Source organism: Procambarus clarkii, chromosome 46 (assembly GCF_040958095.1).
Source record: "Procambarus clarkii isolate CNS0578487 chromosome 46, FALCON_Pclarkii_2.0, whole genome shotgun sequence".
Classification (NCBI taxonomy): Eukaryota; Metazoa; Arthropoda; class Malacostraca; order Decapoda; family Cambaridae; genus Procambarus; species Procambarus clarkii.
In genome coordinates this window covers 18,443,182-18,504,129 of record NC_091195.1, presented here as the reverse complement: position 1 = coordinate 18,504,129, position 60,948 = coordinate 18,443,182, and the positions used below count along the sequence as shown (strand labels likewise).

Below are 60,948 nucleotides of genomic sequence, written 5' to 3'. Positions count from 1 at the left end.
GTTGTTATTGTTATAAACAGCCTCCTGGTGCTTCGGAGATCATTAACTGTTTAAGAATTGGAAACAAAGCCGCCAAAAATTGAGAAAAGATGGACAGGTTCGTAAGTGCTTTCGTGAATCTGGCCTCAGAGCCGGGAATCGAACCAGTGTCCAGCGCGTTGTGAAGCGACTGTGATACAACAAAATATTTTAACATTGTTAAAAAAGTGGAAATACCACACACCGTTACTCCGTCCCTCGCGTTAGTTAATTCATTTTTATTTTTGTTACTGACACGTATATATATATATATGACTCGTCACAAAGTTACAGTTAATGCGGTATATGAACGTCCTGTTAGATATATTTTTTACGGGCTGTGGACTAACTGCTTCTTTACAGCGGTGGTGATTTAAGTGTTCAGTAATTATATATATATATATATTTTTAAATAAATTTCCTTTATTCTGTTGTTAATATTCCGCGGAATATAGAGGTTTACATAGAAAAAAATCAAGTTATTCATGCATGCATGTGGGGGGGGGGGGGAACTTCCACAAGCCGCCGGCTTCCTGTCCTCGTCGAGGCCACTATAGGGTTAGTGGCCCTCAGGTAAATCAGGTATTCTGCGCTTCTCGGTGTAAACAGTTTACTTTATCTCTGGATTATAGGCTATTGTATTGGCTTTAATAACCCTCCAGAGGAAGGGTTAATAACCCCTTAATAACCCATGCAGCCTATTAAGGGGTTAATAGCCCCCCTTCCAACGCCAAACCAATATTCATTACAATTTGAAACTAATTTATCAATACTGTAACTTGCTTAGCTCAATGAATTGTGGAGTTCAGTCCCTGAGCCCATTATGTGCCCCTGTAACCCATTCCACTACCGCCCACAAGATGGGTATATGGTATATGTGGCTTTACAGGAATGTAAAATCATCATTACTATGTATATGACAATTTCACTTTGCCTCAGATCTACACGATCTCGCTGAAGTTCTCGGTGTACTGCTGCTCTGAGATTGCTCATTGACAATCCAAGATTACACCCAACGGCTGCTTTAAAGGCAGATTCTTTGGTTAACTTATCAGCTTTATCATGTATTCGGATACGTATATTATACATTATGTATCTCTGTAACCCATTCCACTACCGTCCACAGGATGAGTATGGGGGTGTATAATAAATGAACTTCACTAATCTAGCATAAACAGAATGGGTTTTCCCAGACACAACAGCCCTGATAAGGACAGATATACGGAAACAACTATCTAATTTCACACGAATTCTAGGACTTCATGCTTACTCAATTTTTGTACCTAATTTTTATTTTTATTTTATTTTAGATCGTCAGGGCAAATGGGGGGTAGGCCTTGGACAAGCCGCCGGTTTCCTGTCCTCGTCGAGGCCACTAGTATTAGTAGCCCTCAGGTAAATTCAGGTATAAATTATATATATGTTGCTTTGATCCCGATTAAATTTCACAATACAGTTGATACCCGTTCTCGCAAATTTAATAAGTCAATATTGACTTATTAAATATGTGCATAGGTGACATACTTAACATAATAGTTTCCCTTGAAAAGCTTCATAGAAAACACCGACCTTACCTAACCTACTTAGTATGTTAAGATAAGCATCTTATTGCTTCGTAATTACAATTATTACCTAACCTATACCTATAATAGGTTAAGTAACAATTGTAATTACGAAGCTATAAGATGCTTATTTTAACATACTAAGTAGGTTAGGTAAGGTCGGTGTTTTCTATGAAGCTTTTCAAGGGAAACTATTATGTTTAGTATGTCACCTATGCACGCAACTAATAAGTCAATATTGACTTATTAAATTTGCGAGAACGGGTTGCTATATTCCGTGATTCCATTGATTTCTTGGGGGAGAACTTCCCAAGGAAATAATGACTGGAATCATATGGTGCTTTTGTTAGTCAGATTCACTATCTTAATTAATCAGATTAAACTTAACTATGAGAGATACAGTTTCCCTAGAAATTCACTTGCTTTGGAATTTCTGATAAGTATGTCTCATGTATTTTCATTAACAAGATTAGAATTACACACACACACAGTAATGTGCTGCAATCCTATCTATATATATAACATGGAGTTTACTGTGTTTCTTCATTACACACAGTTGCAATTAATGGCGCAATTAGTTGCATTTAATGATGCAACACCCAGTGGGGTGGGGGGGGGGGGGGGGGCGGGAGGACGCGTTCAGCGGTAGAGTCTTACTTCGGGTCTGGAGATATTTGGACTCTAAATCTACTTTTTTTTCAAATCAAATCACATTAAGTGATTTTAAATGCTGCCCGGCTATAGGTATAGTCCAATAGTTTGAACAGGTTTTCAGAATAAAAGAATATATCTTTTTTTTGCAATTATAGGGCCTTTTGGGATCGTACGGTTCAATCTAAAATCATTGCTCTATGACACATTGTAAATTATTTGTCTTTATAAGTAATTGCTAATGAGGTGTCTCATTATTTATAGGACCATTTGTTAATAAGTATATAATAAAATGACCTACATAACAAAAATATGTAATTAAAAGCACCTAATTTTATCTTCATAGTTTCCTATACCTCGTGTTTCAAACTCACACGTACTGTATCTTGTACTTAAGATACCATATATTAGTACTTAAGACATATATCTTCACCAGTGTAATCACCTCTGTCACTTTATATTATAGTTATATGTTGATAAATACAAATAAATTCTGCCTACAATGTGCCTTTTCCTTTTAGCTGATAATGTTAGATTATAAGGACCTGCCCGAAACGCTATGCGAGTAAGTAACTTTGCAAGAATGTAAAACTACAAATCTTATGTAATTTCACAACCCCATTGTACCTTTTTGTAAATAAATAAATAAATAATTGATTTAGCGCATGGTTTATATACGGGGTTTATATAATAATTCCTATTCACAGGCAGGGGGGGGGACAGGCAGCCTGTATTTCTAAACCTCCCATACTCACCATATTTCAAATATACAATATATAAATACAAATTGTAATTAATTATTAGATGTAATAAAGTAAAAAAAAACAAGAAAAATATTTATAACAGCAATGCCTGAAAAAAGGGGGCGGGGCGAGGCGACGTCTCATGTGAACGCGGCCAAACACGCACAGAAGTACCTGTCAGCCTCCTGTCCAAGACGTCCACCACCTCTCGCTAATATTCCTCCTCGTCGCCTCCAGGAGTAAGTATGAGGTGCCGTGGCCCCGGGGACGGCCTCTACAGGTGTCTGGGACTAGGGGAGGTGAGGTGGGCAGGCGTGTCATGGGGTGGGAAGGTGCTGGAGGCGGGATGTGATTTAGTCTGGACAAGTCGCACCAGTTTCGCTATTGTGATATTATTTTACCTGAATTTACCTGAGGGTCATTGATCTTGTGGCCGCGATGAGGATAGGAAGCCGGCGGCTTGTCAAATGTCCCCACCAATTTGCCCGTATGATACTTTAATTTACTATATTGTACTTGAATGTACCCGAGGGTCATTACTACCTATCTGGGTAGCTTCAATGGGGGACAGGAAGTTGGCGGTTTGTCAAAAGCTACCATTTCTCATTTTCCTGAGGATTTAATCTAGCTAGATTTTGAATAGCAATGTTTCGGCATTTCTAAAAAAGTCTCAAAAACCGTCGGTGTCTAAAATCTGTATATTATATTATGTTCCCCATTCTGCTCTCCTCTCATTACACTACGCACTAATCTATTCCTATTTTACATATGGTGTCTGTGCTTGGGGCTCGACTACTGCAAATTACCTCGAGCCCGTCATCACTCGGCAAAAATCTGCTATCGGAACTATAACGAACTCTTGAGACAATACACAGTCCCTCTGTTTAAGTCCCTTAACATTTATTTATTTATTTATATACATGAGGGTACATTGGGGGGTTAACAGAGAATATAGAAATTAAGTTGAATTGACATTCTTGTAAAGTCACTAGGACGCGTAACGTTTTGGGCAAAAACATGCTAAACACTCACATGCGCTCACACACTCGTGTACTATTTATGCAACAATAATTACAAAAACACTGATGCAAGTATGCGGAAAAACCACGTGTGAAAAATCGAGAATGCTAAACGCGTTTCTGGCTCGATTCGCCTTCATCAGAGCATTTTAGAACTGATAAAGTGCGCCGATGAAGCCGAATTGAGCCGAAAACGCGTTTAGCATTCAATCTATCACTTTCACAGCCTTCAAAAGAGTATCCAACCGGTTAATAATATTCCATACGTAAATGTACATCTTGAGTATAATTTCAGGCACCGCAAGGATGAATTTTATGTTCCCGGGCACCTACCAACCCATGCCCATTGGGGGCTTGTGGGGATATTGTACCGCAGGTAAGTTCAAACTGCCTACTTGACTCTAATGTACATTGATTTAGAATTTTTAGAATTCCTGTTGTTTGGGGGATAGTTAGTTTAGTTATTATGCACCCCATACCCATCATGTGGGCAGTAGTGGAAAGGGTTACAGAGGCACATAATGGGCTCAGGGACTGAACCCCACAATTCATTTAGCTAAGCAAGTTACAATCTTGATGAGCTAGTTACAAAATTCAGTGTAAGTGGTCACATCAACAATGGGTTCGGGGATCTTCTTCTTATCTTGAGATGATTTCGGGGCTTTAGTGTCCCCGCGGCCCGGTCCTCGACCAGGCCTCCACCCCAGGAAGCAGCTTGTGACAGCTGACTAACACCCAGGTACCTATTTTACTGCTAGGTAACAGGGGGGCATAGGGTGAAAGAAACTCTGCCCATTGTTTCTCGCCAGCGCCCGGGATCGAACCCGGGACCACAGGATCACAAGTCCAGCATGCTGTCCGCTCGGCCGACAGGGATAGGTAGCTGTTATGGGCTGCATCGTGAGAAGTCGGCTCACCCTGAGGGTGACCTCAACACACGCCAACATGGAGTCCTGACGGCTGAGTGGACAGCGCTCGGGATTTGTAATCCTAAGGTTCCGGGTTCAATCCCCGGTGGAGGTGGAAACAAATGGGCAGAGTTTCTTTCATCCCGATGCTCCTGTTCACCTAGCAGTAAATGGATACCTAGGAGTTTTAACAGCTGCTACGGGCTGCTTCCTGGAGGTGTGTAACAAAAAGGAGGCCTGATTGAGGACCGGGCCACGGGTACGCTAAGCCCCAAAATCATCTCGTGATAAGATAACCTCAAGATAAGCCAGAATACAGGCTCCCTGTCCCCAGTAATGGGAATTATGTATCTTATATAACTTGGATAGGCTGGCAATACATATACTGTACTTGCATTTTAATTTTGAGTTTAATTTGTTGAGACGAGCAAGGTTTGTTTGGCTAAAAGTTTGATTTCGTTAGGTTTCGGACTTCGGACTGGCTTTTTCAGGCTGAGGTTTGGTAAGTTTGTGTTAGCCCAATTCAATGGGGGGTTAAATGTTTACTATTACCCAGGCCGAATAAAAAAGATCAATGTTTATTCGGATAAATGTACATATATAGAAGATGAGTTACAAACATAATGTTGGATTTATAGATAGAGCTAGTACATACATAAACCTATAGCCAGTAATACGCACAGCGTTTTGGGCAAATTTCGCACAGCGTTTCGGGACAGTGAGAGATTATCCCACTATCCCAGCTCATGTCAGGTCATTGTGCACCTCATTGTACTCCTGGGTTAAAAAAAAAAAAGTTAATGATGAAACTGAATTGGATTAGATTCTGAATTGATAATTATACTTTAATTTTGAATTGTTAACCAAAATAATTATTTTATTCCTAAAATATAAATAAGATCATAGTTACGAGAAGACCACTTTCTCCAGTGGCCTCGATAGGGACGGGAAGCTAGCAGTTTGTCAAAAAAATCCTCCTGTTATGGATTGTAGGTGCAGATTGTATATTAAATAAAGTTGTTACTGTAATATGTAATTTTTTTTTTTTTTTTCATTCTTAACCCCTGCACTGCTCGCCCATTTTCGGCAAAAATGTCTTGGTGCAATTCTCAAGGATATATTTTTTTAATTTTTATAATTGTTCATGGTAAAGTTAATGTCAAAATGTTCCCAAAGTCAACTATTTCCATTTCAAAACACAAAGAGTAATGAAAACATTTAAAAATATTAAAATATAGCCTAAGCCTAATTAAAAACAAAAAGCACAAATCTCAGAGCGCCTAAAGGCGCTTTGCGCAGTGCAGTGATTAATTGATTTCAATTTTCAACAGGCAAGATTGAAATAGTGGAGTTGGAGTCCGTGTCGACTGTGGTGAACATACGGGGATTTGTAGCACAAGTGAACGCTAAGTTGCTGTACCATAACTCGAGCTCCAGTCCTCTGCAGGTAAAGGGCTCGTCATTGTGTTGATATATTAAAGTGAAGGTTTACAATGTGCAGATAATTTTCCGAGCGGCTCGTTCCGCCGCTCCCAAATGCACTACAGCATATTTGTGGTTTTGACCATTTGCTGTTGGTGATATTTCTTGTCAATTTATTTGTGGTGTTATAAAAAATATATATTTTCATTTATTTATACATTACAGTGCTCTGTACACACGCTGTAAAAGACTGGCTTCGGCTGCCATAACGGAACAAAATGATTTGTATATGATCTGCCACAGCGTAGTTAATTATGTATTGTTTAGTATGCCCTCCTGCCCCCCCCCTACTCCATACCACCCCACCCATCCCCTCCTCCTTATGTGCACACATAACCTTAAGAACTTGGTAAGAACAGCACGAGTATATACAGTAGTTTCAATTTAAAGGTAAGGGATCAGTGGGGTCGAAAACATGTGAAAGTTCTCTTTTTACGAACAGTTGTAGATGGCTGTAACAAAATAAGTGAGGTGGTTATCTTGAGGTTATCTCGAGATGATTTCGGGGCTTTAGTGTCCCCGCGGCCCTAGTCCTCGACCAGGCCTGCACCCCCAGGAAGCAGCCCGTGACAGCTGACTAACACCCAGGTACCTATTTTACTGCTACGTAACAGGGGCATCAGGGTGAAAGAAACTCTGCCCATTGTTTCTCGCCGGCGCCCGGGATCAAACCCGGGACCACAGGATCACAAGTCCAGTTTCAAAGCGTCGTATGACATTCATTATAGAGAAAATGGGGACACTACAAGTGTAACTCTCATCCTGTAACTACTGTACACTTAAAAAGACTCTTTAGAGCAGGGTGGTTGAATCAAATCCTTGCCCCCCTAAGTCACCTCGGATGCACACATTATCCTTTGGACCATGTGCTACAAGTAACCCATTCCGAAGTCCACCTGAACTTTGAGGGAGTTTGGAGGCTTCGAGCTGATGCTGAACGCAATATTTACATGTTATCTGCACACATACTGGTGTAGGTAATAAAGTTCTCCACCAAATGCTCGTAGCAGATATAGCCTAAATTGCAGGGAAGGTAGGAAAATAATGGCATGAAGCTATTGATGGTCACAGAAATAATGCGTGACATTTGTCTTGAGATAGTCAAATCTTCAGTTTGTGGAGAAACAAATTACACAACCCACGTTGACATGGATTTAGAGCAGAAAGATCCCGCATTTGACTTTGGGATAAAATTACGAAATCGACAGAAGAAAGCCGGAATGTCGATGCACACATGAACTGTGCAAATTATAAAGGCATCTGTGTTTGTTCATGGAGAGAGTCCATAAGATGTACTTTGGTTCGAAGGCATCCTTTTGGAGACACTGCATAAGGAGACCTGGTTGATACCTGGTTGATACCTGGTTGATGGGGTTCTGGGAGTTCTTCTACTCCCCAAGCCCAGCCCGAGGCCAGGCTTGACTTGTGAGAGTTTGGTCCACCAGGCTGTTGCTTGGAGCGGCCCGCAGGCCCACATACCCACCACAGCCCGGTTGGTCCGGCACTCCTTGTAGGAAACGATCTAAGTTTCCTCTTGAAGATGTCCACGGTTGTTCCTGTAATATTTCTGATGCTCGCTGGTAGGACGTTGAACAACTGTGGACCTTTCAGAATATTTCTGCTCTTTCCATGCAACGGGGGTATCGAGATGTATACTGTACAGCATTTTGGACGCATTTTACATCAATTGTATGGCACTACACAGGTTCGGTACACGCTGCCGGTGGACGAGAGTGCTGCTGTGTATAAATTTGAAGCCCATTTGGATGGACGTAAAATTTTGGCTCACTGCATGGAAAAGAAAAAGGTATGTGAATTACACTGTTCGTATATACCGTATTTACTGCAAGCTTATTTTAAGCTAACTGTTTTCATGCTATTTGTAAACAAAAATGACATTTAGCTGCCTTTTCAAAGATGGTGGTTAATGCTCGGCAAAAAATTGATGGATATTTGTTCTTAAACAAGTAATGATTATACCAATTTTCATGCTTTTAAATTTACTTTCTAAAATGTGCTTTAATTTGATTGGGCGTAAATATGTAGTACAGTATATTTATTTATATACAAATTCATTGTTTACATATTTGTGTAATTGTACTTTAAGTAGACTATAACGTAATGATAACTAGCTAAAAATGGCACACTATTTGGAAATCTGGATTATTTGTAAATTCATATCCGGTCTGGACCAAGAATGTGGAGGGGGGCCACTGGCTTGTATTCATGCCGTTGTATACTTGTATACATGCCATTCAAAGTTAACCAAGTCAGTTTAGTTCCTGAACTGGTCGATACAGCGTGTGCCTCGTTTCTTGTAGGTTGGCGTTTGATTCCAAATAGTTTAAAGTGGTTGGGCACTGTTCCTTCCCTCCATCACATTCCAGCTCCTTGTCCTTGTATCCCTTCAAAGTGCTATATAGCCATAATGTAGTGGTTTCTCCTCATAATTACCTTGCAAACAAATATTGAAGTCGTGCACTGGAATCGAATCCACATTCCTGAATGTCTCTGGGCTCATTTACCTGAATTTACCCGAGGGCCACTAACACTAGTGGCCTCGGCGAGGACAGGAAGCCAGCGGCTTGTCTCGTGGACTAACGGCTTCAATATTAATTCATAGATTAATCACATTCTTGTACTTTCAATGTGTAAGTGAACTGATCATCACCACCTGTATGACACGTTTTATAAAAATAGTTGCTTGAATGCCACCATCTCTATTGTGGTTTCGACAGGGACAGAAAGCTGGCGGCTTGGCAGTTGTCGCCCTCCCCCCGCACCCCCTTCAGTTATTCCTGATGCTTTTGAATATCTGCACTAGTTACTTATTTAACATAAAATGGCTTTAACATTGTTCTATGATTAATTTTCTTTGTTTAATTAACTGTTTTATGAGTAATCTTTGTTTAATTCACTGGTGAACTACTAACAAATTGACTGTGGTACTGGGCAGGCTGAGAAAGTGTATAAAGAGGCCTGTCGATGCTGGAAAGACGGCCATCCTTACTAGACAGGATGAACGCTCATCAGATATGTTGCAATTGGACCTTGGCAACCTCCCAGAAGGTATGTTATCTATAATAGTAATTTATTCACAAAATATGTCCCGCCTCTGTAAAATTTAATTCTTTAGTACAATTTAATCCTTCATGATTATTGTTTTTAGTTGATAATCACAGTCCCCTAGGGATCTGCGGTTATCGAAAGCCAGTATAAACGGTTATTGTCAGGGTTTTACATTTATGATGCAAATACTGTATGGAGATACAGGTATAGTTCTGTGGATGTAAGCAAAGACATCGGAGGATAAAACAGGAAGCGTCAACAAAGTTGAGCACAGTCCCAGGCGTGGACAAGTGCCAGACTCAGTCTTACTGAGCGCCTCCACCCGGTGAAACGATAAATATTCACATAATTGCTTTTCTTAAATTTTGCATACAAATTAATAATTCTATAATGCAAGTTTTCTTTGTAATTATTTTTTTGTGCATAGGCAGGTATGATCATTTCTCCATAGGGGGGGAAGAAATTCTCCATTTCTCCATTTATGTTATGCAGGTCGGCGTTCAAGCCCAGACCGTCCAAGTGGTTGGGGCACCATTCCTTCCCTACCCCTTCCCATCCCAAATCCTTATCCTGACCCTTTTCAAATGCTACATAGTCGTAATAGCTTGGCGATTTCCACTGATAATTCCATTCCATAGGCGCTGTCCAATGGTTAATTCCAGGTAAAGTTAGGCTGTAATGTGCAACCTTGTTAGGACTTAAAATGCAAGTCTTTGAACCATACGTGGTTCTGTTTATACAGGTAATTTTATAGAAAACCTGTTAATTTCCTCTCTATTGCTTTAAGATCGGAGTTTATAAGAAAAAAAGAAATCATAGTTTTGCATACAATGCTGTATTTGAAGAATAAATTGTACACACTGTATTTCAGGCTCAAAAGCCACGCTGAGCATCAGCCTGGTGATGGAGCTGAAAGTACAGACAGACGGTGGCGTGAGCTTTGTCTTGCCAACAGTACTGAACCCCCGATATAGTCCAGCAGGCGGTCCGACTGCTCCTCGTGGTAAGTACTGTATCTAATTTACCCGAGTTTACCTGATTTATCTTTTAGAGTTGTTCACTACACATGTTAACGTGTTCAGCATGACCAAGGTTTGTTGGGGAATTTGAGATGGGCTTGACCACAGTCAAAAGTTCTGACGCCTTCAGAATGTTGGAGCCCCTCGAGGCATATGACGTGCGATGGACGTATGTTCAACGCCCTCTAATCGAGGGCTAGGCCTTGCAATACCTTTTGTCTGCTGATGATGTTTGCTATTTGGAGCTAACCAATATGGCAGACCTAAGCCCTCTAATTAAAGGTTCTAGACTGATGCACTCAATCGCTGTGCATTCTGGAGGTTCCACACTGATATACGTGCCATCATGCACTCGTCTACACTTGTGCTGCTGTACACACAGATATCACATTATCATGATATATCGGTGAGAAAATCCACAGGAACCGTGATGATTCGAACCTAATGCGCTGGGTATTCCCAGATGCACGCTGTAAACGACTATGCCACAACATGGTCAAAAGAATTGCAACCTGGGGGTACTACTGCACCCACTAGGATTCCTGAGGCTTCCACCGAAGCCGAATCGGGGTTTTACGCAATTACGCCTTGTGCACTTTTCTTGTGCAGCGGTGCTTTGAGCTGCAGCTGCACGCGGCAGCCTTGGTTGCTCTGGCAGTACTGAGGCTCTCACAGCCAGGAGGGATGCAGACGATTTCTTTTTAAAGATGGCGTCTGTTTACTGGAGTCCTGAAGTGCAGGATGTGAGCCCCGTGTACCTGCGGGCAGTTTGAATCTTAAGATAAACTAACAAACGTGATATGTAGAGTGGTGCATCCCTTTTTCCGTAAGATATCACAGGTTGTGCAGCACGGGAGGGGCCTTTGTCTGGGTGGACAGCCACACTAAATAAATTGTCAATAAACAATGTTGATTGACAGTTGAGGCAAGTCGAAAGAGCAGAGCTCAACCCCCGCAAGCACAACTAGGTGAATGAATACGACGAGGTGAATGCAGCGGTTAAAATAGTTTGAGAATTGACTAGATAAAGCTGCAGTACTTGCAATAAAGATGGCTTCATTCTCGACTTGCAGTCGGGGAATCCCGGTTTTGATTCTTGGGTAAGACAGAAATGCTTGGTCACATTTCCTTTCACCTAATGCCTTTATTAAACTTTGAAGTAAATATGTACCTGGGAGTTGGGCAACTTCTATGGGGCTTGTATCCTGGGGAGGGTCGGTAGTCTGACCTTGGCGGGGACCTCGATACAAGCCTCAAGTATTCAGGTGAAAGGAATTACTGTTAATAACACAAGGTCCCAACCATATGCATTGCCAGATAAATTTTTTACCATGGCAGATACTGCATATGAATTGCCTAATTTAACTTTTTTATTAATTGAATGTAAATAATTGCAGATGAACAAATCCACAAGGGCCGTGATGAGGGTTCAAACCCTTATCACGGCCCTTGTGGATTTGTTCATTTGATGCATCACGCTATTGTGATTTCTGTGTGTAAATATTTGCAGGTTTTAACACTGAACTTGAGCAGGAAAAAGTGGTTACGGTGACGAAGGCCTACACTATAGACATCAAGGCACGCGTTTCGGGTGGTCACGAAATAGCTCGAATCATATCGCACACCGACTCTCTCAACGTTACCATCGGCGAGGATTTAAAGTCTGCCGAGGTGAGTGTTTTTTTTTTCCTATAGCCCAATAGGTAAGCTGTCGTCCAGTAATGATAGGGCTTAGAGCCACTGTTGATTGCATGTACATAAATGGACTGTTGCACCTGAAAAGGTTAATGTTTGTACTATTTGTTATGTAGTGGTTGCCAGAAAGAAGGCAACAAAGGCTTTCTTAGGCCTAATATTTTACATATATTTACTAAATTAGGAATAAGAGGGCATATTTTGGGTCTTGGATTCCATATTTAGGCCTAGTACAGTTTCAATTAAGTTGTATACAGACTATATAGAACTGTATACTGTTCTACTTTTTTGACTTGCATTTTGGAGTTTTTTAATACAAAGTGTAAATAAGGTTTTTTTTTTGGGTACCAGTTAATTTATCTGTTCAATCAATACAGATATACAGGGGGGGGGGGGGGTAACTGCTGACTCTTGTTAGCAGGTCCTAAAGCTTTCCTAACCCATGACTCCTCTGAACCCTATTAGCTCTCCCTGGAACAAGACCTGAAAGTTGGTTTACAACCTGGTCCCCAATCACTGGTGGAGGGAAACCGGGGAGGACACTTGCGGATTGGTTGTAACTTGTATGATGATTTATGTATCAAGACCAGCATCACTAATTATTTTGTATCCATTAGTGGTTTTTAATACAGCATTGTCAGCATTCTCTATTAAATATCTGGTATATGTATAACATAATTTTAGCCATTTTTCTGCTCTGTATTACTTGCCTACAAACTATCGAAGGCATCCTCAGTGGGGATCCATTTAGCATAGATTTTTATTTTCTAGTATCATTATGATGTGGCGAGGTCTCGGCTGGTCGAGGTCTCGGCTGGTCGAGATCTCGGCTGGTCGAGGTCTCGGCTGGTCGAGGTCTCAGCTGGTCGAGGTCTCGCCTCTTGATCAGGATGAGTGATCAAATCGTGAACCATCTTCTTTACCTGCTTACACCTGTTCTTCCCCCATACAGTCATCTCGAACCATCTTGTTTACCTGCTATAGGAAACTATGTACAGGTACTGTTCCCCACTTTTGTTTTCTTTTTGGAGTGTTTTTAAGGTTTACTATACTCGCCTAAAATGACCGAACAGGTTACACAAGATGGAGGGTTCAAGAGTGACCACGACTGGAGTCTCTTGCTCTACTACGCCAACCCGTACAAGACTCGCGTCATACGGGAGACTGGCGACCGCTCGGCCACCGGACTCATGAAGGACGACCTCGTCATGATTAACCTGTTCCCGGAAGTCCCGGCCAACAGTTACTCCAGCAAAAATGAGGTCATCTTTTTAATTGATCGTTCAGGTAATAATTCATATACAGTAAAAAGTTTTTAAAAACCTCCAGTTTAATTGCAATTCTACTTGGCAATTATTTTTTTTTTTTTGCATGCACCATTGCACTATGGTAAAAGATTAATACTGTACTATATTCTATTTTGAATTTCGAAATTAAGTTCATTTGGTTTCCTATTGTCAGATGACAGGAGGCTTGTTAGGCATTATTAAAAAAAAGAGGGACAAAAAATGGGTTCAATCGTAACATTATAAAATGTGACATCTTTGGTTAGTCTAAACCAGTGCCTCTTTTTTGGTTATGAAGAGGAAATTGAGAGAACAAATTGAGAGAACAAATTGATTTGTCTTATATCCATATATGCATGGAAATATAAAAACCCTTGTGGATCTATCTCGCATGACAATTTGTGCACGAGAGTAAATTGCAAATAAGGATTGGGAAAAGGTGTAAGGGGTAAATAGGAGCCACGTTGTAGGTGCCAAGAGGTCTTGCCTGATCGAGGTCTTGCCTGATCGAGGTCTTGCCTGATCGAGGTCTCGCCTGATCGAGGTCTTTTATTTTTATTCTTACAGGTGAGATATAATGATTTGGTTATTCACTTGAGGTGAAAGGACTGGTTTTCACAGGGGAGATGATAGCACAGTATTGATCATTCACATGGGGGGGTGGAAGTATGTTGACGCAAGTACATTACGAACGTGTACATCTTTCCTCAATCTTTGACGGCTTTGGTTACATTTATTACACAGTTTACAAGCATGGAAACTTGCCAGTTAGCTGTTGTTATTGTTATAAAGAGCCTCCTGGTGCTTCGGAGCTCATTAACTGTTTAATAATTGTAAACATAGCCAACAAGGATTGAGAAAAGATGTACAGGTTCGTAAGTGCTTGCGTAACTGCTTCATGAATCTGGCCCCCCCCCCTGGGGGCTATCTATCTTGATTGGTTACAATTAAAATGCTTAAAGCCTCGTGTATTCTGCTTTGAATCAATCTTAGGTGCTATACCGTTTTTAGTGTATTAACAGAATATGATATTTCAGGAAGCATGCAAGGGGATAAAATTCAGAGCGCTCGGGCAACGTTGCTGCTGTTCCTGAAGAGCTTGCCCATGGGTTGCCTATTCAATGTGATCAGCTTTGGCAGTGACTTCAAAGCACTTTTCCCTAAGTAAGTCTGATGTCCCTTACATTTATGTTCAGTGATGCTACGTTAAGTCGATTTTCTCACGAGAGTTGTAATGTGTTTGTGAGGTTTTGTTTACAGATTCTCTTGTATTTTTGCGCCTTGTAAGATGATAATTGTAAGTCATGGTTTCTTTCTCTAAGGTTTCTGCTCTGCTGTTCTCTTTCTGGTTTCTCTCCAAATGTACAATGAAATCGGAAAAACATGGTGTGCGTGTGTGTGTGTACTCGCCTAGTTGTGCTCGTCTAGTTGTGCTTGCGGGGGTTGAGCTCTGGCTCTTTGGTCTCGCTTCTAGACTGTCGATAAACTAGTGTGTGCGTGAGTGTGTGTGTGTACTCGCATAGTTGTGCTTGCGGGAGTTGCACTTTGGCTCTCTGGTCCCCGCCTCTTGACCATCAGTCAACAGGTGTACAGGTTCCTGAGCCTATTGGGTTTTATCATATCTACACTTAAATCTGTGTATAGAGTCAGCCTCCACCTCATCACTTCCTAATGCATTCCATTTATTAACTACTCTTGATACAAAAATTCTTTCTAATGTCTTTATGGCTCATTTGGGTAATAAATTTCCACCGGTGTCCCCTAGTGTATGTGCCCCTTGTGTTAAATAAACTTTTTTTGTCTACCCTATCAATTCCCTTGAGAATCTTGTGTGTGGTGATCATGTCCCCCTCCCCTAACACTCCTATCTTCTAGCGACGTGTGGTTTAATTCCTGTAGTGTCTCATAGCTCATACCCCTCAGTTCGGTCACTAGTCTGGTGGCAAACCTCTGAGTCCTTCTCCAAATTTGTTTTATGCATGACGGGATATGGACTCCATGCTGGAGCTGCATACTCCGGGATTGGTCTAACATACGTGGTATATAAGGTTCTGAATGATTCCTTGCACAAGTTTCTAAAGGCCGTTCTTATGTTGGCTAACCTGTCATATGCCGCTGAGGTTTTTCTCTTGATGCGGGCTTTGGGTGACAGATCTGGCATGATATCGACCCCCAGGTCTTCTCTCTTTCCTTGTATCTGGCCTCCTGCTCCCTACACCTATCTTCATTACATTTGCTTGGGTTAAACTCTCAACCATTTGTTGGACCATTCCTTGAGTATGTCCAGGTCTTCTCGAAGCCTCAAGAAGTCCTCCTCTGTCTTAATTCCTCTCATAATTTTGGCATCATCAGTAAATATTGAGAGGAATGAGTCTATACCCCTCTGGAAGATCAGAGCCTCTGATGTGCGTGCATGCATGCATGCATGCATGCATGCGTGTGCGTGTGTCCATGTGTATTTACCTAGTTGTGCTTGTTGTGGTTGAGCTCTGCTCTTTCAGTCCACCTCTCAAATGTTAATCAACTGTTACTATCCTCCCCTCCCCCACTGCACATACACACACCCCAGGAAGCAGCCACCTAGCAGCCACCTGGGAGTTAGACAGCTGTCTAACTCCCAGGTACCTATTTACTGCTAGGTAACAGGGGCATCAGGATGAAAGAAAATTTGGCCACTTTGTTTCCTCGCCGGCGCCGGAATCGAACCCGGGCCACAGGATTACGTGTCCAGCGTGCTGTCCCACACAGCCGCTGGCACTCCGGTGTGGTCGCATGTGAGATTCCATGTGTGTGTGAGCATGCTGTTCATCCATTTGGCCTTTGCAACCTCCTCGTCAATCCTACACACTTAGTGCGAGCTCATCCGCGCAATTTCTTCAGATTGGGATTTACATTCGTAAATTTATAATTTGTTTCAAATGACTGCCTTTTGTATTTCCAGGAGTTGTGAGTACAACGAAAACACGTTAAAAAAAGCTTGTAAACTCCAGGAGAAGATGGATGCCGACATGGGCGGTACTGAAATTTTCGGCCCATTTCAGCATGTTTACTCGACAGCCCCAACTCCTGGATATGCAAGACAAGTAAGTTCTGCAAGTAATATTTTTACAATTGGGTATTCTCAGCCCAAGGAGAGATTTCCGTCCCCGTCAATGGAATTTGAAAATTATTCGGACTTCAAGGGAAGCAGACTTAGGGAGCCGAGCGGACAGCACGCGGGACTTGTGATCCTGTGGTCCCAGGTTCGATCCCGGGCGTCGGCGAGAAACAATGGGCAGAGTTTCTTTGACCCTATGCCCCTGTTACCTAGCAGTAAAATAGGTACCTGGGTGTTAGTCAGCTGTCACGGGCTGCTTCCTTGGGGTGGAGGTCTGGTCGAGGACCGGGCCGCGGGGACACTAAAGCCCCGAAATCATCTCGAGGTAACCTTCAAATGGAAACGTTGCCGTGCTTAACTTGTTTGTGTGCCTGATTGTAATTACCCAAGTGTAGTTACAGGATGAGAGCTATGCTCGTGGTGTCCCGTCTTCCCAGCACTTTGTCATATAACGCTTTGAAACTACCGATGGTTTTGGCCTCCACCACCTTCTCGCTTAACTTGTTCCAACCGTCTACCACCCTGTTTGCAAAAGAAAACTTTCTAAAAAATTTCTGGCACCTTTGTTTCCTTAGCCTGAATCTGTGTCCTCTTGTTCATGAAGTTGCCGATTTCAGGAATCAATTTGTCAATTTAGTCAATTCATGTTATTTTTTTTCTAACTGGTGATCATATTCCCATATGTGTGTGGTGTGTAAATAAAGTATATGTGCCTGATTATGTATAATGAATAGTATTTTACTATGTTTAAGTTTGGTTACATCAATTTTGTTTTAATTTTAATTTCAGATTCTGTTGATCTCTGATGGAGAAGTGTACAATGTGGATGAGGTAACTCAAATGGTAGGACGTCACGCTCACGAAACTCGGGTTTTTGCAGTAGGCATTGGTTACGGGGCGTCCACCGCTCTCATACGCGGAGTGGCCCGAGCTGGCGGTGGACGTTCGGAGATGGTTGTCCAGCAAGACAGACTTCAACTTAAGGTAAAGTTCCTTTGTTTATGTATCTTGCGTGTTCTTGAACCTACTACACGATGACCCATTCTGAACCTGTCGTTAAAACTGCTCGCGTATATATTGTACATGTTTAATATATACGTGTACATCACTGTAAACAGTACAAAAATCCCTCTCGCCCACATTGGGGGTGGGGGGGGATTTTTCCCCAAATATGACAAGCGATCAAGAGAGGCCTCTAGTATCAAATGATGTCCCATTAGAATGGGTGGGGATTTTGAATAAAATAGAGCACCTTAAATAACCTGCAGGTGATTTGATTGTTTACACCAATCGCTCTGAAGTGATCTGCATGTACGAGTACAGTATTTGTCTTGCATTTTGCCATGTAATTATTTTCCTGCCTTTCGTGTGGTCATCAATAAAGCAAAATTCAATATTGAATCCAGTCTTCCAAATAAATTTTGTTTGAGATTATTTTGAGCCGAGTGCTGGGATCAAGTCTACATCATAGGTCTGCCAAGATGTAAGCATTTCTGTTTGGACCAATATGTGGCTTTAAACGCCTTTTTAAGTTTCTGTGGGTTTCGGGTCGTGTTATTTTTAAGCACGTTGTGGTTCAGTGGGTAATGCATGCCTCTGGGGGTGACCTAGGGTTCGGGTTCAGATCGACAGACCTGCTCCAAAGATTTTCCCATATCACGCTATTGTCATATCATTGTGTATTTAAAATTGATGTAATTTTCCTTGTTGATATGCAGATGCTCACAAGGATAAGAAATCCCTGCGTCACGTATATAAAGTATGGCTTAATCTTGTTTTGTTTGAAAGCATTTACCCTCCCTGACACTGGCATGTCGCAAGATGTTACCTGGACCATCTTGATTATCTTGAGTTGATTTCGGGGCTTTTAGTGTCCCCGCGGCCCGGTCTTTGACCAGGCCTCCACCCCCAGGAAGCAGCCCGTGACAGCTGACTAACACCCAGGTATCTATTTACTGCTAGGTAACAGGGGCATAGGGTGAAAGACACTCTGCTCATCGTTTCTCGCCGGCGCCTGGGATCGAACCTGGGACCACAGGATCGCGTGTCGCGCATGCTGTCCGCTTGGCTGGCTGGCCGGCTCCCCCTACACCATGACTTGTGTAGTGGTGAGGTTTTCCTCTAGTCTTTCCTCTAGTTTCCTCTAGTCTAATATTTCCTCTAGTCTTTCCTCTAGTTTCCTCTTTTATAATAAAGATTATTAATGGCTGCTCATATTCAGATAATTTACCGATTATAGAAATTTTGCATTTAAAGATTGTTTAATAAGAGTCCTATATTGGCAGAGCAGCAGTATTTTAAACACGGGTGGTAAGAATTTGTCATCTTTTAAGGAGTTCGAGGTGGATTCGATGCCATTGTATAGCTTCAATACTGTAAACAAATTCACGAGGGCCGTGATGAGGATTCGAATCCACGGCCCTTGTGGATTTGTGCATATGATGCATCACGCTATTGTCATTTGTGTGTACAGTATTTTCAATACTGTATTTTCTCGGCTATCGTGCTTTTAGGATGTCATTGTGCATCTCGTGCACACATTTCCCGATACAACCAACGGCTGTGAAGGATTATCTTATTACCTGTATATTGTCGTAAGAGGAAGCTCTCAATTAGCTATAGATTATGCTCCTCTCCTTATGCTGGGGAGCCGGTCAGCCGAGCGGACAGCACACTAGACTTATGATCCTGTGGTCCCGGGTTCGATCCCGGGCGCCGGCGAGAAACAATGGGCACAGTTTTTTTTCACCCTATTCCCCTGTTACCTTACCTAGCTATTCCCCTGTTACCTAGCAGTAAAATAGGTACCTGGGTGTTAGTCATCTGTCACGGGCTGCTTCCTGGGGGTGGAGGCCTGGTCGAGGACCGGGCCGCGGGGACACTAAAGCCCCGAAATCATCTCGAGATAACTTCAAGATAACCTCTCTTCCAGCACGTATGTGGATTTTTGTGATCTCGAACTCATATCTACCAGGCAATAATTCCCATCCATCTTGATTGTTTACAGGTGATGGGGCTAGTGAGTTCCATGGTTCAGGATAATGTGCAGAATGTTCGAGTTGCTTGCGAAATGGAGCCGACTAGCAGTGTTAAACTCGTCCCCAAGGTTCCACCCATTATCTTCGGCGGTCAGCATCTGACACTTTATGCTCGGGTGCCCTCGACTAGCATTGTAAGTATGCAGGAGATACTTGGGAGTCATAGGTGACTGTGGAGATATGCCAGGCAAAATATTACAGCCCATCTACAGCTACAGTAATAATATCGTTCTTAAAACTATTTGGTCAAATGTACAAAAATGAACTGTTGGACTGGGAAAGGTTCTCATTTTGTTATTGAATTAGCCTAAATGGCATGTTAAAAATATGGAAAAATAATGAAAAATCTTAATCTAGTCTGTCCAAGTCATTAATAAGCAATTCTATGCCTAATGTGTGCTATCATAGGTCTAATACAGTACATGTATGTGCTCTACTAGGCCTAGTAATGTTCTAACGTTTGTTTTTGTGGCCTTGACACAACTAATAGTACCACTGCCCGAAACGCTTTGCGTAATAGTGGCTTTAGGCATTGTATGTACTAGCTCTATCTATAAATCCAACAAACTTTGTAAAAATCTCTTGTATGTATGTACCTTACCTAAATAAACATTTATTATTTATTTAAATGTAAACATTGTTTGGATGCAGCAGTTCATATTTGTACTGTTGACCAAATAGTTGGTATAAGTACTATTATTTTAGGAGAATGGGTTTTAAATATTGTAATGTGCTGGCATATAAGACCAACCTAATTTTCAATGACTTTTTGGGGAAAAATCAAATGATCATTCACATGTTGAAATTGATTTTCAAGTGGTTTTGTAAGGGAAAGATGCGATATGTTTCCAACCCGTGAGAGGAGCCGGTGGCTGAGCGGACTGAACACTGGCGTGTGATCCGGTGGTTCCGGGTTCGATCCCGGGCGCCGGCGTGAAATGATGGGTAGAGTTTCTTTCACCCTATGCCCCTGTTACCTAGCAGTAAAATAGGTACCTGGGTGTTAGTCAGCTGTCACAGGCTGCTTCCTGGGGGTGGAGGCCTGGTCGAGGACCGGGCCGCGGGGACACTAAAGCCCCGAAATTGTCTCGAGATAACCTCCAAGATAACCTCCTGTTTAGACAGTACTTTTTCTAACTGTGCACCATTGTACATGCATTGACATTATGGACAATTAGATAGCAGCATTTAGTACTGTTTACGTGATATAGTCCAGAAAAATAAAGCTAAAACCAAACTTAAATATTCCTAGGCCTGGTATTAGCACATGTATACTATATTAGGCCTCTGTGAATTTATTAGGCCTAGGATTATTTTATTAGCAACGTAATAAATTAGGATTCAGGACCTGCCCAAAATGCTATGCGTGCTAGTGGCTTTACAAGAATGCAAGAACTCTTGTATATATAATTAATTTCAAAACCTTTTCTGGCTTGTCCAAATTCTAATTGTTCGTTGTCAATATTTGTACGATGGTCCATATTGTAACTGTATGTATTATCAAAACGGGAGAATGGGCTGGATTTTGCGCATGTAAATACAAAAAAATGTGTTCAGTTAATGTAGAAAAAACACAATTTTATCTGTCGGCAAATATGGTACTGTACATACAGTATTCTCATATTTTAACAAATTTGTAGATAAAGTATGAGTCTTTTTTTTATCTTGTACAAAAAAAGGTTGTACAAAGAATTAGATTTTGTATAAAACAAATTAGATTTTTTCAATTATAGGTTTTACTCTTGTACAGGTAAAGACACTAAGCATCATGGGTAATATCGGGGATGCTGATCTAAGCATCGGCATCAAGGACAGTGATATTGTCAGTGTCCATGACAGTGAGATGAGCCTCCATCGCTTGGCAGCACGAGCCCAGATCAACCAGTGGCAGCTTGATGAGGAAGGTAAGCATCGTGACCAGACCACGCACGAGAATGTGAAAGGACGACAACGTTTCGGTCCGTCCTGGACCATTCTAAAGTCGAGAATGGTCCAGGACGGACCATCGACTTGAGAATGGTCCAGGACGGACCGAAACGTCGTCGTCCTTTCACATTCTAGTGTGTGGTCTGGTCATCATACTTTAGCCATGTTATTGTGACTCATCGCCTGCATAAGGTAAGCATCTGTCTTGTTACTAGTTTGCCTGCATACATGTACACTTTTTGCAGGCGACGAGTCACAATAACGTGGCTAATGTTGACCAGACTACACACTAGGTGGTGAAGGGACGACGACGCTTCGGTCCGTCCTGAACTATTCTCGAGTTGATTGTGTCGATTGAGAATGGTCCAGGATGGACCAAAACGTCGTCGTCCCTTCACCTTCTAGTGTGTGGTCTGGTCAATATACACTTTTTGTTTTATACAGTGCATAGAACAGTGAAACCTTAATGAACAAATCCACAAGGGCCGTGACGAGGATTCGAACCTGCGTCCGAGAGCATCCTAGACGCTGCCTTAATCGACCGAGCTACGACATGGTCAAAAGGAGTTGAAATCGAAGTTCTACTGAACTTGCTGGATCCTGCAGCCTCTCCGAGACACAAATCGGGGTTTTATTCATTTGATGCATCACGCAATTGTCATTTCTGTGTGTAGTGAAACCTTAATTTAATGAAGTACAGTTATTGAGACAGAAGCTGTTCCATCAGATCAAGTTTAACGTTAAATAATAAATAGTTTTCCTTGTTATTTTTCCTACCCTCGTACGTGATGTTGAAATATATCCTGAGGCGGTACTGGTACAGTATTAACCATCGTGCTGTCTAGCCTTAAAATATAACATTCCTGTGGTGTGCCGAAAATAAATTCTTTGCAAAAAACTTTTCTCTTATATTGTTAAATTGCAGGCTCTGATCACGGGGAAACTAGAATAAAATATTGTATGTTACATACAGTACTTCAGCCGTGATGGAGCCGAGAAGTTGAGCAAATTATGGCGCTGAGCGATGGAGCGCTCATGGTCACTCGGCCCCGCCACCTTGTGGGGGGGGGTGGGGGAGGGCGGCAGTTGCAGTGTAATATAACGTTTCATAATTACAGTATTTTGCTGTTTCTCATTTGTTTCTTCTCTGGTTTTTTGCTGTAATAGTATTCAAAAGTGTAATTTGTGGAATTTATATAGTTCAATGTGTGGAATATCGCTATACTGTACTGTACTGAAAATTATTGGGCTCATATATGTGACATGTATATTATGTTCTATGATGAATCAAACTGGTTTTGCTGTTATTGCGCTATATAAACACGTTGTATATACCTATCTACATATGTGTTCACTGTAACAAACGTTACGTTGGTATGGCGAGTCCAATCAAAAGGAGTGGCCGCCAAAAGGGAGCCGGTGGCTGAGTGGACAGAACACTGGGCGCATGATCCTGTGGTCCCGGGTTCAATCCCGGGCGCCGGCGAGAAACAATGGGCAGAGTTTCTTTCACCCCTGAAGCCCCTGTTACCTAGCAGTAAATAGGTACCTGGGAGTTAGTCAGCTGTCACGGGCTGCTTCCTAGGGGTGGAGGCCTGGTCGAGGACTGGGCCGCGGGGACACTAAGCCCCGAAATCACCTCGAGATAACCGCAAGATAGCCACTCGCCAGCTATCAGTCGCCACCTCTCTGTCTCTCCCTCCTTCACCAACACCACATTCGGCAACATAACTCCTTCCAACATTGTCCTTTTGCTGTTGTTACACTATATACACATGTTATATATAAGTATGTACATGTTTTGTTCACCATAACTGTACAACTAAGCTGGTATGGAGTCCAAACATAGTGGGCACAAAAACCTACACGTCAAGTGATACAGCAGGTAGCAGACAACAGCGCGTCACTCCCTTGCCAAAATGGCTCCTCCCAGAATGTTAGATTTCTAGATAGAGCTAGTGTATACTATGTCTAAAGCCACTAATATGAACAGAGTTTTGCCAATACAATAATTACCAAATTTTGGCAATGTATTTAAATCGTTTCGAAATTTTAAGTAATTTTGGTAATACACTAATTCGGTAATACTGTAAGACAGTCAACGTTTTGGTGGTCGATCATTACCTTGAGATTATCTCGATGATTTCGGGGCTTAGTGTCCCTGCGGCCCGGTCCTCGACCAGGCCTCCTTTTTGTTACACCCCCCCCCCCCCCCAGGAAGCAGTCCGTAGCAGCTGTCTAACTCCCAGGTACCTATTTACTGCTAGGCAACAAGGGCATCAGGGAAGAAAGAAACTTTTTGCCCATTTGTCTCCGCCTCCACCGGGGATCGAACCCGGAATCTCGGGACTATGAATCCGAAGCGCTGTCCACTCGGCTGTCAAGGTGGACTTTGATTACACCTTGGTACTTTACACAAAATACAAGTCCTTTCAGTGTAGGAGGATAGGCTGTATTGTGTGCTTGTTCTTCTTGTTTATTTGTACTGTACTTTATTCATAATGGGGGTTCTGTAGTGAGCGGTTTGTGTCCTTGACTTGATATTTGTCATTTCGGATTCGGATCTCTGTGTGGGACAGAAATGGTTGGGCATGTTTCCTTTCAACTAGTGCTTCTGTTCACCTAGCAATAAATAATCTGGGGTTGAGCAACTGTTTTGGGTTGCATCCTGGGTGGAAGTCAATGCTTTTACATATGTAGGTTAGCTTAGCATTTTAAAAGCACCGAATTGCCTTCTGTGGTTGATTGTTCAATAAACCCCTGAACTATATGTTTAACACATCTCTAACCCTGTCCATGGAGGACAGAAGAAAATGTATATATATGCTGGTTAGCATTGTAAATGTGTGGCCACGTCTGTGGTAGAAAATAATAATAAAAAGAAAAAAAATTGGTTTTACCTGAGGAAAGAGGGGTTGGTCTCGGTACAAGCCTAAGTGCAGGCTTCCTGTCCCCAACAACAGGAATTATACTGACGTATTCGTATTGGAAGAGTCGCTTCCTAGAGTGCTCTTGTTGCGTTGCCTTTATTCCGTCGACCACTTTCCTTACCAGACTTTCTTTACTCTTAAATTTTCTGAATGAAATTTTCTGAATTGCAGATGATGTTGCAGAAGACATGATTGCCCTGAGCATTGCTAGTGGCGTCGTCTCAGAATTGACCGCTCTTGTTGGAGTGGATCAGGATGGAAAGACGGTAGCACAAAAGTGTCAAGAGAGTCCAGAAACGAGTCCAGAAATAAGTCCAGAAATGGTAAGTAATGATAAGGGGTTTAAATGCAGTTACTAAATGAATGTACATGTATGTGACTATATAAATCTGAGTTTTTGTCCAGGGTGATAAGGGAGCTGGTCGGCAGAGTGGACAGCATGCTGCACTTGTGATCCTGTGGTCCCGGGTTCAATTCCGGGCGCCGGTGAGAAACAATGGGCAGAGTTTTTCACCCTATGCCTCTGTTACCTAGCAGTAAAATAGGTACCTGGGTTCAGCTGTCACGGGCTGCTTCCTGGGGGTGGAGGCCTGGTCGAGGACCGGGCTGCGGGGACACTAAAAAAGCCCCGAAATCATCTCAAGATAACCTAAAGATAACCCTACTACCCTTATCTAAATGTTCCGTGACTACGTGAGAATTGGCAAGTATGAAAACGGGAAAGGTAGACTCTTGAGGATCACCCTAAACGGAGCTAAACAAGATGGAAGAAGTAAGCATAAGAAATCCCCCATAAGGAGTCCAGCAAGCATAAGAAATATTGCCGGAACAACCGTGGACATTTTCAAGAGGAAACTAGATTTATTCCTCCAAGGAGTGCCGGACCAACCGGGCTGTGGTGGGTATGTGGGCCTGCGGGCCGCTCCAAGCAACAGCCTGGTGGACCAAACTCTCACAAGTCAAGCCTGGCCTCGGGCCGGGCTTGGGGAGTAGAAGAACTCCCAGAACCCCATCAACCAGGTATATGTGGCCCTGCGGGCCGCTCCAAGCAACAGCCTGGTGGACCAAACTCTCACAAGTCAAGCCTGGCCTCGGGCCGGGCTTGGAGTAGAAGAACTCCCAGAACCTTATCAACCAGGTATCAACCAGGTACTCAGAAATGTTAAGAAATTACAAAGTGGTGAAGGGGAAATTATGGTTATTAAGACGAGATCTTTCAAAGGAAGACGGAGAAGCTGAAAGTGAACCGACTGAACAGTCAGTACCTGTAGTTTCACTACAAGTTTCACTGTAGTTTCACTGTAGTTAAGTGTTATGAGTGCTGGGAAGACGGGACACCACGAGCGTAGCTCTCATCCTGTAACAGTACTAGAGTAATTATTGGGTGAGGCTTTTTTTTCTATTCCCCCTCTGCGTACAATTTGGACTTTGTTCTGCTCCTCCCAGGGTTCGGTTCAGTGTCCCTGTGGTTTCTTCGGTTCCGTCTTCCGGAGGTTTTCGGCTACCCGCATCTCTTCGCCTGCGGTGCGGTCGGCCTTTGCGGCTTGCCTCCTGCGTGACCCGGAGTTTGCCTCCGTAATGGTTCCTTCTTCGTTTGGGTTTGGATCGACGTGTGCTTACCGGGTGCGTTGTGAGGTTCCGGGTTCGTCCTGGCTTGCAGACTGCTCCTTGTTTTCGCTGGATGCTTGGGACTCATTCTGTCGAGCCCGCACGTTTGAGTGGAGCGAGGCGTTAGTGGTCCGGGTTTTTCTGGGGCGATTTTACGCATCTTGACCCTTTAACTGCGCGGCCTATAAATGACACCCCCCCCCCCCAGTGCGCAAGAAATACTCGGGAAAAAATTATTTTTTGTTCTTGGTGTCAAAAACCCCTCCCTGTATATGGGTATAGCAACAGAATTTCAAAATTGGCTGCTATGGGGTCCGTAAGGTGGCGCGTGACGTCATCATTCCCCGTGCGCCAGTGCCATAAGCTCCCGGGGCCGGTGGGGCGCCTGGGAGTTGTCGCGAATATATTTTTGTTCATTTTTTGCGCACAGTTCCAAATACATTTTGTTTTTATGTGCTAATCCTATGTATAATGAACATGTACACTATATTATGGCAGTAAAACATCCGTACTGTCCAAGGACACTGTGTTACGTGCATGACACTTGTGTACACATGTTGCACATATTTACCATGTATCATGCTAATTTATGTATATATACAATCTATTTACAGACTATATACTGTCACACACTATACATTCACCATCAACACATTCAGAACATCGCGAGTGAGAGCAGCCACACCCAGCCAGCCCTCCCTCACTCAAACATCTTACTCGCCAACATTGCTCCTCCCACCATACTGTTATTGTTTTTATTACACTATTTACACATGTTATATATACTTATCTACATGTTTTATTTACCAGAACTATGCAAGTAAGCCGGTATTGTGGCCACCATACACTGCATGAGAAATCACACAGCAGACGACTCTACGATTACGACGTCACCTCCCTCACCAACATTAGCTCCACTCAACATACTCCTTTTGCTGTTATTACACTATATACACACACACTGTATATACCCATGTACATGTGTGTTCCCCGTAGCGAATCACGAAGCTAGTATGGTGAGCAAAACAAAGAGTGGCTGCCACACAGTGAGGCTACCTCAATTCTCCCTCCCTCCCTCACCAAAATTCCTCCTTCGACAATACTATGCACAACGCTAATTATAACCACAATCCTGGTCACTAATTTCTGTAAATGAATAATTGACCACAAGTTTATTTTGAAAAGGAACCAAAGAAGTCGTTTGAAGATTCCTAGATGGACGAAATAATGCTGTGGTGCTGTGGCTAGTGCTGTGAACATCATGAACAGCATTGAATCACTGATATTTGAACATTGTACCCAGTCATTATCACACTCAGGCTCTTCTATAATACTATCATGGCTAAATAATACAGGTTATATATATATTTTGACATTATTAGGCGATGCTGTGGTCACACGCTGAACAGCAGAGCTGTGCGCTCATGCTGCGAGTGCCAGCCTTGGTTGCTCACTCACTACTGAGGCTCTCAAACCCGGCAATGTGGACCATGATTTATATCGTATCGTGCAGCACTGGCGGAGCTGCTGCTGCTAGCTTTCGGTATCGATGTTCCTTCTGCACCGTTTTGCAGGCTCTCGTGCGTTGTTTCACCTCCAGCCTGCTCCTGCACTGCCTGTGCCATCCTGGTCTTTGGACAGAGTGCTCTCCTGTCTTTCTTCTACTCGGTTTGTTGTGGCTCCTTCGGTTCAGGATTGCTTTGCTAAGGCTCTTTTTTTTTTTTTTTTTTTTTTCTGTTGGCATTGGCCTCTGGGGGTTGTGTGGCGGAGCTTCATGCTCTTCTCGGGCGCAGTTGTTTTTTGCTCCTATTGTCATGGTCATAGGTTTGTTCGTCTGCAGCCATCTCCCTTTTTTCTGGCGAAGAATGCGACTGCTACTTTCCGGAGGGGTCCTTGGGTTGTTGCTTGGGTTGTCAGGCCGGGGGTTCACCTTGTGTTGTGTCCGATTGCAGCCCTCCGCCGTTATCTGCTCGTCACGGCTTCTGTGTCCGGGGACGTGCTTTGGGTTGATCGTTTCCCTTCTTCCCTGTTCGCGGGTTCGGGTCTCGGGTAGTCCGTGGGGTTATTAAATCTAGCCAGCCTGTGGTCTATCCCTGTGCCCACGACGTTCGTAAGTTTGCTGCTCTAGCTGTTGTCTTCGGCAATAGGTCTTGGGCTGACATTCGGGCACGGGGTTTTTGGCAGTTGGACAGTCCTGGCTGCACGCTCCCTTGTGAACGTTGTTGGGCCCAGTCGGGCCCGTGTCGCTTTAGGTCGGCGGATGCAGCCTGTTGTCTCGACTTCGTGTTGAGGAGTGGTTCACCGACTACCTCCTGGGTATGTTCCCTTGTTTTCTTAGGTAGTCTTTGGTGAAGTAGCTCCGGGGAGCCGTAGGGGCTCCCCCCCAGAAAACCAGCATTGACTGTAATGAAACGCCATTTTCTGGGCGAGTCCCGGAGGCTCCCCAGCACCCTCCCGCTCTCCAGTCGGTGTTTTTTTCGCGATTTTGATATTCAGCCTCGGAACTGGGGCGTGGATCGCCGGCGCGGGGGTCTGGGGCTCCCCCTTTTCCCTCCTGGGGAGGGGGGGAGCTGCGCAGACATGCGGCGCGGCTTGTGTGACGTCATGCTTGTTCGTTTTTCTTGGAGTTCTGTCCACTCATTTGTCGATTTTTGTTGTTAACCAGAATAGGGGTTTGTTTTGTGGCACTTGCCTTTCTGGGTGCCTGTCCCGGTCGATGGCAGATATAGAATGCTCCAAATCACATGTGCATTTCTATGGGCCATTGCTCCCCGTGCCTCTGTGAGGGGCCCAGGTTCTGGCTCGTGGTCCCCGGTAGGCCTAGAACTCCACCCACATCGACTGATGCAAAATAGTTAGGGTATCCATATCAGCCATGGATAGCTTTGGGGAGCCTCCGGGACTCGGCCAGAAAATGGCATTTCATTACATTCAACGCTGGTTTTTTATGGCACCAATGACCAAGTTGCTACAGTGCCATCTAAATTGGTTAATCTTCTCATTACAGTGTCCTCAATGTGCTCAGTGTATTAGCTGCCTCTTTATTTTTTGTTTTAACATTTGCAGTTGATGTCACAACGGGTTGGTGCAGCTCCACCCGCATTTGTACCCCAGAACTTCGCTATGCCTATGTGGGGTGTATCTGCGAGTTCCGGAGCCGTTAGATTTAAAAAGAGTCCTCCTCTAGGAGGAATGTCGGTAAGGATCTTGATTCATAACATTTTAAATTAACTTTATATGTTGACATTTTATAGTTTCCATCTTTCAGTAGCTTTCCTATATATATTACTTTCAATGCAGAAAAACCATGTTGAAAAATTAAGAGAATTGTGAATGCGTTTTCTGTCCATGTGTGGCTCTTGCTCGGAGCAAGAATGAGCGTGGGTCGGGAAGGTAGTCCAATTATCCAGGTAGCAAGCCTCCCCCCATCCAAGGGGAGACGGGGTCCCCCCCCCCCCCCCCCAAGGGGTGACGGGCTTCCCCAGTCGTACTTTCTTGCTCTGAGGAAGGCCAACACACGGACCGAAACCGCATTCGGCATTCTCTAATTTGTCTGCGTGGTTTTTCCGCATGTAGTACTTGGATCAAGTGTTTTAGCTATCTGTCGCTTATTACTCTTAATATTGCTTTACAGTAATTAATTCAAATTTTTGTTTTACTTTGGTGCTCTTGATAATCAATGCTATAATTGAAATTGAAATTGAAATAAGTTTATTGAGGTAAAATACACACAAAGGGATGAGGTAGCTCAAGCTATTCTCACCCCGTTCAGTACAACGTGTTAATACATACATATACACACATCACAAACAATAAACATGTTACCAAACATTCCGAGAGATAAACATATACATTTCCTCTTTCATCAATGCTATATGAAATACATAACTAAGTTATGGATATTATTTTAAACGTCTGTGCAAAGAATTACAAGAATGCTTAAAAAGATCAATGGGATGATTAGTGTTAAGAAAAAGAGGTGAAAATTGTATAAAGAAATTAATAAACAAAAGCACCAACAGTGAATGAATCGAGAGAGAACGAGAGAGAGAGAGAGAGAGAGAGAGAAGAGAGAGAGGAGAGAACACACGAGATAGAGTACTTTAAACGTCTAGTTTGTGAGAAATAAAAAATAGACCACCACCAGCAGATTTCTGTATGTTAAGAGGCAAACAGATTGTCGTCGTCGTCAACTTCTTCGACGACGACGTCGAAGGGACGTCGTCGTCCCTTCAACTTCTAGTGTGTGGTCTGGTCCAACAAACAGGCAAACACATTGTTAAACTAACTAATGGAATGGTTAGAGAAGGCAGTAATGATTGTGTTTATGGCACTAAGTGTTTGCTGGTTTTCTGGAGCCGTGTATTCCATGGTTTTCGGGAGTTGTGTGTACATCAAGGTATACATAAATTCACGTGCACACAAGTCACAATAACGTGGCTGAAATATGTTGACGAAACCACAAACTAGAAAGTGAAGGGACGACGACGTTTCGGTCCGTCCTGGACCATTCTGAAGTCGATTGTGAATGGTCCAGGACGGACCGAGACGTCGTCGTCCCTTCACTTTCTAGTGAGTGGTTTAGTCAACATAAATTCAGAATTTATGCTCTTGGATCAGACAGGGGGTCCAGTCATAATTATCAACAAAATTATTTTAATTGGTAGAAACTTGGCAAAAAGATAGCTAATAAATGTCTCCATTTGCATAGAAGTTGAACGTAAATAATTGAAATTGAAGAATAGGTATATACTGTACTCCTGCATACACTCTTGCTTCGTAAATTGACAAAGGCCTCATAGCTATGGTGCCATATAAATTGTTTAATCGCTTCTCATTACACTCGGTCCCCAGTACACCCAGTATCATTATCCTTGTGTCCCTTTCAAGTGCTATATAGTCGTAATGGCTTTGCTCTTTCTGCTGGTAATTATGCTGCTTTACCTTTTTAATTTTGGTTTTGTTAACATTGCAGCCAGCACCTTTGACGCCAATGCAGCCAACACGTTTGAGTCAATATGTTGCTTTTGGTAGCAGTGCATCCTCAGTTGGTTGTACAGCTGGTGGTTCGTTATTTGGAGCCCAAGCCCCCACAGCTGGTGGTTCGTTATTTGGAGCCCAAGCCCCTGCAGCTGGTGGTTCGTTATTTGGAGCCCAAGCCCCCACAGCTGGTGGTTCGTTATTTGGAGCCCAAGCCCCCACAACTGCTACGGCGGGAGGTGGAGGGTTTAGGTTTGGAAGTAATGCTTCTGAACAATGTGTAAGGATCTTGATATCATTTAACTTCAAATATTGATATTTTATAGTTTCCAGTTTTCAATAGCGTACCTCCACAGGGTATTTTACTTTTACTATTATTTTACAGTAATCTTTAATTATAATATATTTTACTTTAGTGCAATAGAATGATGGTTAATGCTATATGAAATACTGTACATAACTAGGGTAAGGATATTATTTTCCATAGGTCCAGATTGCATAATAAATAAAAGCCATTAAAATGCATGGCGTATGGAGTCGCACTTGACGTAATCTTTGGATGCCATGTGGGCTTGTACTTCTATTAGACCACAAGTCTTTATGCTAAATTCCAGAGGGAGAAGCTCACAGATTGTTTAATTAATGGGATGGTTAGAGAAGGCCGAGTGATGATTGTTTATGGCACTAAGCGTAATGCCCACACTATCAAGGCTTTCTGGAGCCTTGTGCGAGTCAAGGTATACATAAATTCAGGATTTATGCTCTCGGATCAGACGGGGATTTCATTCGTAATTATCAACAAAATTATTTTAATTGGTAGAAACTTGGCAAGAAAAGATTGCTAATAAATGTCTCCATTTGCATAGAAGTTGAAAAATAAATAATTGAAATTGTAGGCAGGTGTATACTGTACACCTGTGTACATATACTGTACACCTGTGTACACTTTCCTTTCTTCATTGACAAAGGCCTCATAGCTATGGTGCCATTTAAATTGTTTAATCGCTTCTCGTTATACTCGGCCCTCGGTGCTCTCAATATTCTTCTCCTCGCATCCCTTTCAAGTACTTGATGGTCGTAATGGCTTTGCACTTTCTGCTGATACATATGTTGCTTTACCTTTTTAATTTTGGTTTTGTTAACATTGCAGCCAACACCTTTGAGTCAAAGTGTTGCTTTTGGTAGCGCTGCATCCTCATTTGGTTGTACAACTGATACTTCGTTATTTGGAGCCCAAGTCCCCACAACTGGTGGTTCATTATTTGGAGCCCAAGCCCCTGCACCTGGTGGTTCGTTATTTGGAGCCCAAGCCCCCACAACTGGTGGTTCGTTATTTGGATCCCAAGCCCCCACGACTGGTGGTTCGTTATTTGGATCCCAAGTCCCCACGACTGGTGGTTCATTATCTGGAGCCCAAGCCCCCACAACTGCTACGGCGGGAGGTGGAGGGTTTAGGTTTGGAAGTAATGCTTCTGAACAATGTGTAAGGATCTTGATATCATTTAAATTAAATTCTAATATTGATATTTTATTGTTTCCAGCTTTCGTTAGCGTACCTCTACAGGGTATTTTACTTTTACTATTGTTTTACAGTAATCATTAGTTCTAATGAATTTGAATGATGGTTAATGCTATATGAAATACTGTACATAATTAAGTTAAGGAAATTATTTAAACGTCTGTGCAAAGAATTACAAGAATATTTAAAAAGATCATTGCGAGAATTAATGTTAAGTGGTAGAGAAGAAATTAAAATTGGATGAAGAAATTAGACTTTAAAAGTCTGTTGGCTGGAAGTGTAAAATTGAATGTTTTTGGTAGTTTGTGAGGAATTAAAAGTAGAACACCAGCAAACTCCCGTCTGTTGACGGGTAATTGCATCAGTATAGAGGCATGCAGACGAGTAGTCACAATGATGTGGCTTAAATATGTTGACCAGACCACACACTAGAAGGTGAAGGGACGACGACGTTTCGCTCCGTCCTGGACCATTCTCAAGTAGAGTGTGACTTGAAGCCTTCACTTTCTAGTGTGATTTGGTCAATGTGTAGAGGCATAAAAAAAGTGCGCACTGCAGCAGGTGTTGCCGAGGTTAATGCAGAAATGATCACGTATACAGTAGTTCGATAGTTTTTAGTTTAGTTCATTTATTATACACCCCATACCCATCTTGTGGGCAGTAGTGGAAAGGGTTACAGAGGCACATAATGGGCTCAGGGACTGAACCCCACAGTTCATTTAGCTAAGCAAGTTACAATCTTGATGAGCTAGTTACAAAATTCAATATAAGTCGTCACATCAACAATGGGTTCGAGATCGACCTCAAGTACAGGTTCTAAATTAAGCAACTGACATATGTGGAGAGCTAGTGTCACAATTTTTAATTCGATAATGAAGCGAGATGTGGAGAATTTAACTGAAGGTGCGAGATAGTAGTGTACCGTATCAAATGAATTTAGGAAAAAAGATTGAACCATTAATCAAATGAGGCAGAATTTTGTTATTGACAGAGTTGGTAGACTGTTGCCCACTACAGACAAGGTCTGCGACGTGTGATTGTGTATGAATGTAAGAATTAATGAATGTGCAGAAGGATTATTGGGCCCAGGAAGCCGGTCGGCCGAGCGGACAGCACGCTGGACTTGTGGTCCTGGGTTCGATCCCAGGCGCCGGCGAGAAACAATGGGCAGAGTTTTTCACCCTATGCCCCTGTTACCTAGCAGTAAAATAGGTACCTGGGTGTTAGTCAGCTGTCACGGGCTGCTTCCTGGGGGTGGGGGCCTGGTCGAAGACCGGGCCGCGGGGACATTAAAAAAAAAAAAAAAAAAATAAAAAAAAAAAAGAAGCCTGAAATCATCTCAAGATAACCAAACTCATTCATCTATATATCTAACCTATGCTTAAAAAGTGATACCACCTCTATTAGTTTCTTACCTGGTAATCTGTTCTACAAATTAACACTTGCACTCGCTAGACGCCTCGAAGCATCCACAATTTATCATACGAATATATGCACAAGACACATTGTGGCATCCACAAACAAAATATTTCCTAAAAATCTGTTTTTTTGGGGACTGGTTTCAAAATTAGTGGTTGTGTGCCACATCACACAACCACAATGATTATGATGCAATAATCTGATTATGATGCAATAATCTGATTATGATGCAATAATCTGATTATGATGCAATAATCTGATTATGATGCAATAATCTAATGATAAATGATAAAAGTTACATAGCAAGAAAAAAATAAAAGATGAAAGAAAATTTGTAGGTATATTAAAGCACATAGGTAGCTCAGATTGATTGCAATGACAAATGATCGGCATCTTTTTCATTTCCTATTTGTCGTAACTTATCTGCCCCGACAATATTTTTTTTGAGATATATACAAGAGTTGTTACATGGTTGTACAGCCACTAGTACGCGTAGTGTTTCGGGCAGGTCCCTGGAATACGATCCCCGCCGCGAAGAATCGTTGTTACAACTAAGTACACATTTTACTGTTGCGTTTAAACAGAGGCTACAGTTAAGGAATTACGCCCAGTAAATCCTCCCCGGCCAGGATACGAACCCATGACATAGCGCTCGCGGAACGCCAGGCGAGTGTCTTACCACTACACCACGGAGACTGTTTAATATAATAGAATATAAGGGCATTTGATGCAATGCGCTCCTTCATAATAGTCTGCAGCATTAATTGCCTTTTCTGTACCACAGTCGGCAAAAACACAAGTTAGAGGCGCATCGAGGAAAGCGAGAAACCAGTCTGATGGTGGTGGCTTCGATGTTGATTGTGTGATGACTGAACAGTCTGATGATGGTGGCTTCGATGTTGATTGTGTGATGACTGAACAGTCTGATGATGGTGGCTCTGATGATGAACTTCTGAAGATTGTAAGCTTACAGAATTTTGATGGCTCGTGGACACTCGAAGACATCTCCAAACATTGTGCAAAGTCTTAGTGCCCAACTCAAAGAATCCAATCCGTCACAGGTAAGTCTTTACAAATTTCTGGAATAAAAGGAAATAGTATATTATATAAATCGAATCTTGTTAATGTCTATATACTATGTTATATTTTGGTAATGTTTTCCCTGAATTTACCCGAGGGTTAGCATTTCTCTAGTGGTCTTGAAGGGGGGACAGGAAGTCGGTGGCACTTGTGCCACCACCGTCGGTGGCTTGTCAAAGGCACTCGATTCCCCTTCATTTTCCCGATTTTGTTTTTTTTTCCAGCTGGATTTTGAAGTGCACTAGGTGGTACCATGGGCTTACAACCCTTTTCGGGAGCCGGTCGGCCGAGCGGACAGCACACTGGACTTGTGATCCTGTGGTCCTGGGTTCGATCCCAGGCGCTGGCGAGAAACAATGGGCAGAGTTTTTCACCCTATGCCCCTGTTACCTAGCAGTAAAATAGGTACCTGGGTGTTAGTCAGCTGTCACGGGCTGCTTCCTGGGGGTGGAGGCCTGGTCGAGGACCGGGCCGCGGGGACACTAAAAAGCCCCGAAATCATCTCGAGATAACCTCAAGATAACCCTATGGGCGGTAAAAGCATCTCCTGTTTGCCATTCTTCTGACCATTTGTGGCATTTGTGTTGATCTCTTTGTAAGGTCTTGATCTTGGGGGTCATCTGGAAGTTTTGTGCTTTGCAATAATCCCGTTGATCTTCTTGTTTACAATACAATTTTATTTAGGTAAGGTACATACATACAATAAATATTTACAAGGATTGTTTAACTTATAGGTATAGCTAGTACATACAATGCCTAAAGCCACTATTACGCAAAGCGTTTCGGGCATAAGAACCCGATAGATAGTTTAGATAGTACTCTTTGTAACTATATGCACCGTAGTACAAACATTGAGGAACTAAGGAATTAGAATCTTGTACTATTTAATTTATTGGGGTTCTAAAAAACAATCTTAAATATTCCTAGGCCTAGAATAGCGCGCACACGTACTATAATAGGCCTCAGAGAGTGTGTGTGTTAGTCCTAGGAAGGTTAGGTTTAGGTTTTAGTTAGTCCTTGCAACATAAATATAAAATCTTTTTTTCCGGTTTGTCTAAATGTAATATGTCCGATTTCTACTTTCTACTGCGTTGTACGTCGGTATGTGTGTACTATGGTCCTCCTCGTCACTGTAACTACTACCAAAACAGGAGGATGGGCTGAATATTCTCGTCTGTCACTGATGTAAATGACTTGACAAAAAGGGACTTTTTTCTTTTAAAAGGGACCCTTACTAACTCGCAGTACCCCATTCCCTACATCCAGTCAGTCCAGTCAGATTCATTTCTATTTATGACTTTCATTTCTATTCATTTCTATTTCTATTTATTCATTTCTATTTATCTAATCCAGTCAGATTCATTTCTATTTATGACGACATTCGGCTTTCTTTGTTTTTAACGTGTCAAGCGAGCATCCATTCTAGTATGCTTGCCATTTATTCCTTGTTCTTGTAATTTCTGTGTTGGTCTTTCGTGTGATACCTTGCCAAAATCTTTAGAGAAGTCCATGTCCACTACATCTGCTGGGAGTCCTTTTTCTGAATAGCTCATTACCGTTTACAGCATCATGAGGAGGTTTGTAAGCAGGATTTATTTCGAACAAAACCACGTTGCATTTATTTGCGTAGAATGTGATGACCAAACCGCACTTCAGAAAGTGACGAAACGCTGACGTTTTTCTGTCCTGGACCATTATCAAGCAAGTGTCCATCCAGGATGGACTGAACCGTCATCGTTTCTTCACTTTTTGACGTGTGGTTTGGTTTATCTTCAGCCACGTTATCGTGATTCATCTTCTGCATACTAGATTGTACACAGAGATAATGATTACCTCCCTCAGGATTCTCTCCATGAACTTGCAGATATGTGAGGTTAGATCAATTGGTCAGGAGTTTCCTGCTGAATATTATGAAAATTGGGTGACGGTTCCATATTTCTGCTCTAGAAATTATCCCTTCGTTCAAATATTTTCTGAAAAAGGCATTTCAGTGATAGTGCCTCTTATCAGTTTTTTAAGACTTGGGATTGAATTCCATCCACACCTGGCGCTTTTGAATCTTTTGTTTGTCAATGCTGTTGCCGATTATTTCGCACGTTACGAGAATCTCTTGATTGGTTCTGGATCCCGTGCTTCAGACATTTGTGTGGGTGTCTGGATGTTGTCTAATAGGTTTAGTTTAACACTAGTGTTGTCATATTTTGTTTATTATAAATAGGAAAATTGTATGTTAAAAGTAAATAGGGGGATTTTTAATTGTATTAACCTTGTTTAAAGTAGCCATGAAAGATGAATTTTGCAGATGTGTATTTGCATTTTTGACAGAAGAATAAGATTGCTTTCATTAATCCACTAAGGATCGTTTACCCTGTTGCCTCCCCAAGCTGAATAGTAAGTTGTATGAGCAGTTTATGTGGCTGCAGATTTGCTGATCACACGCACAAGAATGTGTGGAGTGAATGTATGTTTAGCATGTTAAGGGGCTTAACAAAGGGGGGCTGTATGTTGTCTGAAGATAGTTTGTTTGAAGACAGTCGATTAAGGCAGTGTCTGGAATCCTCTTGGACGTAGGTCACGAACCCTCGTCACGGCCCTTGTGGATTTGTTCAGTGTTACATCTACTTTAGTAGTTTGATTTTTTGGTCAGTAACTCATATACTCGTGTGAGGTTTTTGCTATTTTTAAGTCAAATTTATCTTGAACTCTTATTTTCAGAACAAAAATGCTTGGGCCACAGCTGTGGCACTGGCACTGCTGGAGAGCCAGTTTGGTGATGCTCGCGCCGAGTGGAGCCTCTTGGCTAACAAGGCTCGGTTGTTTATATCCAACTGTGGTGAAGATGTGGACGATCTCGTCAAGAAGGCCCAGTCGTTTTTGGCTACTCCACAGTAGCCTTGTATGAACTATATTTTGTTTATATGGAAATATTTATTATATAGGCAAATACTTTTAATTGTGTAAAGCTTTTATTCTTTGAATTATTATTTTGTTAAGAATGCTTTAATGTTTTCAGAGATGCAATGTACCCGTCATCTTTCCTAGGAAACGAGAACCTATATTGCTGAACTATATTCAGATTTGTGTTTGAGGAATTGGTATTACGGAAACAAACATCACTCGCGTTGTAGATTCTGGAAGTACCTTGCTGGGTATAAAATATTTTTAAGTTCCTCAGTTCTTTGGTTAGAAAAATTTAGTATTGGCTGTATCTTACTTCTAGTAAATGCCAGCAAGAGGAGTTTTGTTGGGTACCTATTTATATTGATGTAGAGTCTCCACCAATAGTGTAGTGTAGAGTTTGTTGGTGTGCTCCTTCCTGTTGTTGAAGCTCAATTGTCGTGATTACTGCCCAGTAACACACACAGACTTTTATTTACATGTTGACCAGACCACACACTAGAAGTTGAAGGGACGACGACGTTTCGGTCCGTCCTGGACCATTCTCAAGTCGACTGTCGGACTCCAGGACGGATCGAAACGTCGTCGTCCCTTCAACTTCTAGTGTGTGGTCTGGTCAACATACTTCAGCCACGTTATTGTGACTCATCGCCTGTTTATTTACATGATTTGAGAGAGAGAAAATGGAATGATTTATTCAGTTATACACCTTTTTAAAGTTGTTCTTTTGTATTTTAACTCTTTGTTGGGTTCGAATGATATTTAGTGCCTTTTGATAGTTAATCAATTTTGAACTGTGTTGTGAAATGTATGATTTTGTGTTATTAGAACTGAAAATAGGAAACTTAAAATGCTTGCATATTGCCCATATACAGGGTTATTTGATAAGGAAATCTTGCCTTTTATTGCCCAAGTCGTATTGTTCCACTCGGTTGCACACCATGTTAACCCTTAAACTGCGCACCGGGTTTTCGGCAAAAACTTCATAGTGCAATTGTCAAGGACATATTTTTATTGGTTTTTATGTTCAGGTAAAGTTAATGTCAAAACTTTTCCAAGCTCGACCATTTTCATTTCAAAATGGTGATGAAAACATTAAAAAAACATTAAAATATTGCCTAATTAAAAAGAAAATAGCACAACTCGGAGTGCCTTAAAGCGCTCTGTGTAGTACAGTGGTCAAGGGTCCCTGTAAGACGGTCACATAAAAGAGTTCCTGGCACATTACTGTGTGTGTGATAAGTACCTGCCTTAATGTTAGGAATACTATTTTTTATTTGTTATCCCTTTAATAGATTTACTTGATGCAAATAATGTTTATAATAGTATAATCCAGTAATTCTATATAAAATACTGTATACTATAAGAACATGTTAGTAGGCATTGGTATTGCTTATTAAATAAAGCCACTAATATGTAACATATTTTTAGTATTGTGAGTTATCCATGTTTGTATATGCAGTGTATTCTATTTGATTTGCAAAAACAAAAATAATGCATTTGTGCAATCTTTATTTTCAAATTACTACCACCTGATTTAAGGCCACCAAATTTTTTTTTTTTTTTTTTTTTTTTTTTTTTTTTTTTTTTTCTTCTCTCTCTCGAGATGTATACAAGAGTTGTTACATTCTTGTACAGCCACTAGTACGCGTAGCGTTTTGGGCAGGTCCCTGGAATATGATCCCTGCTGCGAAGAATCGTTGTTACAACCAAGTACACATTTTACTGTCGAGTTAAACAGAGGCTACAGTTAAGGATTTGCGCCCAGTAAATCCTCCCCGGCCAGGATACGAACCCAGGACAAAGCGCTCGCGGAACGCCAGGCGAGTGTCTTACCACTACACCACGGAGACCATGGCGTCTCATAAGGCTGCCTTATCTGACCAGACGGGGTCAGATGCTTGTCATCATTGTGTAAGCATATATAGGTCCTGGTAGTACAGTCAGGTTTGTTTTCAATGCACACTCAAAAATTCCGGGTTCGAATCTGGGCGGGACAGAAATGGTTGGGCACATTTCCTTTCATGTAATGCCTATGTTCACCTGACAGTAAGTACGTTCTCAGAAGCTAGTCGGCTTGTTGTGGGATTGTATCCTGGGCGGGGTTAGTAATTCGACCCTAGGGGAGTTGGGGGGTGGTCTCAATAAAAGCATAGCATGTATGAATATGTAAATTATTTTGTTTGATTTGCTTTTGATTATTTTGCTCTGGCTTGTGTATCCCCTCCTTTCCCTTGATTGATTGATGAAGATTAAGCCACCCAAAAGGTGGCACGGGCATGAATAGCCTGTAAGTGGTGGCCCTTTCGAGTCATTACCAGTATCAATAGATGATACTGGAGATCTGTGGAGGTGCGACTGACGGGAGATGTCTCCCGTCTCCTTTCCCTTCCTCAAGAACCTTCATGTGTTCCTGATGCAAGCATCCAGACACTGCCCTAATCAACTGAGCTACGACAGGGTAAAAGGGTTGAAACCGAAGTTCTACTGAACTTACTGGATCCCGTAGCCTCTTAAGGCAGTGTCTGGGATACTCTCGGACGCAGGTTCGAATCCTCGTCACGGCCCTTGTGGATTTGGTCATTTGATGCTACAGGACAATTGTTTGTCTGCACACAAAGCACAATCTTTTTTTTTAATCGTCTCAATTTAATTTTGTACAAAAATTAGTCCTGTTTAATGAGCTAATATTTCTAGTAATAGTAACCAACTACAAAGGTAAAAGGACTTGCATTAAATGTAGCACACATGGACTTCATCAAAGCTCTTTCGTTATTGTGTCGAAAGATTGGCACTAACTATGAGAAAATGGAATGATTGGTAAAAATACTGGAATGGATAAAACAAGCCAAGCCAAAGGTCAAAGAGGTACAGCAGTAACTAAGCCGTGGTACAAGAGGTACAGCAGCATAAGGGTCAAAGAGGTACAGCATCAGTAACTAAGCCGTGGTACAAGAGGTACAGCAGCAGTAACTATGCCGTGGTACAAGAGGTACAGCAGCAGTAACTAAGCCGTGGTACAAGAGGTACAGTATCAGTAACTAAGCCGTGGTACAAGAGGTACAGCATCAGTAACTAAGCCGTGGTACAAGAGGTACAGCATCAGTAACTAAGCCGTGGTACAAGAGGTACAGTAGCAGTAACTAAGCCGTGGTACAGCATCAGTAACTAAGCCGTGGTCAGAGTAAGATACGATTCTTGAGGTTATCTTGAGATGATTTCGGGGCTTATCTTATGCGCGGCCCGGTCCCCACCCAGGCCTTCTCTTTGTTACACATCCCCAGAAAGCAGCCCGTGGCAGCTGTCTAACTCCCAGGTATCTATTTACTGCTAGGCGAACACCTGGGATCGAACCCGGAACGTTATGACCTACGAATACCGAGCGCTGTCCACTCAGCCGTCAGGCCCCCTTACTCTAAGAGATTACTGATTTTACACACAAAATATTAACCTACTGCTTATACTTCTGCTGTAGTTGAAAAATATTTTAATATAGTTAGATTTACTGAAGATCTAAATTATTAACGATTATTATATAATAGTAAATAATTATTTAAAAAGTTTTATAAAAAAAATTTCAAAGTATTTAAATAATATTTAAAAGTAATGTTTTTTGTTTATTTGTTAGTCAAATAATTACAACTTAGCATAATAACATAGGAATATATGAATGAAGGTAACTGGAGAAGGCCTATTGGCCCACACGAGGCAGCTCCTAAGTGGTGAAGTTTATAACCAGAACCGTGCGCGCCATCTCAGCTGATGGTTGACAGATGGTTGAGTGTGACGGATGAGCGTGAACCATCACATGCTTAGCGTGAAGGCGCACACGCGCGTGCGTCCCGGGTGAGGAAAAAAAGATATTGAGTAGTGTGAAAGTATGACACAATGAAATCGCTAAAAATAAGAAGCGTTGAACTTCATACAACACAACTATGACTGTAAATTATTACAATGTAAACAATCTTTAATGTAAATCACACTGGAAAAAACTGTAGAGTGAATAGAGGCAAAAAAATCATCTCCAAAGGTTGAAAAAATCGTATAACTGCGATTTCATACACTAGAAATCATGGGAGTTTACTACGTACCAAATACGACTGTTTAGAACTAGTAAGACCAAGGTCCAAGAGCCTATAGATCTCTAAACAAAATAGTTGACACTCACACAATCTCTCCTCGCACCGAGAGGACCGCGGCCGGGATCTCGCACCCGGGTACGCACGCGCGTGTGTGCGCCTTCACGCTAAGCATGTGATGGTTCACGCTCATCCGTCACACTCAACCATCTGTCAACCATCAGCTGAGATGGCGCGCACGGTTCTGGTTATAAACTTCACCACTTAGGAAGCTGCCTCGTGTGGGCCAATAGGCCTTCTCCAGTTACCTTCATTCTTATCTTTCTATAGTATTATATTTAGCTTAAAAATATTTGACAATCCAATAGAATTTTTTTTTTATTTTTTAACATTATTTGAAACATATAACATTTTCTAAGATATCTTTATAAATAAGCAAGAGCTACTATATAACATTTGAATTATATTAAGGTCTTCAGTAAATGTAATTATATAAAAATTATTCTAATTAAAGTATTTATCATTACACTGTACGCTTGAAAATTTTGTTTGTAAAATCAATAAATTCATTGGTTGGAGCGAGGGAGCTTGACGGCTGAGGGGACAGTCTTTGGGGTTCGTAATCTTAGGGTTCCGGGTTAGATCCCAATCCGTGCCAGTAAGAAATGTGTAGTTTCTTTCACCCTGATGCACCTGTTCACCTTGCGTAACTAGGTACCTGCGAGTTCGACAGCTATTTCGGGTTGCTTCCTGGGGGTGCATGTGTAACAGAAAGGAGGCCTGGTCGAGGACCGGGCCGCGTGGACTCTAAGCCCCGAAATCATCTCAAAATAACCTACTTGAGAATCGTATCTCTGACCATAGCTTAGTTACTGATGCTGTACCTCTTGTACCACGGCTTAGTTTCTGCTGCTGTACTACGGCTTAGTTACTGCTGCTGTACCTCCTGTACCACGGCTTAGTTACTGCTGCTGTACCTCTTGTACCACAGCTTAGTTACTGCTGCTGTACCTCTTGTACCACGGCTTAGTTACCGCTGCTGTACCTCTTGTACCACGGCTTAGTTACTGCTGCTGTACCTCTTGTACCACGGCTTAGTTACCGCTGCTGTACCTCTTGTACCACGGCTTAGTTACTGCTGCTGTACCTCTTGTACCACGGCTTAGTTACTGCTGCTGTACCTCTTGTACCACGGCTTAGTTACTGCTGCTGTTCCTCTTGTACCACGGCTTAGTTACTGCTGCTGTACCTCTTGTACCACGGCTTAGTTACCGCTGCTGTACCTCTTGTACCACGGCTTAGTTACTGCTGCTGTACCTCTTGTACCACAGCTTAGTTACTGCTGCTGTACCTCTTGTATCACGGCTTAGTTACTGCTGCTGTACCTCTTGTACCACGGCTTAGTTACTGATGCTGTACCTCTTGTACCACGGCTTAGTTACTGCTGCTGTACCTCTTGTACCACGGCTTAGTTACTGATGCTGTACCTCTTGTACCACGGCTTAGTTACTGATGCTGTACCTCTTGTACCACGGCTTAGTTACTGATGCTGTACCTCTTGTACCACGGCTTAGTTACTGACGCTGTACCTTGTACCACCATCTGTCTACTGTGCTTCACCTTGTGTACCACCTGTGGTACCAGCTGCATCTGTCTGACGTACTTTTCTGCACGTCGTTGAACCCGTCCTCCTAATAGAACGTCGCATTTTGGACGTTTAGTTCACTTGAGGCCATTAATCCTCGTACTAGAAAATGTAAGCGGCTCTCGAAGTTGACACACTGTTCCGTTTTCTGTTTGGGGTTCTCTGGTAAGTTAGGATAAGGGGACACTTTAGTACGACACTTTCTTGACGTTGGGAACGCTCTCTTGAACTGGGTTGGTTTGGAAAGTGGTCCACAACACGGAATGTGCTTCGGTGTTTTTCTTTAAGAGCGAAGAATTGCCTAAAACAAACCATCTTGAAGGCTTAGATATACATTATATGCTGGTCAGTGGTACACTGTACTACCTATAGGCTGGACCAACGGTACACTGTACCGCTTGGGTGCAAGGTTATGGTGCACTCTGCAACTTGCCCTCGTAAACTGGCCGCGTTGCGTTGTGTGGGTGCTTATTGTGAAGGCGCACACGCGCGTGCGTCCCGGGTGAGGAAAAAAAGATATTGAGTAGTGTGAAAGTATGACACAATGAAATCGCTAAAAATAAGAAGCGTTGAACTTCATACAACACAACTATGACTGTAAATTATTACAATGTAAACACTCTTTAATGTAAATCACACTGCAAAAAACTGTAGAGTGAATAGAGGCAAAAAAATCATCTCCAAAGGTTGAAAAAATCGTATAACTGCGATTTCATACACTAGAAATCATGAGAGTTTACTACGTACATAATACGACTGTTTAAAACTAGTAAGACCAAGGTCCAAGAGCTATAATCTCTAAACAAAATAGTTGACACTCACACAACCTCTCCTCGCGCCGAGAGGACCGCGGCTGGGATCTTGCACCCGGGTCGCACGCGCGTGTGTGCGCCTTCACGCTAAGCATGTGATGGTTCACACTCATCCGTCACACTCAACCATCTGTCAACCATCAGCTGAGATGGCGCGCACGGTTCTGGTTATAAACTTCACTTAGGAGCTGCCGCGTGTGGGCCAATAGGCCTTCTGCAGTTACCTTCATTCTTATATTCCTATGTTATTATATTTGTTTTGTAAATATTTGATAATTTAATACATAACAAATTTTCTTTTTTAACATTATTTAAAGCCTATAAATTTTTTTGAGATATGTTGATAAATAAGCGACAGGTACTATATAACAATTGAATATAATTAAGGTCTTCAGTAAATGCAATTATATAAAAATTATTATTTTTAAGTCTTATTTGACTTAAATTGTTTTTTTAAATTTTGTATGTAAAATCAATATTTTTATTGGTTGGAGCGAGGGAGCTTGACGGCTGAGGAGACAGTTTTTGAGATTCGTAATCTTATGGTTCAGGGTTAGATCCCAATCCGTGCTGGTAAGAAATGCGCATTCTTTCACCCTGATGCACCTGTTCACCCAGCGTAACTAGGTACCTGGGAGTTACACAGCTGCTTCCTGGGGGTGTGTAACAAAAAGGAGGCCTGATCGAGGACCGGGCCGCGGGGACAATAAGCCCGGAAATCATCTCAAAATAACCTACTTGAGAATCGTATCTCTGACCATAGCTTAGTTACTGCTGCTGTACCTCTTGCACCACGGCTTAGTTACTGATGCTGTACCTCTTGTACCACGGCTTAGTTACTGATGCTGTACCTCTTGTACCACGGCTTAGTTACTGCTGCTGTACCTCTTGTACCACGGCTTAGTTACTGATGCTGTACCTCTTGTACCACGGCTTAGTTACTGATGCTGTTCCTCTTGTACCACGGCTTAGTTACTGATGCTGTACCTCTTGTACCACGGCTTAGTTACTGATGCTGTACCTCTTGTACCACGGCTTAGTTACTGATGCTGTACCTCTTGTACCACGGCTTAGTTACTGCTGCTGTACCTCTTGTACCACGGCTTAGTTACTGATGCTGTACCACGGCTTAGTTACTGATGCTGTACCTCTTGCACCACGGCTTAGTTAATGATGCTGTACCTCTTGTACCACGGATTAGTTACTGCTGCTGTACCTCTTGTACCATGGCTTAGTTACTACTGCTGTACCTCTTGTACCACGGCTTAGTTACTGATGCTGTACCTCTTGTACCACGGCTTAGTTACTGCTGCTGTACCTCTTGTACCACGGCTTAGTTACTGATGCTGTACCACGGCTTAGTTACTGATGCTGTACCTCTTGCACCACGGCTTAGTTAATGATGCTGTACCTCTTGTACCACGGCTTAGTTACTGATGCTGTACCTCTTGTACCACGGCTTAGTTACTGATGCTGTACCTCTTGTACCACGGCTTAGTTACTTATACAAGAGGTACAGCATGAGTAATTGTGATTTGAATCAGTTTTATATATGGATTCCGTTTTTAAATTTTCATTTTTTTGCCATAGCACAGGAGCTGGAACTTATTTTCATGAAACATGTTATTATCTGTAGCCCATTGAAAGATGCAATGCATTTGTTATCAATTTATTAATTCTGATAGAATTTACCTACTTAAATTATCTGTTAGATTAAGGACCTGCCCGAAACGCTGCGCGTACTAGTGGCTTTACAAGAGTGCAATTACTGTACTATGCTATGTATTCTCACAAACCTAATGTACCTTCTTGTATATAAATAAATAAATAAAATCAAATCAATCAATCAATCTGAATTACAACCGATTGGAGGTTTGCCATGTTCTCTATATTGTCTACTCGCATGAAAATCCTAGTGTCATCTGCAAATGATGATGACATAGAGTGTGGTTTATGCAATAAAATTTCTGCGCCGTCGTGAGTAGGGACCTGCTGCATGGGTGACAGCTTTTCCTCCCTATCGACTTACCTTGGCTTTGCGCCCTGGAGTGACGACTCCAGAGTGTAACTTGATAGTCTCCTGAGACTGATGGATGCCTGCTATATGCAATGGCAGGCAGTAGACCAACTTGTCCTCTTCAAAAGAACGTCGCTTCTGGCCGTTTGGCCGAATTTGGACGTAATTTGAAAATGAAAAAAAAAATGAAAATAAATTTGGGATTTTTTTTTCAACAACAGTAAGTTAAGGGTCCTCTGATAGGTTAGGGGGGCAGGAAATTCTCATAAAGTTTCAAAACGTTATGAAAAACGTTAATTTAAAGTGTCCTCTTATAACCTCTGCGCGTACGCCGGACGACTCAAACAGAAAACGGAACAGAACGTCACTTTTGTGAGTCGATTTCATTTCAAATTACGTCCAAATTTAGCCATAGTGCCGCGCATACGAGCCAAAAGTGACGTTATTTTTAAGAGGACGGGTTGTTGTGCAGGGGAGGCGAAAGTAGGGGGGCAGGATGAAAAAAAAGAGGGATGTGAATTTGTAGTTGGGGGTGGAATGAGAAGAATGGGAAGAGAGAGAGAGAGAGATAATGAGGGGAAGGTGTGTATGAATTAAATGAAAATCGATGTTATTAAATGCTGTATTTAACTCGTGTTGCACATCATACAGAATACCACCTAATACACCATCCTCCATACATCATGCAGCATACTATCAAATACAACACCATCCTCCAACGTCACCCAACAGCTTGTAAGTTACGTAAAAAAAATATTTGAACACATTACCATAAAAGAATATTAGCTGTCTTGAGAGATAATTATTATTAAAAGAGATGCACAACTTCAGTAAAACGTTATTTTTAAAAGTGATTACAACGTTATTATTAAAAGTTGTTAGAACATTAGTTTTACCTTTGTTTGCAACATTAGTTTTACCTTTGTTTACAACGTTAGTTTTACCTTTGTTTACAACGTTAGTTTTACCTTTGTTTACAGCATTAGTTTTACCTTTGTTTACAACGTTAGTTTTACATTTTTTACAATGTTGCTGCAACGTTTTATTATTACATTTTGTGTTTGCTGAGTTACAATGGGTGTTATGGGTCCCAAGTATATCAGGAACTTTGTCTTGAAAATGAATATTAGATAAAATCAGATGGTGTGCATTACACCCAGAGACTTCACTCAAGTTCTCATGGGTACGTATCCCGCCGAACACATGACGAAACTAAAACGTTGCTACAACTTTACGTAGAAAGTTGTAGCAACGTTCGGTACGTCATACAACCATTAAATAACAAGACGTAACAACTTTATTACAAGTTGTAACAAGAGAATTATAGAGACCATTACGTTGTGTGTTTGGAAGGCTTGACCCTTCGCGGGTGATGTCATTTCGCACCACATACCACATGATACCTGATGATTGTGGTGGTAGTGGTTGGGCCGCAGTGGTGCCACTATACCTGAACCACTGACCTAACTAGTAACCATAAGTATTTAATCAGCAACTAACGAAACCGTTACATCTTTCCTCATAGTGACAGGGGTAATATTTGTTAAATATTTTAAGAGCTCCCAAACACTACGAAGGTTGTTAATAACCTAACCTTGGTTTGTGAAGGTTCCGCGCACGTAAATTGTTAAATATATATATGTAAAACACAGTTGCCATAATTAAAGAATGATGTAAAGGTTTCGCAAGTGTAAATGCTTGATAGTTCGACCATAGCACTACTATGCAGCCATGCATGGCTATCTTAGCTGTTTGGCAGCACACTATAGCCTGATGCTGTATACAGGACTACGTGTACGTCATGCTGTTTACAGGACCACACGTACGTGAAACTATGTACAGGAGTAGATGTATGTGATACTGTAAATAGGATCACATGCACGTGATGCTCTGTACAGGACTATACGTGTATGTGATATAACAACATGGTGCTGATAGTCTGAAAGTTGCCAGGCACGGCCTATAGTGCCACCTAGGCCTACGTGTATGTTGCCAAGTCAAATTGAGAGTTTTACCCTCACTGTGCACGTGGAGGTGCACGTCACCACGTGCACGTGGAGATGCACGTCACATACTCTTCATAACTCCCCAAAAAAGTCCCACATTTTGTACTATTAAAATACAAAACATAACAAAAAAGTAACAATAAACTTAATTTGCCCTAGGCCTAAATAAGCAATTCTAGGCCTAATATAAACCATCTTAGGCCAAATATATATATATACAGCGGTAGGCTTAGGAAATTTTAGATTAGGCTATTGACTGCTTTTTAAGGCCAAACTACAAATTAGTACAAAAAAGTGGTCTTTTTTTGGGGTGTGGAAAAGTCCATGTTTTGCACTTCCATCCAAGGTACAACTCTAACTCAGCCTCTTAAAATGATAGTACTTACTGGAACTATTTGGTAAGTACTAAAAAAGTACAAAAAATGCACTGTTGGACCCCAAAAGTTTGCGTTCTGTACTATTTTTTGTTGTTTAAGATTCGCTACCTGGAACAAAAAGTTCCAAGCAGCACGGGCTAAGGTGAGCCCGTAGTTTTACTATTATTGAACTAAGGCCTAATGGAATATTAAGAAACTGGGAAAAAGGAACTAAGGAATCGAACCTTTTTTATCCATGCATTCCTAGGACTAATATAAGCTATCTTAGGTCTAATATAGTACATGTAATGCTATAAGAGGCCTAGAAATGTTGAAGTTTTGCTTTTGAGTTGTACACAATAGCACAAAACGCGAACACAATAGGCTGCTATAGTCCATTTGTGTACGTTTGATCAAATAGCTGCTATAGGTCTATCTATTTTGACCAAATAGCTGCTATAGGTCTATTTATATTGACCAAATAGCTGCTATAGGTCTATTTATATTGACCAAATAGCTGCTATAGGTCTATCTATTTTGACCAAATAGCTGCTATAGGTCTATCTATTTTGACCAAATAGATGCTATATAGGTATTTATTTTGACCAAATAGCTGCTATAGGTCTATTTTGACCAAATAATTGCTATAGGTCTATCTATTTTGGAAGACCTATACCAACTTTTACCTGGACGGAATCTCAAGTGTATATTATTCAACTCTCTAACATCTGTCTGTTTCCTAGACCCGAGTCATTCGTGTCCGTAGGTTATTGAAACGTTAATAGTCCTACGTCAATAAACGTTTTTAGGTCTAGATTACAGATACGTTAATAAACGTTTATAGGTTTAGATTACAGAAACGTTAATAGTTCTATGTTAATAAACATTTGTAGACCTAGGTTACATAAACGTTTAGAAGTCTAAATTATAGAAACTTTAATTTTTATAAGTTTAGCTTAAACTATGAAAACTTCATAGGCCTAGGTTACAATATTTTTAAAGCCTAGCTTTAGATATTACATTCGATGATGAGTTTTTTTTGCTATAGAGTGAACTTGTTTCTATAGTCAGCGATGGTTTCGTGCGATAGTGTGTTGCCTGATGAGATAGTCGTTCAACGATTGCTTGCTGCGATAGTCATGCTGGACGCGATAGTCAGTCAACTATGGCTTGGTGTGACAGTGTACCCTGGTGCGATAGTCAGATAGTGATAGCTCGGTGCGATAGTGTTTCTTGATGCCATAGACAGCGATGGCTTGGAGCGATAGCCTATTGTGACGGTTAGAGATGATTGGTGCGATAGTCTATCATATTGGGGATCATTTTGACGCATTTTGTCCCATGGAGACATTGATGATGTTGATAAGACGATGCTGATTTGGTAAGTACGTTGATGATGATGCCTTGTAGCGATATGATTTTGATTTAGATTCAAACATCTAAAACAATTTTCAATTGCATCTGGAATGTCATCGTATTGTGCTGGAACATCAGTTTATTTCATGCAAGAATTAAGGAAATTGCAAAAAAGCCTAATTAACTATACAAAGCAGCTCTATATCCACCCAAACTCATTCATATATATGTCTAACCTACGCTTGAAACAATGTGATTCCATTTGACACTGAGTTTTTTCTATATATGAGGCTATTGAGTTTCATATCCGTATTATCAGTTTTTCCTATCCGGATTCGAGAGGTGCGTTCGCGTATTGGATTGCGAGCAGGTGTGTTGATTCGTGGTTTAGCGTGAGTTGTGTGCTTAGGATTGGAGTGAGGGTGAGATATACTTGCCACCAGGACTGACTCGCTGCACGCACACACACCCAACTGATACCATCTCCTGTGTCGGGATAAACGAATCCTGGTGACGCACCCACATCCTGACTGGCCGCCGCACCGCCTGGCACCTGAATCCTCCGCCAAGATTGGAACAAGATTCGCGCTGACACAGGCACTTCACCTCGACCACCTTCGAGGGCCACACCTTGTCTCCTAAGTGACGTGTTTGTAGCTTGGACGGGCACACGCCGAGGTGCACGGAATCCCGCACCCACAGAGGTTCCAGATGGTGTTCCGTCAAGTCGACACGGAAGAGTTGGACAGAAAGGTCTTTGCACACCGTCTCGTCCGCCTGTTGCTGTGAGAAGTGAACCATCGCCTCAGGAACGGAGGAATATTCCTCTTTCCACATCTGCTTGACTTCTGAGGCGGGAATCATGTTCGCCATCCCGCGGCGACACCTGCTGTTCCCTGATAATGGACAGGAACCCTTGCTTAACTTATTTATGAACGGATTTCCAACCGCTGACTCTTCATTCTTCGCGCCAAAGCTCTCAATCTGTCGCTTCTCCGTCATGACTAGCGACATAGCTGAATCATCTAGTTGGGCCGGGTTTGCTGGGGTTGATTTAGAGCTGAGACGTTTAGAGTAATTTTGACTGGGTTGAGGAAGGGAGAGGACGGAGCTTACCCACCACCACTGAGGTAAAACCCACGATGACGGGTCTCTCTCAACCGGCTTACCGTCGCTCGAGGTGTCAACAACACCCACTTCGCTAGCCGCGCTGAAGGGGGTACTTAAAGAGACTATGAATAAGTGTACCAGCATCAAGTACCACATGCTGGTAGCCACGGCCCTGCTGCTGCTTTGCGCTAGTTGGGGAAACCTGTCGGGCAGATGAATTCGATAGACAGACATGACTTGGAAAGCCATCAGTGGTTACAGCAAGACCGTTGTTCGCGTCGCTGGTGCTTGAAGAGTGGCTGGACACTTCTTGTCTCCCAATGGATGGTAGCGGGGCGGTGGACCTGGGCTGTCTGGGACCTCAGCTGCCGGACTCCGCCTTAAGTAGGCTAGACTACGCCCCCAATATGCCACGAATCAACGTATAAACTACAGGGAGGTTTCCAATCTCCGCTTCTTAATCAAGACGTCAAGGTTGGCGAGAGGTTCTTTGCCGGCGGCTGTAGGTGTAACCTTCGTCTGTAATTAGTGGAGCCAGCGGCCGCAATAAGAACCAATTAATGATGTATTGACACGGAGAAAAAGGTGTCTGGATCTATTTTCACTCTTCTTAAGGCGCAATTCATCGATTCTGGAAGAGTTTCTAACACACAAACAGATGCGCACGCACACACACACACACGCACACACACACACACACACACACACACACACACACACACACACACACACACACACACACACACACACACACACACACACACACACACACACACACACACACACACACACACACACACACACACACACACACACACACACACACACACACATTGAGTCATTGCTGTAAACAACCGATAGCTGGAAAGGCGGGATCCAAGAGTCAATGCTCGATCCTGCAAGCACAAATAGGTGAGTACACACACACACATACATACACACACACACACACACACACACACACACACACACACACACACACACACACACACACACACACACACACACACACACACACACACACACACACACACAACAGGAACTTTGTAACACAGCATCAACATGGGTTCAGGGATGGCAGGTCCTGCCTCACAGGGTTACTTGAATTCTACGACCAGGCAACAAAAATAAGGCAAGAAAGAGAAGGGTGGGCAGACTGCATATTTTTGGATTGTCAGAAAGCCTTTGATACAGTACCACACAAGAGGCTAGTGCGAAAGTTGGAGATGCAGGCTGGAGTGAGAGGGAAGGTACTCCGGTGGATAGAGGAATACCTAAGCAACAGGAGACAACGAGTCTGTGTGAGGGGTGAGGTCTCAGATTGGCGAGACGTCACAAGTGGAGTCCCGCAGGGGTCAGTCCTTGGACCTATACTGTTTCTGGTATATGTAAATGATCTCCCAGAGGGTATAGATTCGTTCCTCTCAATGTTTGCCGACGATGCAAAAATTATGAGGAGGATTGAAACAGAGGATGATAGTAGGAGGCTACAAGATGACCTGGATAGACTGAGTGAATGGTCCAACAAATGGCTGTTGAAGTTCAACCCGAGTAAATGCAAAGTAATGAAACTAGGCAGTGGAAACAGGAGGCCAGGCACAGGATACAGAATAGGAGATGAAGTACTTAATGAAACAGACAGAGAGAAAGATCTAGGAGTTGATATCACACCAAACCTGTCTCCTGAAGCCCACATAAAGAGAATAACGTCTGCGGCATATGCGAGGCTGGCTAACATCAGAACGGCGTTCAGGAACCTGTGTAAGGAATCATTCAGAATCTTGTACACCACATATGTAAGACCAATCCTGGAGTATGCGGCCCCAGCATGGAGCCCGTACCTTGTCAAGCACAAGACGAAGCTGGAAAAAGTCCAAAGGTATGCTACTAGACTAGTCCCAGAACTAAGAGGCATGAGTTATGAGGAAAGGCTGCGGGAAATGCACCTCACGACACTGGAAGACAGAAGAGTAAGGGGGGACATGATCACAACCTACAAAATCCTCAGGGGAATCGACCGGGTAAACAAGGATGAACTATTCAACACTGGTGGGACGCGAACAAGGGGACACAGGTGGAAGCTGAGTACCCAAATGAGCCACAGAGACGTTAGAAAGAACTTTTTCAGTGTCAGAGTAGTTAGTAAATGGAATGCATTAGGAAGTGATGTGGTGGAGGCTGACTCCATACACAGTTTCAAATGTAGATATGATAGAGCCCAATAGGCTCAGGAATCTGTACACCAGTTGATTGACGGTTGAGAGGCGGGACCAAAGAGCCAGAGCTCAACCCCCGCAAGCACAATTAGGTGAGTACACACACACACATACACACACACACACACATACACACACACACACGCACACACACACACACACACACACACGCACACACACACACACGCACACACACACACACACACACACACACACACACACAGACACGCACACACACACACACACACACACATACACACACACACACACACACACACACACACACACACACACACACACACACACACACACACACACACACACACACATACACACACACACACACACACACACACACACACACACACACACACACACACACACACACACATACACACACACACACACACACACACACACACACACACACACATACACACACACACACACACACACACACACACACACACACACACACACACACATACACACACACACACACACACACACACATACACACACACACACACACACACACACACACACACACACACACACACACACACACACACACACACACACACACACACACACACAAGTAGTTGTCAATTATATTATAGATTGAATTGTAGTTTTTACATATTTATTTATTTATATTCAAGAAGGTACAATGGGTCTGTAAGAATACATATCACTGGTGTTCTTACAGTCTTGGACAGCCGGTAACAAGCATAGCGTTTCGGGTTATCTTGAGGTTATCTTGAGATGATTGTGGGGCTTTAGTGTCCCTGCGGCCCGGTCCTCGACCAGGCCTCCACCCCCAGGAAGCAGCCCGTGACAGCTGACTAACATCCAGGTACCTATTTTACTGCTAGGTAACAGGGGCATAGAGTGAAAGAAACTCTGCCCATTGTTTCTCGCCGGCGCCTGGGATCGAACCCGGGACCACAGGATCACAAGTCCAGCGTGCTGTCCGCTCGGCCGACCGGCTCCGGGGTAGATGATTTGTTAAATGAACTTAAACGAAGCTTATTATTTAGCGAAATTAATATTTGGCTAAATTAAATCAGGCTTTACGGCGTGGACATGAATCCTGGAGTGAGGGAGGGGATTATCAGGGGGAAAGCGCCAAGCCATTACGACTATATACAACCCGTTCTCGCACTTTCTTATAGTCAATATTGACTTATTAAATAAGTGCATATGTGACATACTAATTTATTGTGAATATTTTAGTTTACCTCGAAAAGCTTCATAGAAAACACCGACCTTATCTAACCTTCTTAGTATGTTAAGATAAGCATCTTATTGCTTCGTAATTACAATTATTACTTAACCTATACCTATAATAGGTTAAGTAATAATTGTACCTATAATAGGTTAAGTAATAATTGTAATTACGAAGCAATAAGATGCTTATCTTAACATACTAAGAAGGTTAGGTAAGGTCGGTGTTTTCTATGAAGCTTTTCAAGGTAAACTAAAATATTCACAATAAATTAGTATGTCACATATGCACTTATTTAATAAGACAATATTGACTATAAGAAAGTGCGAGAACGGGTTGCTATATACCACTGGGAAGGGGTCAGGATAAGGATTTGCGATGGGACGGGGGAAAGGAATGGTGCCCAACCACTTGTATGGACAGTCGGGGGATTGAACGCCGACCTGCATGAAGCGAGACCCTCGCTATTCCGTCCAGAGGCGTCCCCTGTTTCAACGAGGCAACGAATTGGCCAATAGAACGTCGCATTTTGACGTATAGTCTACCTAAGGCCAAAAATTATCGTACTAGGAAAATGGAAGCGGGTCGCGAAATTGACACACTCTGTTCCGTTTTCTGTTTTAGGCCCTCTGGCAGGTTAGGGAAAAAGAGCACTTTAGTACGACTGTTTCTTGACGATGGGAAATCTTAGGAAAACGGGCTGTGGTCCCAGATAGTTCGTTGAATCGAGGTTGTACCGAGTTGCTTTCATATTTAGTGAAGAATCTCAAACATAGATGTCGCTCCTGAGTCAAGTTTCCCGTCTTACTCAGCCGCCCACGTCACCAACGGGCTGAGGTGACGTTGAGAGAGGCGTTGATCAACCTGGGGCCAGATTCACGAAGCAGTTACGCGAACACTTACGAACCTGGGGCCAGATTCACGCAGCAGTTTATTGAACTCCACTCCAAGGAACCTGAACCTGAACCTATTGGACCTGAACTCCAAGGAATTAATAATAATAATGTATAATAAACAATAATTTATTATTATCAAGGGTTCCGGTAGTGCTGTTGGGTTTGGTCTCGACGCATAATCGAGAATTCCGGGGTCGAATCCCGGGCGGGACAGAAATGATTGGGCACATTTCCTGTCACCTAATGAGCCTGTTCACCTAGATATAAGTAGGTAAAACAGGAGAATTCCACCTTCGGGGAGGGAGGGAGGACCTCCATATTAGCCTAACGTGTATAAATACTCTCTGGCTTCCTGTCCCCCGATATAATTATTAATTATAATTATTAGATCATAAAAAAATATTAAAAAACAAATCATAATAGTCTACCTTAAAATACAAAACACTAGAGAAAACGGGTTAGAGAATTTGTTTTCGCAGGGGAGACTTTACGAAAAGAACGAGCAGCCTCGGGGAGCTCAACACGGACCAAAAACATTAACAAACCGTAAACAATTACAAACCTAAGTAGACGAGGAGTCACAATATCGTGGCTGAAATATGTTGACCAGACCACACACTAGAAAGTGAAGGGACGGCGACGTTTCGGTCCGTCCTGGACCATTCTCAAGTCGATTGTGACTTGAGAATGTACTGTGATTCACTCACAATCGACTTGAGAATGGTCCAGAACGGACCGAAACGTTGTCGTCCCTTCACTTTCTAGTGTGTGGACGTGAAAGCGTGTAGTGAAAACGGCGATGGGTCACATTTTGCCCAAACCCCCCCCCAAAATTTTCAAAATATCGGAAATTATCTGCTCTAGAAATTATCTGCTGGAAATTCAAAATTATCTGCTAGATTAAGGACCTGCCCGAAACGCTGCGCGTACTAGTGGCTTTACAAGAATGTATATACTGTACTATCCAATGTATTCTCACAAACCCAATGTACCTTCTTGTATATAAATAAATAAATAAATAAATAAATATCGCAAAACTGACTTATGAGTGTTTTCATTGAGCCGAATTCTGGCTCCCTGCATATATGTGGTGTTTCCAATTACGATTTTTGGGCAAAATTTGACCCACAGTCGTTTTCACTAATTGGCATATTTTCGGTAAAAAAGTCGTAATTTTAAACTCCGAATATGTGCAGTGAGCCGGAATTCGGCTCAAAAATCACGCTAAGGAGTCAAATTTCCGACATTTCAGGTATTTTGAAAACTGCAGGGGGGTTTGGGCAAAATATGACCCATCGCCGTTTTCAATAATTTTCATATTTTCGGTATTAATGATCGTAATTTGAAAACGAAAATAGGTGCAGAGAGTCAGAATTCGGCTCAAAAATCACGCCCAGGAGTCAAATTTCCGACATTTCAGATATTTTGAAAACTGCAGGGGGGTTTGGGCAAAATATGACCCATCGCCGTTTTCAATAATTGACATATTTTCGGTACAAAAAGTCGTAATCTGAAAATGAAAATAGGTGCAGAGAGTCAGAATTCGGCTCAAAAATCACGCTAAGGAGTCAAATTTCCGACATTTCAGATATTTTGAAAATTGCAGGGGGGTTTGGGCATAATATGACCCATCGCCGTTTTCAGTAATTGGCATATTTTCGGTATAAAAAGTCGTAATTTGTAAATGAAAATAGGTGCAGTGAGCCAAAATTCGGCTCAAAACTGCACATATTTGGAGTTTTAAAATATTCCAATTGGTGAAAACTGCGATGGGTCACATTTTGCCCAGTGTTACGACCCTGGGTTCTCCAGTGGAAACCAGAGGTCAAAATTGAGCTATTAAACTTTCTAGTAGTACAGTTGAGTGCAACTCGAACGGTAATTGTTTGTATCTTCCCTGCCAGACGTAAGACTATTATTGTTTCTCAAAGAGCATTTAAAGACTGAGCTGGGGGTTGATTATTAAATAATAACATAGGCACCAACTTTGCTTACTAATACTTTCTAATCATTCATAAAGTAACAATACGTTGCATAGGGGAAGATCTTTAATGTGCTTAGCTGCACGATCAATTAGGCTCCTTCCGGCACCACGACATGAGGGAGGCCAGCTGGTCGCTAGGAGCTCGCTCTTCTCTGGCTGGTGTTCGTGCGGACGAGACCTACTCTGTGGCTGCACCCCTAATCTCCTCCCTTCTCCTCTTACTTATTTCCCTTACCCTATGTTCCTGTACCCTTAAGTTAAGTATTATATGGTGTTAAGTGTGCCTACTCTGGTAGTAACGATTGGTGAGACCTGGGGGTAGTATTTGCCAGTGTTTTGGGTACCCCTAAGTGTTGTGTTTTGTATTAGGGTCCCACGTGGTTTCCCTACCCTAAGCTGCATCCAGCTTCAGTGCTTATCCAGTAGTACTTTACCCTAGCTTGTTATTAGTGTAAACCTTGTATCCTGCCTATGTGGACCAAGGCTTTTAACGTAAGATAGTGTGGTAAAGTTATTATTATTATTGTTATTGGTGTGAGTGTATATGGGGGGTTGTTAAGGGGTTAATAAATAAGTACATGAATTACAGAGTATCTCTTCTTCCAAGGTGGGAGCGCATTGATCAACCCTTAGACTAACATATATGGTCTTGTAGCAAGTTATTACTACTGTGGATAGTTTATTTTTGGGGCCGGGCCTTTTAGCTCTCCCATATTTGATACTCTTGTCTTCTAACTACCCTTACCCCTTAATAGTACCAGTACCCCATAGAAGCCCCACACATATATTTATAACACCCACCAAAAAAATTAGCCACAGAGACATTATCAAAAAAAGTTTTCAGTGTCAGAGTAGTTAACTAATGGAATGCATTAGGCAGTGATGTGGTGGAGGCTGACTCCATACACAGTTTCAAGTGTAGATATGATAGAGCCCAATAGGCTCAGGAACCTGTACACCAGTTGATTGACAGTTGAGAGGCGGGACCAAAGAGCCAGAGCTCAACCCCCGCAAGCATAACTAGGTGAGTACACATACACCCACCCACACATACATATATATATATATATATATATATATATATATATATATATATATATATATATATATACATATATATATATATATATATATATATATATATATATATATATATATATATATATATATATATATATATATATATATATATATATATATATATATATTGTTTCAGCCTTCAAAGCAAGAGAATGCATGACTACAGATATACATATGTATACGTTCTCGTCTACACAATAGTGTGTATGTATTCAGCATCACACACACACACACACACACACACACACACACACACACACACACACACACACACACACACACACACACACACACACACACACACACACACACCTTTAGCATGACAGTCATGCATACACAAGCGTGTCTGTGTATGGAGTTCAATTGTTTTTAGATGAACATCAGTAGAATATATGTATTATTACCTACCTCTGTTGCGACGTCCGCCATATTGGGGCTGTGACATCACCATATTGGGGCTGTGACGTCGCCATATTGGGGCTGTGACGTCGCCATATTGGGGCTGTGACGTCGCCATATTGGGGCTGTGACGTCGCCATATTGGGGCTGTGACGTCGCCATATTGGGGCTGTGACATCACCATATTGGGGTTGTGACGTCGCCATATTGGGGCTGTGACGTCGCCATATTGGGGCTGTGACGTCCGCCATATTGGGGCTGTGACGTCGCCATATTGGGGCTGTGACGTCGCCATATTGGGGCTGTGACGTCGCCATATTGGGGCTGTGACATCACCATATTGGGACTGTGACATCACCATATTGGGGCTGTGACATCACCATATTGGGGCTGTGACGTCGCCATATTGGGGCTGTGACGTCGCCATATTGGGGCTGTGACGTCGCCATATTGGGGCTGTGACGTCGCCATATTGGGGCTGTGACATCACCATATTGGTACTGTGACGTCGCCATATTGGGGCTGTGACATCACCATATTGGGGCTGTGACGTCGCCATATTGGGGCTGTGACGTCGCCATATTGGGGCTGTGACGTCGCCATATTGGGGCTGTGACGTCGCCATATTGGGGCTGTGACGTCGCCATATTGGTACTGTGACGTCGCCATATTGGGGCTGTGACGTCGCCATATTGGTACTGTGACGTCGCCATATTGGGGCTGTGACGTCGCCATATTGGGGCTGTGACGTCGCCATATTGGGGCTGTGACATCACCATATTGGGGCTGTGACGTCGCCATATTGGAGCTGTGACGTCGCCATATTGGGGCTGTGACGTCGCCATATTGGGGCTGTGACGTCGCCATATTGGGGCTGTGACGTCATACGTTTCTGTTACCCGGATGATGACGTAATCTCTATGCTTTTAGGCCAATTGTTAACCATACACAGAATACATACATACCATACATACCACTTAGACCAAATATACATGTAATACTACACATAATACATAGGGGGACTAAATGAATACAGGGAGAGCTTTGCGATATGTAATGTTGAAATACAGAAAATACATCAATACAGATCATACATCAATCCATGAGCCATCCCCAATTAAGCGCGGGAACTTTGTCAATAAAGTTGTATCGCTAACAAGCTGTCTGTCTGTCTGTCTGTCCAATCTGTCTATCTGTCCAATCTGTCTGTCTATCTAAGCTTTCTCTCCACCCAAACACTAATTCAACGATAAATTAACACTAATTCAACAATTAACGCTGAACCAACGTTACATTAACGCTAGATTACCGTTAAATTAACGCTAGATCAACGTTAAATTTACGCTAGATCACCGTTAAATTGACTAGAAGAAGGGAAACAGTGTTAATCAGAGGATAAAACTGTATTAAACTCGGCACCTGAATCATAGATGGCGCTGAGACTCGGCACCTGAATCATAGATGGCGCTGAGACTCGGCACCTGAATCATAGATGGCGCTGAGACTCGGCCCCTGAATCATAGATGGCGCTGAGACTCGGCCCCTGAATCATAGATGGCGCTGAGACTCGGCCCCTGAATCATAGATGGCGCTGAGACTCGGCCCCTGAATCATAGATGGCGCTGAGACTCGGCCCCTGAATCATAGATGGCGCTGAGACTCGGCCCCTGAATCATAGATGGCGCTGAGACTCGGCCCCCAACACTATGGGAGGTGAAAACACTTTGTAAAATGTAGTAAAATCGTAAATCACTTTGTAAAATGTAGTAAAAATGTAGTAAAAAGTGTAAAATCTTTGTAAAAATGCGACATTTGGG

General features: G+C 42.4%; 1 protein-coding gene across 1 annotated transcript; it reads left to right on the top strand.

The window, feature by feature from the left end:
• Nucleotides 1–3,077: 3,077 nt before the first annotated feature.
• LOC123770497 (von Willebrand factor A domain-containing protein 5A) lies at nt 3,078–35,030 on the top strand. The gene is given in 19 exon segments (XM_045762424.2): nt 3,078–3,213; nt 4,289–4,369; nt 6,233–6,348; nt 8,089–8,190; nt 9,340–9,363; nt 9,365–9,452; nt 10,324–10,455; nt 11,982–12,142; nt 13,240–13,453; nt 14,490–14,616; nt 16,394–16,535; nt 17,339–17,533; nt 19,557–19,721; nt 21,338–21,491; nt 24,615–24,766; nt 29,118–29,249; nt 31,027–31,311; nt 32,182–32,514; nt 34,754–35,030. Coding segments are annotated over 18 exon segments (2,838 nt in total). The 5' UTR covers nt 3,078–3,213; nt 4,289–4,299; the 3' UTR covers nt 35,000–35,030.
• The last annotated feature ends 25,918 nt before the right edge of the window (nt 35,031–60,948 follow it).